This window comes from Neomonachus schauinslandi, chromosome 7 (assembly GCF_002201575.2).
Source record: "Neomonachus schauinslandi chromosome 7, ASM220157v2, whole genome shotgun sequence".
NCBI classification, from domain to species: domain Eukaryota; kingdom Metazoa; phylum Chordata; class Mammalia; order Carnivora; family Phocidae; genus Neomonachus; species Neomonachus schauinslandi.
Window position 1 is genome coordinate 116,936,680 of NC_058409.1, and position 71,685 is coordinate 117,008,364.

The 71,685-nt window shown below is 40.4% G+C and overlaps 3 protein-coding genes across 4 annotated transcripts in view; 2 read left to right on the forward strand and 1 right to left on the reverse strand.

The window, feature by feature from the left end:
* NNT (nicotinamide nucleotide transhydrogenase) overlaps positions 1-117 on the reverse strand; it is an 89,828-nt gene extending 89,711 nt beyond the window's left edge. Inside the window, exon 1 of the mRNA XM_044916925.1 lies at positions 1-117. This exon is cut by the window's left edge and continues 39 nt beyond it. The gene's annotated coding sequence lies outside the window, so the exon portion shown is untranslated.
* A 17,207-nt stretch (positions 118-17,324) lies between these two features.
* On the forward strand, positions 17,325-48,574 carry PAIP1 (poly(A) binding protein interacting protein 1). Of its 2 annotated transcripts, none has more exons than XM_021696645.2 (11): positions 17,325-17,588; positions 18,409-18,578; positions 27,913-28,098; positions 31,490-31,602; positions 36,297-36,408; positions 37,796-37,921; positions 39,201-39,307; positions 40,071-40,188; positions 40,980-41,034; positions 44,891-44,984; positions 47,378-48,574. In XM_021696645.2, the coding sequence occupies exons 1-11, from the start codon at positions 17,561-17,563 to the stop codon at positions 47,469-47,471; spliced, it is 1,203 nt and encodes a 400-aa protein (XP_021552320.1). In that variant the 5' UTR covers positions 17,325-17,560; the 3' UTR covers positions 47,472-48,574. The 2 variants fall into 2 exon arrangements, with proteins under 2 accessions (XP_021552320.1, XP_021552329.1); XM_021696654.2 differs by having other exon boundaries at positions 17,560-17,828.
* Positions 48,575-59,164: 10,590 nt separating this feature from the next.
* Positions 59,165-71,685, forward strand: part of C7H5orf34 (chromosome 7 C5orf34 homolog) — a 30,508-nt gene continuing 17,987 nt past the window's right edge. Inside the window, exons 1-5 of the mRNA XM_021696635.2 lie at positions 59,165-59,359; positions 59,521-59,610; positions 62,161-62,807; positions 67,719-67,817; positions 68,928-69,051. Of these exons, the coding sequence (XP_021552310.1) occupies positions 59,165-59,359; positions 59,521-59,610; positions 62,161-62,807; positions 67,719-67,817; positions 68,928-69,051 (1,155 nt within the window). The remainder of the gene's footprint in view (positions 59,360-59,520; positions 59,611-62,160; positions 62,808-67,718; positions 67,818-68,927; positions 69,052-71,685) is intronic.

Genomic DNA, 71,685 nt, shown 5'->3' on the forward strand with positions numbered 1-71,685 from the left:
TTTGGAGCTGGAGAACCAGTTACAAAGTGTGGTTTCCTCTCCAGTGTTCCACCAGAGCAAATACAAGGATAATATAACTCCATTTTTGGTACCTTTCCTCTAGCTCTCTAGGAAAAATCAGAACTTCTGTAACAGAAGAGGACCAAAAGGAAAGTGGGAGGAGGCCGAGGGGTGGTGAAGGGCGGGAAAGAGGGCGCTGTTTTTCCATTCTGCCCGAAGAGGTGGAGTTAAATTCCTCGGAAACGATGTCAAGGCCCGAAAATTAACACACATCTACGTATTGGTCTTCCCACAGCGGGCCCAGAGAAAGCCGCGTGCTGCTGGTAGTATTAATATCCAGCGCTAGAGGGCGCCCTTGGTGGACATGAAGTGGCCTGACAAGGCCTGGGTTGATGGCCGCAAAACTATTAAAGGACCCCAAAACATAAGGACCTGCTTGTCCTTTGCACATACCTCTGTCAGTCTGCAGGTGTCTTCTGATTAAAAGTGGGAAGAATCAAATGTGGAATATAAAATGGTTCACTTACCCAAAGCTCAATCATCATGAAGTGTCAGCATGATCACTGCTTTTTACTTTAAGTGAAATATTTAAGATAGGCAAAACAGATATTCCTTAAAAAGAAACTTCAGTGGGTGCCTGGGTGGCTCAGTTGGTTAAGTGACTGCCTTCGGCTCAAGTCATGATCCGGGAGTCCCTGGATCCCTGCTCAGCAGGAAGTCTGCTTCTCCCTCTGACCCTCTCTCCTCCCATGCTGTCTCTCACTCTCTCTCTCTCTCAAATAAATAAATAAAATCTTTAAAAAAAAAAAAAGAAAGAAAGAAACTTCAGAGAAACCCTTCCTTTAAGAACATCTCTTGTGCTGGAATTCCTGGATGGCTCAGTGGGTTAAGCTTTGCCTTCAGCTCTAGGTCAAGATCATCCAAGTCCCTGCTCAGCCGGGAGCCTGCTTCTCCCTCTGCCTGCAGCTCCCCCTGCTTGTGCTTGCTCCCTCCCTCCCTCTCTTTGACAAATAAATTAAAAAAAAAAAAAAAAAGAACATCCATCTCTTGTGTTTAACCAGCATAAAAGTCATTCAACTAATGAATTTCCACTGACATCCAGAGGATGTCAAGGGAAAATACTGCCCTTCTCCTGAAAGAGTTCACCGACAGGAAAGGACACAAGCTCCGTATTTTAGAAAATATGATGGGGGTGGGGGGGACAGCACCTGGGTGGCTCAGTCAGTTAAGCATAGGACTCTTGATTTGGGCTCAAGTCATGATCTCATGGGTCTTGAAAATGAGTCTGGCATCTGCTTCGGGCTCAGCAGGGAGTCTGCCTGAGATTCTCTTTCTTCCTCTGCCCCTGCCCCACTCATGTGCTCTCTCTTTCTCTCTCTCTTAATAAATTTTAAAAAAATAAAATATTTGGGCGCCTGGGTGGCTCAGTCGGTTAAGTCTCTGACTCTTGATTTCTGATCAGGTCATGATCTCAGAGTCATGATATCAAGCCCTGAGTGGTGCTCCATGCTCAGTGTGGAGTTGGCTTGGGTTTCTCTCTACCTCTCCTTCTGCCCCTCCCCTCCATGCTCTCTCTCTCAAATAAACAAATTTTTTAAAATAATAAAAAATAAAAAATATAATGAACTGTGATAAATGTAACCATAGAGAAAGGTTCAAGATATGGCAGTTTCAATGAGGCAGAAGCAATTAATAAGGATTAAGACTAAGCCCCTTTCATGATATATGTAAGTCAAATCATTATGCTGTACACCTCAAATGTATACAGTGCTACATGTTAATCATATCTCAATAAAACTGGGGAAAACAAATACTTGTTTTAAAACACTGGGGGCAAGGGTTTGCTGCTTTTCTCTTTCAAGACTTAAAAATCAGTGGTTCCCAGCTGGGGACAATTTTGTCCCACCGTGTCTGGAGACACTTTGTCGTCACACTGCAAAGGGAAACCATCTAATGGGTAGAGACCAGGGATGCTGCTAACCACTCAACATTACACAGGACAGCTCCCTACAACAAAGAATTATCGGGTCCCAAACATCAACAGTGCTAAGACTGAGAAACCCTGGCTTAAATGAATGCTCAATGGGTTATTTAATTTCACCTTATTTCACATCAGAACAAATCCAAAGATGACATATCATTTTTCACTTTTACCGTTAAACAGTAAGTATATGATAATTTTTAAAATTCATTCTTCTCATTTGTCGAACATAACTTGGTGCTATTGCTCCAGATGAAAACATTTGTCATTTGGAAGGTTCTGTTTTAGGCCCTAATCTCCTACATAGTAATTACAAAATATTCATAGGAGTCCCCAAAGAAAACTGGATTAAGTTCCAAAAGTTTGTAAGTTAGTTGCTTCTGAATCTTAGAAAATACCTTGTATAAAATTTTTGCAAAAATTTTATTTTCCCTCTTAGGTTTTGTGAGGGCTTTGTCCACTTTGATATCTGCTTCTTCTTCTTTGGCTTTCTCTGCCCCCAACCCCCATTTAGAAAAGTACCTGTCCTCTCAGGATGCCCAGGTGGTTCAGTCAGTTAAGTGGCCGACTCTTGATTTTGGCTCAGATCTCAGAGTCTTGGGATTGAGCCCCATGTTGGGCTCCCTGCTCAGAGGGGAGTCTGCTTCTCTCCCTCCCCAGCTGCCCCTCCCCTGCCCATTCTCTCTCTCTCTCTCTCTCCTCCCTCTCTCTCTCAAATCAATAAATCTCTTTAAAAAAGAGAGAAAGAGGGGCGCCTGGGTGGCTCAGCCGTTAAGCGTCTGCCTTCGGCTCAGGTCATGATCCCAGGGTCCTGGGATCGAGCCCCACATCAGGCTCCCTGCTAGGCGGGAAGCCTGCTTCTCCCTCTCCCAATCCCCCTGCTTGTGTTCCTGCTCTCGCTATCTCTCTGTGAAATAAATAAATAAAATCTTAAAAAAAAAAAAAGATACCTTTCACATATATGTAAATTTTCATTACAGATTGGTCTATGATTTGGTTACTTTAATAATTACTTAATTTAAGTTAATAAATAAAAACTTAAATAATAAATATTTAATAAATAATTTAAATTTGGATAATCCAATTTTATTTTTTTTAAGATTTTATTTTTAAGTAATCTCTACACCCAACATGGGGCTCAAACCTAACCCCGAGATCAAGAGTCCCACACTCTACTGACTGAGCCAGTCAGGCACCCCTGAATAGATCCAATTTTAAACACATCCAAATTTAAACCCTCTGAAATTTAGGAGACTTTGTACCCACAAATGCTTAAAGATAGTATTTACTATTGAGTCCTAATCTATTAGAAACAAAAAAGATAAAATCTTTAGAGGAGTGTAACACACCATTAGGGTCTGCTTGGAGCCTCAACCCAGAGAGGTGACCAATAGCCAAAAATCAAAATGTAGACTGAGCCTGAGAAGATATACGATCAAAAACTGAATCCTAGGGGCACCTGTGTGGCTCAGTTGGTTAAGCATCTGCCTTCAGCTCAGGTCATGATCCCAGAGTCCTGGGATGGAGCCCCACATTAGGCTCCCTGCTCAGTGGGGAGCCTGCTTCTCCCTCCCCCTCTGCCTGCCGCTCCCCCTGCTTGTGCTCTCTCTCTCTGTCAAATAAATAAATAAAATCTTAAAATAAAATAAAATAAAAACCACTTGAATCCTAAAGAGGACACATTACCAAAACCCTGCATCCAGTTAAAACCAGGCCAGAGATGGGTCAATTAAATGTGTTTTCATTATGATTATTATGTTAAACAGTTATCAGTAGTTTATGGTTTCAAGCTTCCCTTTTACAAGTAAATATTAGCAAAGTGAACGACTCCAATGAGAAAGCATTCTTAGACTCCTTAGACTCCAGGGATTTTGAATAATGCAGACACTTGACTGGTTTTAAGGCAATCATCACTAACCCCAATCTCAGCCCTTTTTTCCCAACAGACCAATCAAGATTGTGTTGATTTTAGGAAACAAATATTAACCGACTAAATGAACTTACGCCGTTCAACATTAATTGGGAGAGGATCGAGGAAAACTGACATTAAATAGCCAGCACAAAGCTAAATAACTGGCAGCTTGTTTAAATAAAACCAGTTTGCAGGGCACCTGGGTGGCTCAGTCGGTTAAGTGTCTGCCTTTGGCTCAGGTCGTAATCCCCAGGGTCCTGGGATCAAGCCCCATGTAGTGCTCTCTGCTCAGTGGAGATTCTGCTTCTCCCTCTGCCTCTGCCCCCCATTCGTTCTCCCTCTCTCTCCCTCAAATAAATAAATAAAATTAAAAAAAAAAAACCACTTTGCATTTAGAATTGTTTAGAACTGGGCACCTGAGTGGCTCAGTCATTAAGTGTCTGCCTTCGGCTCAGGTCATGATCCCAGGGTCCTGGGATCGAGCCCTGCATCGGGCTCCCTGCTCTGCGGGAAGCCTGCTTCTCCCTCTCCCTCTCCCCCTGCTTGTGTTCCCTCTCTCGCTGTGTCTCTCTGTCAAATAAATAAAATCCTAAAAAAAAAAAAAAAAAAAAAATTTTTTAGAACTAACTCAGCAAACTTTTGTGGATATTGTTCTCCCCATATAGTAAGTGCCAATGATAAAAAAATCTGTTTTTTTTTTCTTTTAGAACATAAAAAAGTATTTATCTACTGATACCTTTGGGGGCCCAGGAAGATGGTGAGAGATAGGGGTAACAAATTGCTACAAACTGGGTGGCTTAAAATAGCAGAAATGCATTCATTCAGAGTTCTGGAGGCCAGAAGTCTGATATCAAGGTGTCAGCAGAGTTGATTCCTCTGGATGTTCTGAGACAGAAATTGCCCCACACCTCTCTCCTACCTTCTGGAGAAAGCTTCTGGTTGTCAGGAATCCTTTGGTGTTCCTTGACTTACAGACACAAGACTCCCAACCTCTGCCTCCTCACCACATTGCCACCCTCTATGTGTATCTCTCTGTGCCCAAATCTCATGTCCTTTCTCATATAAAGACACCAGTCAGAGAAATTAAGGTCCACCCTAAAATCCAAGATGATTTCATCTCAAGATCCTTAACTAATTACAACTGCAAAAGCTGTATTTCCAAATAAGGGTGGTGATGAATTTGGGTGGGGGACACTCTTCAACCCACTGCAGGGGCATTCTGTGTTAGTAAGGGTACTACAATATAAAGAGGAGTAGTTATTTGTTGTTTTTTTTTAAAACATATGTGGACTTACCAGTTCTTGAATTTAAAGTGGAAATCCAAATTATTTGGGGGAAATGCAGGTGGAAGTTATTTTGTATTAATAATTAAAAGAATTTCCTAATATACTTGTTTTGCTTTTTTTCAAAGTTTCTTTCTTTCTTTCTTTTTTTTTTTTTTTTGTAGTAATCTCTACACCCAATGTTGAGTTCCAACCCACAACCCCAAGATCAAGAGTCTTACACTCCTCAGATGGAGCCAGCCAGGCACCCCTTGTTTTGCTTTCTTAATAAAGACTTGACCTAATTGCCTTTTTCCCTCAGTTTTTAAACATATATAACTATATGTTATATAGTTACCACTCTCAAGTTACTTGATTATAAAACTCCATAATAGCAGTTAACATGTTTATATTTAACTTTTTAGATATTGCATTTTGATGAAAACTCTAGCTCAAATAAACAGTTTTTTTAAGCAGTCTTGTGAAACATAATCTCTTTGTAGATCTTTTTTTATGCTAGATGTTACCCATAACAGAAAAGCAAAAACCAGAATTTCTCACCTTTGCTGCTTGTGGACATACCACTCTAGTAGAATGTCCTACTTCTTTAACCATTCATTCTCAGTTCTTTTGCCACTTAAATGTGCAAATGTTTCAAATGTTCCCTTGGCCCTCTTTTCTTTTAACTCTAATACTTTTTTCCCCTGGCAGTCCAATGTCAACTGTACTATGACAACTTCCAAAGCTTAGTGTCCAGCCCAAATCTCTCTCTTGAGCTCCAGACCCATGTAGGCAATTGCCTACTGGTTATTTCCAATGAGATATCCACAGGTATTCTAAACTCAACACGAGAAAATTCTCTCCTGTTCCTCTCCTTCTAGCTATAATATACTTACTGCTTCCTAAATGTACAAAGCTGTTCTACACCCTCTAGCCGTTTGACATGCTTTTTCTTCAGTCTAGAAAGCTCTCCCTGTTCTCCCTACTCTTTGCAGACGTGCTCATGCTTGTCTCTTCCTCTGTAAAGCATTCTAGGCAGGCTTGTTCTTCTCTCAGTTCTCCAAACTAGCACAGTGTTTGGCACAGAACAGATGCTAAATAACAATTTTGCAGGTTGTAAAGAGGAGAAAAAACTACTGTAAAGAAGATAGCCCAGGGTCTGGCCCATAATAGATTTTCAGAAGTGTGTCCAGTTTAATTCTGGCAAAGATGCAAGAGCAATTCAATGGAGGAACATTTGCCTTTTCAAGAAATGGTGCTGAAGTAACTGAACATCCACAGGCAACAAACATTCCACCTAAACCTAAGTCTCACAGTTTATACGATAGTTAAATCAGAATGGAATACAGACTTTAATGTAAATAAAACTGTCACCCGCTAGACCCCAAGACCCGGTCTTTACTGCCCACCTGTTTGTACCCACTAACTTTGGTCTTAGGTTTTCCCCTAAGCTCTTCTTTCAGGCTTTCCTCTAGACTCAGGCACATGAAACCTGAAACCACCCCCCTCCCTCCCCTCCTCTGGTGATGGCAACTGCACTGACATAATCTCCCCGCTGCCCAGACCACCAAGACTGTTTGAGCTAAACCTGGCTCACACCTGTGCAGATGGGCCACGGTCTGACCTAGGGAATGACCTACAGTGACCTTCACCTAATTATAATACTACAATCTCTGCCCCAGGAGGAGCCTCAGCCTCATTTACATAACATACAATGTGTGTATAGGCATGTTTCCTGAAGGCGCAGGCATGACCTTATGCCCTCCTCTCTGCAGGATGGCAAGGCTTCTCTATCTAAATATTCACCCTAACCCTAACCCAAAGGAACCCATTCACCCTCTGAGGGAGTCACAGCTTTGGAAGCCATTTCCTATGATCTCATTTGCTACAAATGAAAGTTTTCTTTGTGCCACAACTCAACCTGGTGCAATTTCTGACTCACCAAGGAACAAACTCATGTTGGTTCGGTTACAAAACCGCAAAACCTTTTAAAAGAAATAAGAGAAAAATCTTCAGGGTCTAGGGCACGGCTTGACACCAATAGCATGATTTATAAAAGTAAAAACTGATAAATTGAATCTCATCAAAATGAGAAAACCTGCAAAAGACCAGGTTCAGGTTAAGAGAATTAAAAAACAAGCTACAGAATGGGAGAAAATAGGCGTGCCCGGGTGGCTCAGTGGGTTAAGCGTCTGCCTTTGGCTCAGCCCAGGGTCTTGGGATCAAGCTCTGCATAGGGCTCCCTGCTCAGTGGGGAGCCTGCTTCCCCCTCTCCCTCTGCTACTCCCCCTGCTTGTGCTCTCTCTCACTCTCTCCCACTCTCTGTCAAACGAATAAATAAAATCTTTAAAAAAAAAAGAAAAGAATGGGAGAAAATATTTGCAAAACACTTATCTACAAAGGGTGTGTATGTAGAATATATAAAGAACTCTCAAAACTCAACAGTTCTTTTTTTTTAATATTTTATTTATTTATTTGACAGGGAGAGACACAGAGAGAGAGGGAACACAAGCAGGGGGAGTGGGAGAGGGAGAAGCAGGCTTCCCGCTGAGCCAGGACCCCAATGCGGGGCTCTATCCCAGGACTCCCAGGACCATGACCTGAGCCGAAGGCAGACGCTTAATGACTGAGCCACCCAGGTGCCCCAAAACTCAACAGTTTTTTAAAAATCCAAATAGAAATGGGCAGGGGTGGCTGGCTGGCTCAGTTGGAGGAGGAGGCAACTCTTTTTTTTTTTTTAATTCAGACGGGGTGGGAGGAAGAGCGTGAATGGGAGTCCGGGGGTGGGGAGGGAGAAGCAGATTCCCCACAGAGCAAGGAGCCTGGACATGGGACTCAATCCCAGGACCCCCAGATCATGACTTGAGACAGAGGCAGATGCTTACCGACTGAGCCACCCAGACACCCAGGAGGTTACAACTCTTGACTCGGGGTCATGAAGCTGTCTGGCTACATTAGGCAGTCAACACATATTTGTTGAGTTAGAGAAACATTGTGAGTGCCCCATAAGAGTTGAAACAGAAAGAAGATTCAGTTGACCCTTGAAAAATGTAAGGGTTAGGAGCATTGACCCTCTCCCATCCCCCGTAATTGAAAATCTGCATATAACTTTTGACTCCCCCAAAACTTAACTAAGAGCCAACTGTTGACCAGAAGCCTTACCAATAACATAAACAATTAACATATGCTTTGTATATTATATGTATTGTATACTGTATTCTTATAATAAAGTAACCTAGAGAAAAGAAAATGTTAAGAAAATCATAAGGAAAATATATTTACAGTACCATATTATATTTATTGAAAAAAATCTGCATATAAGTGGGCCTGTATAGTTCAAACCCATGTTGCTCAAAGATCAAATGTACTGGCTTTTAGCCTCGTGCCAACAAAAAGAGCAGTACATAGACTGTGCCAGAGAGAGAGAGGGAAATAGAACACATAAGTAGCAAAAGACCTCTTACTTGATATTTATACATTAAACATTGATGTTCCTAATTGTCTTTCAAATGCCATATTTGGACCCTGAAAATAGCATTTCTAGCTATTACATTACCTTGCTGCTAGCCAGCAAGCACTTCAGTTCAATTAGTTGAATTGTGCAATTAGTAGAATGTTGCCCGTTGTAATTATTCACCAAGATCTTCCTCTAAAATTTTCAACCCAGATCTCATGCTCTGACCACCCCTTTCTTTCTTTCCAACTCCCTTCTTTCTGACTCTTGATTCCCTTTTCCTTCCAATCTATCATTTATCTTTCATTTTCAATCCTTTCTCTATCTAGCTTAAGCCATGAGCAGCCCCTCAGTCCCTTCTGACTTTACTCTCCTGCCTCAACTACATTAATGAAATTTCATTCCTACATCAGGTTGTCAAGAGTTGCTAGAGGAAAATCACAAAATTGTTCAGAGCATTGCCCCTGCAAATCCCTGGTCTCTAACCTAAGCTGGACTTTTTGCAGCCCCCAGCAGTTCTCCTGTGAACTGGCCCCCTTCCGAAGCAGCTTCCTCTCCCAGAGCAGCATTTGCAACCGTTGCCACTTTCCTCAGACTCCCTCTTTTTATGTCTCCCACCCTCACAGTAAAGACATTTCCTCCCTTTTTACTGAGAACATGCAGATCATCTTAAGTTTCCAGCATCCTCCCTCTCCTGCATTTTTTCTGCATCTGCTTCCATTTCTTAGCGAAAAAGCTTTCCCCCATCCAAAGTCATTTCTGCCACCTATACTCTGAATTTGTGACCTGCCTCCTCCTCTGGTCCTTTATTCTCTCAGTTTCCCCCTTTGCCCCTGATGTTTTCCTTTTCCCCCTCATTGTCTTTAGCTAACAAATGCATCTTTCTCCCATCTTTAAAATAAAAAGAAACTACAATGGCGACAAAACATCTCTAATACACTTGCCTTACAAACTTCCCATATCTCCCCCATTTATTTTACCGTCAGGTTTAGAACTGTGAATACTTCCTAATACTACAGCTGCTGTACCCAAATCACTCGCAAATCTATATTATTCCATTTGCAAATTTCCTGAGAATGCCTGTTTACTAATTTACAGTGAGAAATAGAACTCAAATACAATAGAATGTTTGCATCTCTGTGACGCACTTATTCTGGAGAAAAAGTGTAGTATGGTTTCAGCTTATGGACTCTGGGCTTAACAGAACTGGGTTGCTCACTATTTATCTTAGGCAAGTTAATTAGGCTCTCTCAATCTCAGTGTTTTCATCTATAACACGAGGGAAGTAATTAGTGTAATCACAGCGTTGTTTGGAAGATGAAATGAGGTAATTAAAATGAGATAACTTGGGCGCCTGGGTGGCTCAGTCGTTAAGCGTCTGCCTTCGGCTCAGGTCATGATCCCAGAGTCCTGGGATTGAGCCCCGCATCAGGCTCCCTGCTTGGCAGGAAGCCTGCTTCTCCCTCTCCCACTCCCCCCTGCTTGTGTTCCTGCTCTTGCTATCCCTCTGTCAAATAAATAAATAAAATCTTTAAAAGAAAATTAAAATTAAAAAATAATAAAATAAAATGAGATAACTCATGTAAACTGTTTACTTAGAACACAGTAAGTGCTAAATATTAGCTATTATTGTTGTTTCTGTTCTTCTCAAAAAGCAAATTTAGATAGGTAATTGGAAGATCACTTGGTGAAAGTGGACTTGGTTCCCAGAGGCAGTTACTGTTCAGCTGATTAGCGGCCTCAGGCAGTGCGTGCCTGCCAAGGTAAGTAGAGTGCTCAAGCTCAGAGAAGGTGCACTTTTACAGATTCTTCATAATCCTAATTTTATCTGGCCTCTCTGTAACATACAACTCTCTTGGCCTTCCTTTTTTTTTTTTTTAAGATTTTATTTATTTATTTGAGAGAGAGAGAGAACAAGCAGTGGGGAGGGGCAGGGGAAGAGAGAGAGAAGGCGACTCCCTGCTGAGCAGGAAGCCTGAGATGAGGCTGGATCCCAGGACCCGGAGATCATGACCTGAGCCCAAGGCAGACACTTAACTGACAGCCACCCAGGCGCCCCTGGCCCTCCCTGTTTTACATTCTGTTTTCCACTGGCTTCTCTCAGTTTTAGTCCTACTTAAACAGAGGACACAGATCTCTCTTCTTCAACCCAGCCATTAAATGTATGTATGCTTCTCTTTCCTCTTCTGCCTCTATCCATTTTCCCTAAGTTAGCTCATTTCTCCTGTGGCTTCAGCTCTCAAATATCTAATGCTAGGCAATATTCCTTTGACCTCTAACTCCATAATTTACCTATCTCTAAACAATTCCACTTGGATGCCAAATGAAATATCCAAAATGGAGCTAGTGAGAGTCCCCTCTTTCACTGAACCTGCCCCGCTCTGGTATGCCCGCTTTTGGAGACTGAAGGATCAAAGCCAGAATCTTGGGAGTCATCCTTTCTCCTGGCTTATTAATAAGACTTTCATACATCTGTCAACTTCTTCAGAAACATTTCTTGAATTTGGCCTTTCTCTCCAACCCCACTACCACTACCTTAATCACCATCATCATTTCCCTCTGCAATTTCTACTACAACCATCACAGGTCTTCCTGCTTCTAGTCTCAGACACCTCACAGCTACTAATCTCACACCCCTCCTTATCCTCAGCACTAAAACAGTGTCAGGTACAGAGTAGACATGTGATAAATATTTACTAAATGAGGGGTACCTGGGGGGCTCAGTCAGTAAAGCATCTGACTCTTGATCTCAGCTCAGGTCTTGATCTCAGGGTCATGAGATCAAGCCCTGCGTTGGGCTCCACATTGGACATGGAGCCTACTTTAAAAAAATTTTTTTTTTTTACTGAATGAATGAATAAGTGAACGAATGAATTCCTGCCCTCATGGAATTATAGTCCAGCTAAGAGATCAACATTAAACAAGTAAGCATAGCAGATGTTGGGGAGATCCCAAGTAGCATTCCTGGCTATCTCAGACTCAAAGATGGATGGGTGCCTTGATCCAGATGGGAGTCAAGTGCTGACTGACTGGGACTATATTTCATAACAGGCCCAAGACTTTAGGAGCAGAAGATAATTTATACAAATGAGACCCAAGAGAACAAACATGTCAGCTGATTCTTCTCTCTCTTAATGATGTCCCCACTAATTTATGATATATATGTTGCCATGATAATTTGGGCAGGGAGGAGTGAACTGAACTAGCTAGGAAAGTGTAGGGATAGTGTGTGTAGCTATAACACAATATCACATCCAGGAAATTGACAATATGCCTACCTTAGTTTACATGCACCCATTTGTGTGTGTACACACATGTACATGTATTTAGTTCTATGCCGTTTTATCAATATGTAGATTCACGTGAGTACCACCACAGTCAAGAACAAAATGGTTCCATTACAAAGATTCCTCATAGTATCTACCCTTTCAGTAGCCACACTACTTCCCTCCAAACCCCAGCCCCTCCTTAATCCCTGGCAACCACTAAGCTATTTTCCATCTTTATAATTTTGTCATTTCAAGGCTGTATAAATTAATCACACAATAACTGTTTGAGATTGGCTTTTTCCCCCCACTCAGTATAATTCCTGTGAGAGCTGTCAAAGTTGTGTGTCTCAGAAGTTGTCCTTCTTGCTGAGTAGTATTCTACGCACCACAGTTTAACCATTCATCCATTGAAGAACATGTAGGTTGTTTCCAGTTTGGGAATAGTATGAATGAAGCTGTGATTAAAATTTGGGTACATGGTTTTGTGTGAACATAAATCTTCATTTCTCTGGGAAAAATGCTTAGTTTGAGCTGCTTTAACAAAATACCACAGACTGTCTGGATTAAAGAACAAATTTATTTCTCACAGTTTTGGAGGCTGGGAAGTCCAAGATCAGGTGCCAGCATGGTCAGGTTTTGGTGAGAGCCCCCTTCCTGGTTTGCAGATGACCATCTTTTTGCTGTGTCCTCACACGGAGTAAATAAATAAATAAATATCATTAAATCAGATATGACTGAGATTCAAGGCAAAATTCAAGGACATTCATCCTGAAGCAAAATTCCTCTCCAGCTGTGAAGCTATGAAACCAGTTATGTGCTTCCAAAATACTATGGTGGGACAGGCATAAGACAGACATTCCCATTCCAAAAAGGAAATAGAAAAGAAACCAACTAGCACACAAATTCCATGACATTGTAATACTCAAAACCAATCCTCAGATTTGTCTCACATGATTATGAAGGCTGAAACAACCCACAATTTGCTGTTTGCAAGCTGGGAACCCAGGAAAGCTAGTGGTATTGTTCCAGTCCACATCTGAAGGCCTGAAAACCATAGCACCAATGGTGCAAGTCTCAGTCCAAAGTGAAAAGACCAATGTCCTAGCCCAAGCAATCAGACAGGGAGATGGAATTCTCCCTCCCTTCTCTTTTTTGCTTTCTTTAGGCCCTCAATGGATAAGATGACACTTTGGGGAGAGCCATCTGGTTTACTCAGTCTACTGGTTTGAATGCTAATCTCTTTTGGGAGCACCCTTACAGACATGCCCCGAAAAAAATGTTTAACCAGATATCTGGGCATCCCATGGACCAGTCAAACTGACACATAAAGTTAACCATCACAAATATCCAGGAGTGCAATTTCTGGGTTGTATAGTAGTTATACGTATAATTTTTAAGGAAACTGCCAGGAACTAGTTTCTAGAATGATACAAATTTTACATTCCCACCAGCAATGTATGAGTGACTCAGTTTCTAGTTTCTCTACATTCTTGCAAGCATTTGGTGTTGTCACTATTTTCTACTTTAACCATTGTGATAAGTAGGTAGTGAAATCTCATTGGGGTTTTAATTTTCATTTACCTGATAGCTAATGATGTTGAACATTTTCCCCTATGGGCTTAAATGCCATCTGTACATTCTCGTCAGGGAAATGTCTATTCATGTCTTTTGCCCATTTCTTAACTGGATTATTCTTTCACAGTTGGGTTTTGAGAGTTCTTCATATATTCTAGATACAAGCCTTTTTTTTTTTTTTTAGATTTTATTTATTTATTTGAGAGAGAGAGCATCACTGGGGGTTGGGGAGGAGGGGCAGAGGGAGAGGAAGACTCCCTGCTGAGGTTCAATCCCAGGACCCTGAGATCATGACCTGAGCTGAAGGCAGACGCTCAACCAACTGAGCCACCCAGACGCCCCTAAATGTAAGTCTTTTGTCAGTATATGGCTTGCAAATATTTTCTCCCTCATATTTATGAAAACATTCTCCTCTTACCTGGACTTGAAAGGCTGCACTGTCTACTCCCATACAGTCCAATGATGATCTTGAAGTCATTAAGTTCTGCTAGATTTATGAAAGCCAATCTTCTTTTTTTAATTTTTTCTTCTTTTTTTAATATTCATTTTTAAATTTAAGTCTTCCAAAAACTGTAAAAGAAAACCAGTCTTTTTTTTTATCATCACTATACTAATGACCTAAGGAAAAAGCAGCATTGCAGGTGATTCCTATCACCATTAAAAGCCTATTGTATACCAAGTACTTGGCTAAGATCTAAGGGTGTAGAGATGAAAAGGTGTCCTCTGGTTGGGGTGCCTGGCTGGCTCAGTCCGTAGAGCATGCAACTCTTGATTTTGGGGTTGTGAGTTCAAGACCCACAATGGGTGTACAGGTTACTTTAAAAAAAAAGGTGTCCTCTGACTTCAGACGTAGTTTAATGGAGAGGATAGAGACTAGACCAAATATGAAATAGACCAAATATTAACAATCTAGCATGCTAAGTGCCAAGACACAGTTTTTCCAAGGTACAACTATCATAAGTGACTAGACAGCTTGGGTAAGTCTTCCTGGAAAACATCTCTCAAACCCAGTTTTTTGTTTTTTGTTTTTAAGATTTTATTTATTTATTTGACAGAGAGAGACACAGCAAGAGGGGGAACACAAGCAGGGGGAATGGGAGAGGGAGAAGCAGGCTTCCCACGGAGCAAGGAGCCCAATGCGGGGCTCGACCCTAGGACTCTGGGATCATGACCTGAGCCGAAGGCAGACGCTTAACGACTGAGCCACCCAGGCGCCCCTTAAACCCAGTTTAAGGAAACAAATCCTTTCCTTTCCATGGTTTACAGCGGGTCCTTTTCCCATATTATAACATATTTTCCAACTCTCCAAATTTAGCCCTACCCTCATAAATCAATAAGAAAGGCATAAATGTAGAGAAGGAGCTTTTTTGATGATTCTCTCCAGAGAGTCCTTTATAGTACTTATGTTTGTGTGTGTGTGTGACCTCCTGGCATTTTTTTAAAGGAATCTTTTCCCCCAATGTGGGGCTCCAATTCACAACCCCAAGATCAAGAGTTGCAAGCTCTATGAGGCACCTGGGTGTCTCAAGCCTGCTTAAGATTCTCTTTCCCTCTCCCCTCCTCTCTCTGCCATTCCCTCTCTTAAAAAAAAAAAAAAAAAGAGTTGCATGCTCTACCAACTAAGCCAGACAGGTGCCCCTGGCCTCTTGGCATTTTGCAATACCTACCACCTCCACTTAGCCCTATAACAGTCCCGAGATGGATATATCTTGGCAACCTTTGGTGTCCAATGGGGATAATTGGAATGCTTATCTCACAGGATGTGAGGATTAAATAAAAGGATAAAGTAAAGCTCTTGAAACAGTGGCTAGCACGTACTAAGTATTACCTAGTGTTATTATAATGAAGCTAAATCCATTCAGGTTCTAAGGCCACCTTTGCCATCTCATAAGAATAGGGTTAAAGTTACATAACAGTAAATTGGGAGAAGGCAAAGGATAGCATCTTAATTAACCACCTTATCTAACAAAAGGTGGCTATAAAGATACCCTGATATCACCACAGATGCGGAGTAGCCTTATTCTCAAATAAGAATGTCTCAGGTGTAAAAAAAGTGCTAGTCATCATCAAAGTTCTAAGGAGAACAAAAGGGTGATGAATGCAAACAAAAGCCTGGGACAGGATTAGGGCTCCTACTTCAGTGGAACATCAGGATAACTCACTCTCACTGTGTCTGAGTATACCGTTTTTCTTTCCTACTGAAGAGAAAAGTCCTGGTAAGAAGTGACTGACCACTATATAAAAGAATGGATTTTAATGTGATGAGTATCACCTTATCTAATTTTTACACTGTAATCTTGTCTTTGTAATGTATGCTGGGTGCTACAACATACTTACTGTTTTAAAGATGAGGAAAATGAGGCTCAGAGAAACTAAATCCCTAGCTTACCCAGGATCACGAAGGCATTAAGGATCAAGACCAGGATCTAAACCAAGCTCTGGCTTCATACATTCTTTCTCTATACCAAGGAACCGTACTTTTTGTTGGCTTCCTTCCCTGACTTCATTATTTTTGTCAACAATCAACAGCATGAATCATTTATTTATGATTGCCCACATTAAGGCCATTCTTCTCACTCATTTAGGTAAAGATGTTAATGGTTTTTTTTATTAGCACGAAGAGAAAATTGTTAACAAGAGTTTTGTTCCTAATTGAAATGATTCTCAAGATGACAAGATTGGAAAACATTAAGCCCGGCTTAATATAAAGGCCCACAAGCGAAGTTTGTGAGGATGTTTCAATATAACCGTAAAGAAATTGATTTTTTTCCTCCTTCTCACTACTTATATTCATCCTTCATTTGGCTTCATCACTGTCAGTCCTGACAAAAACAATAATTTACACATAGATAACGTCAAGAACTTTGTTGTGCAATGCGGTAGCCACTAGCCACATGTGCCTACTGAGCACTTGAAATGTGCCTAATTCCAACGGAGACATGCTGAAGGTGTAAAATACACAGTGGATTTTGATTAGTACCAAAAAAGGAAAAACATCTCATTAATATTTTTGTGTTAGTTATATGCTGAAATGCTACCATTTTGGAGAAATTGAGGTAAGTAAAATAGATCATTAAAAATAATTTCACCTGTTTCTTTACTCATTAACGTGGCTTCTAGAAAATTTGTAATTACATAAGTAGCTTGTATTTGTGTTCGCACTGTATTTTTATTGGACAGAACTAGTGGGCGACGAAAAAGAGGGGAATTTCATTGAAAGGTAGTGCATTTTCAGAACCTTTCTGGACGGGAAGAGAAAAGGGAGAAGACTGAAGCCTGGGCACAGTAGGTGGGATAAACACCTGATGTGAATTGCAAAAGGGGCGGGAAAGGGGGCTGCATTTTGACTGTGTTCCTCCCTCCCTCCGCCGTGGCCGACGAGGCCGGTGGCAGAGCTTCTCCCGGAGCCCTCCTTCCGCACCAGTCCTCCCGCCAGTCCTCCGGCCGGCCGGCGCAGGGTCATTGAACACACCTGCGCGCCCACGGAGGTGTGCGTCCGCGAACCCTGGCGCTGCCTCCACGCCCCCTCCCCCCGTATTTTTATTTTCCTGGCATCAACCGTCAGTCTCGCACTTCTCTCCTGAGAACCACCGCGTAGGTCGGGCCCGCCTGGGGTAAGCGCCCCTCTCTGCCCTCGGCCCGGCCGTGGGGAACGAAATGCACCCCCCCCGCCCGGCCCCCGCAGCAAGCAGGGCTGTCTGGCGGCCGGGACGCCGCTTCCCGGGCGGCCGGATGGGCCGCGGCTCCCAGCCGGTAGCGAACGGGAGCAGACGCGGCGGGCGCGCCCGGGGCCTCCGGGCCGCGGGGGGCCGCTGTGACCCGCCTTCGCCCCCGCCGCGCCGAAGGCGGGGGAGCCGGGTTTTGGGGAGAATCGAAAAGCCGAGGGCAGCCGCGGGGGGCGGGCGCTCTGGAGCGGCGGGTTCGGCGGGTGCTCCGACTGCCGTCCGCTCCGCCCGAAGCGTCGAGGAGCCGAGCAGGGGCCCGCCGCCCTCCTCCTCCATGAGGGCCGAGTGAGCGCGGCGGTGAGAGCCGGCCCGCGGCGCCTCCCCCGCGTCCTCTCCCGAGCGCAGCGGCAGCGGCCCCCGGCGGAGGAGGAGGAGGAGGAGCATGTCGGACGGTTTCGATCGGGCCCCAGGTGCTGGTCGGGGCCGGAGCCGGGGCCTGGGCCGCGGAGGGGGCGGGCCTGAGGGCGGCGGTTTCCCGAACGGAGCGGGGCCTGCTGAGCGGCCGCGGCACCAGCCGCCGCCGCAGCCCAAAGCCCCGGGCTTCCTGCAGCCGCCGCCGCTGCGCCAGCCCAGGACGGCCCCGCCGCCAGGGGCCCAGTGCGAGGTCCCCGCCGGGCCCCAGAGGCCTCCCCGGCCCGGGGCGCTCCCAGGTACGGAGCCGCTCTAGGGGACCCCGTCCTCCTGGGCCAACGCTTCCCCACGGCCCTCCGCGCGCGCCGAGGTCGGCGCGCTGTTCCCCGCCCCCCCCCCCCCCGTTCCCCGAAAGCATTCCCCGAGGGGCCCAGTTGTTAACGGGGTGGGGACGGGCCGGGAACGGGTTTGGAAGGTGGCTGCAGGAATCCTTTGTGCGCCCCGGCTGGGGGAGGGGCCCAGTGCGCGGTCTCCGAGTTCGGCCGTCCGGGGAGGAAGTAAAAATCGCCTCCCCCTCCCAGCCCTGCAAAGGGAGACGTCAGGCGAGCAACCACCTCTTTTTAATCGACTCCTTAAGAAAAGAGGAAAGAAAGCCCTCAAGCATTCATTTAGGAGGCAGGTATAGCCACAAATGAGCTAAAGCAAGTCTATTGTTCCTTTTTGCAGGCTCTCTGTAAAAATCCTGGCGTTAACCTTAAAATTCGTGACCGTTCTCGTTTAACTCTTAAAAACCTGCCCTTCTCATTTGGTTTTTCAGGAGATAGTAAGTTGCTATACAAAGGAAGGAATGCGTCTAACACCTCATTTTTCCTTTCTCAGAACAAACGAGGCCCCTGAGAGCTCCACCTAGTTCACAGGATAATATCCCACAGCAGAACTTGGAGTCAGCAATGGCTAAACCCCAGGTGGTTGTAGCTCCTGTGTTAATGTCTAAACTGTCTGCGAATGCTCCTGAATTTTACCCATCAGGTTATTCTTCTAATTATACAGTAAGTAGGCCTTTTTACCACAATTCTGAGTTAATATTACTGGGATAATGTGGTTATTACTGTATTTTATTATCAGTATGCTGGTGCTTTCTACTACACATAAAAACCTTTTATTATGAATTCTTTGAACTCATGAGGAACCAAAACTGATTCAGGAATATATTTTGTAGTTATCATGTTTTAAATATCAGAATGTAAATTGAGAGTAGACCTTGTCTCTTTTCACTGCTGTATTCCCAGTATCTTTAGAGTATTTCTAGGCTAATACAGGATATGGTTAAGGGCGCTTTCAATATATAAAACTAAAATTTGTGTTCAGACTTATTGGACAATCTATAGAATAATGGCCTGGCAAAGCTGACTTAAAATTTGATTTTAGCAAGATAGCTGAATATTCATTTAGGGTAAATTTAGGGTAAATTAAACCATGGTTTTGCTGCAGACGAATTTGAGGTAGGCTTTTGAATGTTACACATCTGGGCTCTGTTAAAACAGAAGTGTTTCTGGTTCTAATTAACTACTGTTATGAAGAAATATAAAGGGTTTTGATAAAGTGTTTACACAGGTCCGAAGAACTTTTAAACTTTCAGATTCATCTTTGTCAGTATAAGAACTTAAAAAAATTGATCACATTTTTCTTCAGTGGGAGAAAATACAAAGCACAACTGGGATATATAGAAAGGAATGTGTCCTGGGTAAATGCATAGCAATTAATTATATATAAGTGGGGCAGGAACCATTAGAGGGTTAAAGAAATGATGATACTTTAGTAGAAGTCTTATGTTTCCTAATTTCTTAGTTTTATTGACATTTAACACGGAATAGTATACATAAAGGTTAGCTCAAAGTTTCACGAAGTGAACATTTAGGCAACCAGCATCCAAATCAAGAAAAGGAATGTCATCTGCATCCCGAAAACTCCTTCCAACCCCTTCTAATCATTACTGCTCTCCTAGGTTAATTACTATTTTGACTTAACAAGTTTTGCCTGTTTTCAAAGTTTATATAATTGGAGTCCTACAGAATATCTTTGCACAATTTTATTGAACATCTAAATTAATCCACCTTGTAGCTCATAGTTGAAGGTGACTTACTCTTCTAGCATTCCACTGTGTGAATATACCACAGGCCCATTTGTCTTTTTTTTTTCTTCTTCTGCTTTGTCTCTTGATAAACACTTGAGTAGTTTCCACTTTTAGGCTATTGTGAATAGGGCTGCTAGTCTGTCTATCCATGTCTTGATGGTTATTTGCCCTTGTTTCTGTTGGGTACATACCTAGGAGTGGAATCACAAGGACATAGGGTAGCCAACTCTTCTCCTCCCCCCCCCCCCCAAAGATTTTACTTTTAAATGATCTCTATATCTCTACACCTAATGGAGTCAAAGTGCCCTGGTAGCCAACTTTAAGAGAGACTGTCAAATAGTTTTCCAAAGAGATGTTCCAGTGTACATTCTGAGTAGTGTGTGATTTCCAATTGCTCTGCCTCCTTGTCAGCATTTGGAATTTTCTGTTAAGTTTAGCCATTTTGGTGGGTGTGTGGCATCTACTTCTGGTTTTAATTTATATTTACCTGTTAACTAACGGTGGTACACCCGCTTTGTTACTTCTTGGGGCTGGGGGCCAGTGCTTTCCTTCCATTTTTTGAAAGGAAAGGTATGGAAAAGCTGTATTTTATGTTTCAGAAACTCCATGCATCTTAGACTGCCCAGCAAAAAGCTTTGGGGCTGGGAAGGGGAAAGTATAGGCAAGCAGGAAGAGCAGTTGATTTGGGGTGAAAGGGGCTGTCAGTCATGTAAAGTAGAAGTGAGAACAGCTTGGGTTCTTGCCAAAAAGTTGTATTTGGCTCAGGAAAGGAATGATTAGAGAGCTGTGAGTAGTTGAATAAAATAGTAAAGAGTACTTACTTTCAAAGAGCCACAAAACTTTTCTCTTTGTCTCCCTATTTACCTGGGCCATTTTATGATAGGAGGGATGCAATTTTTTTTTTTTTTTTTCAGAGTCTGTACTAAACTAGTTTACATAGTTCTACATAGTTCAAGTGACTCCTGGGCTACAGAGCAGTGTATTGAGCCATGTTCACTTACTTTGAGCCACTGTCCTCTGTTAGGCATTCCTTGATATCCTCTGTTAGATCAGCTGCTTCTTTGTTCAGTCTGCCAGAGCAGATTGCATACTGGGAGCCCATGACTCATGTGTGGCCTGCAGGTGTATCTTTTGGGGGTGGGGGGCACCTTTTAATAAGCTACCAACACTTAAATAGATGTTGCAAATCTGAATTTTCTGGTTTCTCTTGAAATCCTAATATGTGTTTGTGCCAGACTATTACTTTATTTATTTATTTACTGAGAAAGAACGGGAGCCCGAGTCAGGGGAGGGACACAGGAAGAGGGAGAGAGAATCTCAAGCTCACTCTGAGCTGAGCATGGAGCCCGAGGCAGGGCTCAGTCTCACCACCCTGAGATCATGACCTGAGCTGAAATCAAGTCAGATGCTTAACCAGCTAAGCCACCCAGGCGCCCCCGGACTGTTAACTTTGATAGAGCAAAGATTGTCTGGAGCTGAATGGACGCAGCCCCCTTAGATGGAATGTGTGAGCTCTAATTGCTCACTGGCTTGTCTCATTTGTTTGTATTCCACCTTGATTCTATAGTCATTCAAGCTTGCTACCTCTGCCCTCGTGCACTGTCTAGTCTTATTCATTTACCCTTTTACCCTCTGTCAATGCTAAGCATTTTTCTCTGTCTACTTAGTCACAGAATAGCAATACCCTGGTTTTTCCCTTGACTCTTAGGATAAGGTCTTGTTGTGAGGGAGACTTCTCTTTGTAGTAGCCATAATCCAGAGTTAGCTATATTCACGCACTCATTCAACAGGAAGTTGGACAATTACCACTGGAAATACAGCAGTGAACAAAATGGACAGAAATGCCTTGAGTCTGCTTTTATATTTATAAGAAAATCTGGGTATCTTTGAGTTGGATCTCTTCACAAGAGTTCATGCCTTTTTTTTTTTTTTTTTTTTTAAGGTTTGAGAGCGAGTGAGAAGGAGTACGGGGTGGAGGGGCAAAGGGAGAGGGAGAGAGAGTCCTAAGCAGACTCCGCACTGAGGGCAGAGCTCAACACAGGGCTCGATCTCACCACCTAGAGATGATGACCCGAGCTGAAACTAAGGGTTGGCTGCTTAACTAACTGCGCCACCCAGGCACCCCAAGATTTCATGCTTTTTTCTAAAAAGCCTTTATGATAGTCTTTTGTTGTGCTTTCTTAACCCTTCCAAAATTCTGAACCCTTTTATCTTAGAGTCCTTCCTGTAATCCCACTGCTAGAATTTCTTGCTTTCCGTGCCTTCTTACCAGGGAGTTGCTGTATCTATCTACTCCTGCCCATTGCTTCTTCTCTGATGATAAACCATTACATCTTGAATATTTAATCACAGCTCACTTACAAGAACCAAAAATTCTACATAGGAATTCATAAAGCATTTATTAAGGGGCGCCTGGGTGGCTCGGTTGGTTAAGTGTCTGCCTTCAGCCGGGGTCATGATCCCAGAGTCCTGGGATCGAGCCCTATATTGGGCTCCCTGCTCTGTGGGGAGCCTGCTTCTCCCTCTGCTGCTCCCCCTGCTTGTGCTCTCTCTCTCTGTCAAATGAACAAATAAAATCTTCAAAAAAAAAAGGCATTTATTAAGAGACCAAAATCCCCCCACCACACACACACACACACACACACACCCACCCACACCCACACACACACTCTCTCTCTCTCTCTCCCTCCCCCTCCCTCCCTCTCCCTCCCCCTCCCTCCCCCCTCTCCCCCCTCTCCCCCCCCCTCTCTCCCAGCTTTTTTCTAAGAACATTCCCCTCAAGTTACTGCCTGTTTGTGTTCTGCCTTTCAATAGTGATGTTCTCCAAAATGTAAAAGTATTCACGGTTAGTATTTACTTCTCACTGTTCAAACCTCCGCTGACTGATCCCCCTAATTGAATTGATACTACTTTTTGTGACCTTTACTGGTGCTCTTTGGGTCTGAAAATCTATTGTTCTCTCAATCCCTATCCTAGTAGACTTTGACCACAGTATGATCTATGCAGTGTAACAAGTTCCAGTGTGTCAGGTCCTGTGCTAGGGGCCAAGGGTACCTTTTCAGTCTTTTAGAAGTTTCTCTTTATAAGAACTGAATAGTGAAGATACTAATTTTAATTTTTTCCTCTCTGTGCATAGTCTTTCACTTCCAGGACTGCAACCATTGTTCTTTCAGGTTTCAACGTGTAAAATTATTCTGTAGCATTTGCTTCTATGAGCACCTCTCCTTTTTCCTTTGGGCACTGTGGCCGTTCTTCATCCTTGCAATTTGCAGATCATTCCTTCTCTCAGATTGTAGTCCCTGAGGTTCTCTTTTTTCCATTTTATTACCTGCCTTGGTGATCCTATCACCTAGAATCTGACCATTGCCTATCTACTGATACCTGAAATCTGATTCTCCCTCTGAACTCCTGGCTTGTGTTTCCATTTGTTTTGACTTGTTCATGAGGATCTCCCATTGAAACTCAAGTATAAAAAAGAATTTATCTTCTGCAAACTTTTTTTTTATATTCTAACTAGCTGCTCAGGCTAAAAAAACGGTGTGTTGACTCACATTTCTTTCACACTCTTGCCCCCTTCAATCCAGTTAACTAAAGTAGTCTTGATTATTCCACCATCTAAGTGTCAGATTAGTTTCCTTTTATTCCTACTGCTTTAGATCTCTAGCAGCGCATTCAGAGTATCTTCCATGAAAAGTATGTTTTCTATCTGATGTCCCTCCTAATATCTTGTCAGAATTCTAAGAAAAATACATAAAACTTTAAATATTCCTCAGCTTGCAAGCCATCTAACTCCACTTTGAAGACTGACAAAATTTGTACTCTAAAAAATCTGGTACTAGAGAAATAACTCAAACATGTTAGAGTCCTCGTCTGTCCACAGTATGCTGTGCTTCCTTTTTTGCTTGAAACAACAGGCTCTGATCAATTCCCTGTCATTGTTTATTTTTAGTTATCTCTACACCCAACCTAGGGCTTGAACTAACGACCCTGAGATTGAGTCACCTGCTCCACTGACCCAGCCAGGCACCACCTTGATCAATCCCCTGTAATGCTTACAATTAGAGCAGCTCTGCTTTCCTTTTTTACTTTCAGACTTCAGATTTTCTTTTTAAAGATTTATTTTAGAGAGCGTGCACACATGTGCACATGCGAGCGGAGGGAGGAGCAGAGGGAGAGAGACAATTTCCAGCAGATTCCCCGCTGAGCAGGGAGCCCAGCACGGGGCTCTACCTCACAAGCCTGAGATAATGACCTGAGCCAAAATCAAGAGTCTCATGCCTAACCAACTGAGCCACCTAGGCGCCCCCAGACTTCAAATTTTCTTACAAGAGAATTGGTCTTATTGAAAAGACTACAAATCAGTGTTCCAGACTGCATTTTTGCCACAGTGGATGACATTTGATAGAAATCAGACATTAATACCTTCAGTTGGGACCTGTAGGCTTCCTTCTTTTCTCTTATTAATAGGGACACTACAAGTCTGTAAAACTATATATCAAAAACTAATTTTTAATTGTGAAACTCACATATGTACCTGGCTAATATTAAACTATTTAATGTATACATTTATAATGCTTAACTGGTTTCACAATTTTTTAAAAAATGGTCATTATTCATAATATGAGCATTTATTTACTCCAGGGCTAACTACTGTTTATCCCTTGTCTATCTTTCCAGAGCTTTTCATAGTCTATAAATCTCTTAAAATTAAACTGTACTAGAATAATGGTTCTGTGTTCTTTTCGTTTTAACATATTGGTGATTTCTGTATTGATATAAATATATCTTGTCAGGTGACTATATGATCCATTATGTGGATATAAGTTGGTATATTTAACCAGTTCTTTGTTGATAGATTGTTAGATGGATTTTTCTCGTACATATGTCAAGGTTGGGTTATAAGCCTTTGTCAGTTACTTAGAGTATAGCATAGAGGTTAGAAGTACAGGGTTTGTTCTGTGCTCAGTTCTTCTAACTAGCTGTGTGACTTTACAAATTACTTAAGTTGGTACATGGTCCTTCCTTGTTCATACCCCAGCTTCTATGCCTTTGCCCGATGGTTTTTCCACTGGCTTTTGAGGCAGTCTCCCTGTTGTCCCCAAGACCCTACACAGTTTCCCCATCTGCTTCATTGATAATGTTAACTATTGCCCCATATTCAGTTTCTGTGTTCTGGCTTTTCTTTCTCAAAGGTGTCAGGTAAGCACCTATCTCCTTGGGGCCTACGTGCTTCTTGAGCCTACTATATAGACTCTCTCTCCTTAGGTATTTGTAGGACTGGGTTTTTTGGTTTTATTTTTTTCTTTTTTCTCAGATTAGATGTTAATTCTTCAGAATTCTTCCCATTTTTTCCTTTTTTTTTTTTTTTTTTTTTTTAAGATTTTAGTTATTTGACAGAAAGCGAGAGAGATCACAGAGGGAGAGATCAGAGAGAGAGAAGTGGACTCTGCTGCTGAGCAGAAAGCCCAATGTGGGGCTCGATCCCAAGACCCTTAGATCATGACCTGAGCTGAAGGCAGACGCTTAACTAAGCCACCCAGGCGTCCCTCTGTTCTTATTTTTAAAAATTTTAATTCCAGTATAGTTAATATACAGTGTTACATTAGTTTCAGCCCATTTTTTTTTCATAGTATATTCTAAGATCTGAATGATGTCTTCTGTGATGGAAGATAAGCTCCACTGGAGGGGGACTTTGTTTCCTTTATTCATGCCAAGACCGTACCCCCAGCACCTGGAACAGTATTTGGCACTTAGCAGGCACTCAGTGAAGGGTTTTGAATGAATAACCAAAGTGACTTAACTGCTCTGTGCTCATTTCTTCCATCTGTGCACAGGGAACAGTAATGCTTGCTTCAGAGTTTTTTGGGATTGAGGCAGCCTTGCAGAGCTCTTAAAGTGACTGTCCCATATTTTACAGGCAATTGGTGGCTATTAGCTCATTAATCAGAGTATCATCCTACATACCAAGAAGCATAGCTTTTTATTTTTAGATGCTTTTAGATATGATCCTTTAGGTATGAGAACACAGCTATGGCATTGGAATATGTTTTAGTATTTTCCCAGAAATGTAAAGATTTGCTGACTTAATGCCTTACTGTGTGCTATTCACTGGTCCAGGGGCATTTACTCATTAACTCATTTAATTCCCTGTCACATAGCTGTAATGTTTATGATGAATAAATTTGAATTTCGTCAATGTTAATTTATTTTAGAGTCTTTTATTTTTTTAATTTTTTTTTTTAAGATTTTATTTATTTATTTGAGAGAGAGAGAATGAGAGAGAGCACATGAGAGGGGGGAGGGTCAGAGGGAGAAGCAGACTCCCTGCCAAGCAGGGAGCCCGATGCGGGACTCGATCCAGGGACTCCAGAATCATGACCTGAGCCGAAGGCAGTCGCTCAACCAACTGAGCCACCCAGGCGCCCCTATTTTAGAGTCTTTTAAAAAATTTTTATTTTTGGGGCGCCTGGGTGGCTCAGATGGTTAAGCGTCTGCCCTCGGCTCAGGTCATGATCTCAGGGTCCTGGGATCGAGTCCCGCATCGGGTTCCCTGCTCAGTGCAGAGCCTGCTTCTCCCTCTCCCTCTGCCACTCCCTCTGCTTGTGCTCTTCTGTCTATTTCTCTGTCAAATAGATAAATAAAATCTTTAAAAAAAAAGAAAATTTTTTTTATTTTTAAGTAATCTCTGTAGCCAGTGTAGGGGTCGAACTCAGGACCCTGAGATCAAGAGTCCCTTGCTCTACCAGCTGACCCAGCCAGGCGCCCTTAGAGTGGAGTCATTTAATTTGGATTCAGTTTTGAGCTTAGACATTTAATCTGTCCGTTTACCTGTTCCGCTCAGCAAACACTGTGAGCATGATACGGGCACATGAGTCCGCTCTTCCTGCAGTTGCTTCTATTTCCTTAGTGCCTGTGATAGCACATGCAGTTTGTCATGATAAGTAGTACCACTTTAATATCTGGAAATACATAAAAACTACATAACATGGCCTCTAAGTGGTGGTCAGCTGAAAAAATAGTAGGACCAACTGGTTGGATTAGCCTTTCTACTAAGATTGTGTATTCATCTAACATGGAGCTTTCCTAAGGGGAATTTGGACTGGGTGTGATTTTATTTTTTCTTTATGCACTCACTGGCTTTAGAACTTAACCCCTTCATAAAATGCTTCTATATTATGGTCATAATTCTTTCATGTGGTTTCTCATTTGACTCCTTTGGAAAAGGGTAACTTTCATCAGTAATATAGTTATTATTAAATCATAACTGTTAAGTAAATTTCAGAATGCTTGGTTAGTATTCCAGGCATTGCAAGTATAGGGTTGATAATCTGATACCTTTTGCAGTCCTCCCCCTGTTCAGCCTCCAGCCATTAATTAAAAGATTGGGAACTACCAAAGGTGATAGTGGTAAAACATTAGCTGGAAACTACTCCAGTCAAGGTTGGCTAGAAGGCTGGATATAGCAGTCTGCCACAATGTACTATGGGGAAATGTTATAGTCCCTTAACTATATATATTTCACTGTCTTTGGGGATTAACAGATGACAAGTCTTACTAGCTTTTTTTCCTCCCCAATATAGAAATTCTCAAATACCTTTAAGAGTACGAAAAAGGGGGGCGCCTGGGTGGCTCAGATGGTTGGGCGTCTGCCTTCGGCTCGGGTCATGATTCCAGGGTCCTGGGATTGAGCCCCACATCGGGCTCCTGGCTCAGCGAGGAGCCCGCTTCTCCCTCTCCCTCTCTCCCTGTTCATGCTCTCTCTCTCTCTCTCTGTATCTCAAATGAATAAATAAAATCTTTAAAAAAAAAAAAGTACGAGAAGGGTATAATGAATCCCCATGGCCTCAACAGTTAGCTACCTGTGGCCATTCTTGTTTCTATTATCCCTGGCCCCTTCTTCCTTCCCACTTTGAAGCAGATCTCAGATGTTATACCCATAAATAGATCAAAATTTTGATGTCCGTATTATAGTGAAATATTGGTTTAAATTTTCTCGGTTGTCTTGTAAATCTGCCAGAATGAAAAGACAATTTCCTACCCAGTTAGATGGAGTCCTTCTGCTATAATGTAACACGTTGGCCATTGGGCGAGGAAGAATGATTCAGTGGGCTTAATTTTATTGAGGAAAATAACAAATTTTATCATGGAAGAATCATTTGTGCTAGAGACTGCTCACCTTAAAGCTGCCTCAGGTTTATTTTAGCCCGTTGCATGGATTAAAACATTTTTTTAAAACTTTTCATCTATAGGAATCCTATGAAGATGGTTGTGAGGATTATCCTACTCTATCAGAATATGTTCAGGATTTTTTGAATCATCTTACAGAGCAGCCTGGCAGTTTTGAAACTGAAATTGAACAGTTTGCAGAGACCCTGAATGGCTGGGTTACAACAGATGATGCTTTGCAAGAACTTGTAGAACTCATCTATCAACAGGTAGGTTGGCTGATGCCGCAGGTGATCATCAGATAGCTTCCTGAAGCCCAGGGGTGGTGGTTGCTCCTTCACGTTCATGTTCACTGGCCTCCATGCTTCTTAACTTTTTATGGTTCATGGGAGCTTTTAAGTCTCTGTTGTATGAAATTCCTGTACCTGGGGATCTAGGGGCTAGAGCCAGACTGGAGATTCAAGGCTCTGTACAGGCAGTTGGAAGGAATGTTGGACATTTATGAGGGAGGCTAGGTAAGTATATGTTTTTACAGGATCTGAAATTAACAGTACACAGAAAGAGTGCAATTCTGTTTTCCTTGGTATCAAATTATATAGCACTTTTGGAGTAGGGGAGGAAAAAAAAAATCAACGGGAGAACTTCCTTCATCCTCACAAAGGAGCACCCCCCCCCCAAAAAAAAGCTAGACCACAAAACACTGTCTTGAGTCTTAACATTTATGTTTATTTTAAATTTCCAAGGATTTACATCTTAATTCCATAAGTCTGTCCATCTAGATTGTTCACAGAAAATTTAGGTTTGATCCTAGCGTATTGGTCTGTGACACATTAATGCTATTTTCAGTGGGGGAGATAGACAACACTGGATTTTGAAGACAGATTTAAGGGCACTGTTTGACCAAAAACCGTAGGAGATAAATAGAAATAGAAACTTAAGTGTTCTTTAAGTCATTGCTGAAAGAGCAACTTGAATTTGGAATATGTGGAAGGGTGATTATGATAGTAGGTAATTTTCATCCTACCTAGTGTTTCATTTGACTACTTTCACAGCTTGTTCTGGATAGTTACTGGACCCCAGTATTACCTGTCCAACTCTCAGGTTTCTGGACATGCTTGAGGTTTTAGGAGTATAGAATTGCTCCATCTGTCCTGATACCTACTTTTGGCCTCTAAATGGATTGCAAAGGAATATGAGAAGAAAATGGAGAAATTGTTAGTGCTTTTCTGATTTCTCTTCTCTTCAGTTTCAGCTCTTCGTAGGCTGCCTGGTTCTAGTCTTCAGGGCTGTAATGTAACAAACTAGTTTCTGTGATTGTCTCAAAGCCAATTCTTCAAATATGTACTCCCTATTTATCAATATTCTGTGTCAGTGATACACAGATTCACCAACAGTTCTTAAATTTCATTGGGGGATTTACTCCTAGCAACTAACAAAAGAAGACCTGTTATAAAAATGGCAATTAAACATACATATTCAACTTTGATTCCTCCCCAAATACCACTACAAAAATGAAGGGGATTTTAAGAAGCCAGAACCCTGTAGGGGCTGACATGAGGGAAAGAGATTAAAGTACCAGTCTTAGAGACTAGAAAGCAGCTGGGCAGATCTAAAAAAAAATTTGAATTCCAAGCCAGTGGGGAAAGTTGAAAATCACCCTGATTTACTGTGTGGAATCTCTGAAAGACTCTAGGACAAGAATGGAATGACACTAAAAGGATAGCTTTAAAATATTAAACAAAAAAAACCCCCCAAAACAAAACAAAAACACAAATAAAAAACCCCCAAAAAACTAGACCCTCTACATCTTTTTGCACTGAGTATCTGGTTTGAAGTTTTATTACAACCCTTCTTGAGAAGTTATTGAAGGGAAGTACTCCACCAAAAAGAGGAAATTAAGCCAGAGATGAAGATGTAAAAACTAGAAAACAGAATTTTATAGGAATGGCTAAATGGATTATCTAGATGGTAGTGAAAGGAGATCCCAAGACAATAGCCGGGCTTCACTGGAGTAGGGCAGAAGGCTCCAGGCAAGATTCCCTGGTAAGATGAGCATAATTGCTGTGTTTGAATGTATTAAGAAGAAACTTGGGAACTTATGAGTTTAGGGCTAAATCAATGAGATGTAAGTAAAGAACAGAGTAGAGAAAATTTAAGTCTAGGGAAAACAAAGTTGTGCAAGAAAGTAGAAATCCGTATATTACATGGTCCAGCTGTAAAAGGAAACATAAAACTAATCCAATCATAGTATGACCATGTTGGTAGGCGGAAAGATTGGCAAATAGTGGAAAGGAGTGAGGGTAAGCAAGGTGAAAGCTGGATATTCCTTGTCCATGGAGGGAAACTAGTAAGAAATAATGTCCAAACTGAAATCACAAAGCATGGAGATACAGAGGTTGAAACCTGATTTTCAGCTGAAAGAATTGAAAATGGTTGTCCATGGGAGTGAAGTTGAGGTATAGTGGGGAAGTATGAAATTTTAATAACAAGCCTTGGAGAACTTCTTGTCTTTAAGTTGTGTGTGATAATTTTAAAAGTAAACTAAAGGAAAACAGGCAATGCCCATAATGGGAAAAGGATGATTTTTGAATTTCAAGTCTTCTGTGGTACCAGATACACATCCATGAATGATCTCAGGAGAAACCAGTCTGTTGTCTTTGCAAGCAAGGAAATAATCAGAAATAAAAAGACCTAGTAATTATGAAGTACTTTCTACATGCTAGGTAACACCTGACATGTAATTAACTCGTTTAATCCTCCATGGTTGAAGATATTACTTTTATCCCTTATTTTATACATATCTTAACAGAGGTTAAGGGACTTGGCTAAGGTTACCACAGCTGGTAAGTAGACCCAGCAAAGGGTCAGAGAGGCCTCAGGCCATTTGTTATATCTAGATTATGGTTAGCTACTATCTTTGTAACCTTGGTCAGATCCCTTTACCTTTTAATATGCTACCTAATATTAGGTAGTGAACTGTGTTCTCTACTATTATTTAAAAACTGCAATTAAAGTTAAAACTTCCTGAGTACTGTTTTGGCTATATCAAACTGTCTTTGATATGTAGTGTTTTTTCATGGTCTTAGTTTTTGGAATAGCTTATCTTTATTTCTGCTTTACCCCAAGTATGTTTGGAGTATTCTTTAAGTGTTACTCTCTTGTACCAGGTACCATTTATCACTTCTTTTAGGAATCAGATGGAAGCCCAGGGAGGTTGAGTGATGTCCAAGGTCTCAGTGCAGGCCTGGGAATCTTGCTCTGGACTGCTAGATGCCAAAGTCTGTGCCAGTCTGTCCCTGAAAAACACCACAGAACAATCGTTTGGCAAATACTCTTTTCATAATTAGCACTATGCAACTGGGTACATGCACCTGTCTTATGCAAAAATTGGTTAGTATAAAGAGGTCTTGTCTATTTGCTTTCTGGTGACCTCAGGTAAATGATGGGGAGAACTCAAAATTTTTCCTTTGTTCTTGTTCTTGGTGTAAAGTTGGGAGGGAGAGTTAATTTCTTTATGCCTAACAACTAAAAAAGACTTGTACATTTGTACAGTGTGGTCAGTTTTAGGGGAGGAAATGTTTTCTTTAGAACGTTGCTGTTAAGTATTTGCATTAAGAACAATGTATTTGTGTCCTAAAAAAGTTTTTTTCTTTTTGAAAGGCCACATCTATCCCAAATTTCTCTTACATGGGAGCTCGCCTGTGTAATTACCTGTCCCATCATCTGACAATTAGCCCACAGAGCGGCAACTTTCGTCAGTTGCTGCTTCAAAGGTCAGTGTGAATATATGAAATTAAAGGAAAGCTACTTTTAGTCCTACTAGAATTTGACCATTCCTCTCTTCTAAAGACTGTACATTATAGAAGGTTGCAGGGGAAGGTAGGGTGGACCATTGTTTGTATTCTAGTATATGCTGTTAAAAATTTATAGTCCCACATATCGGTCTTTTTTTTTCTGTAATGATCTCTGCCTTTGGGTTTTTTCTTTTTTAAGATTTTTATTTATTCATTTGAGAGAGAGCACAAGCAGAGGGAGTGGCAGAGGGAAAGGAAGAGGGAGAAGCAGGCTCCCCACTGAGCAGGGAGCCCCATGTGGGGCCCTGAGATCGTGAGCTGAGCCGAAGGCGGACGCTTAATCGACTGAGCCACCCAGGTGCCCTCTGCCTTTGGTTTTGTGCTTAGAAGGCCTTTCATTTCCCAAGGTCTTAAAAATCTCCCACTTACATATTTCTTAGTTACATCTGTACTTTTGGTTTGAGTAGGTTCTAATTTATTGCCACATGTTGAACTAGTTTTTCCCATACCACTTTTTAGAATGATCCATTTCTTTATTGAGTTGAACTGCTCCCTTTATCACACTACATCCTTACATTTGGGTTTTGATTCTAGAGTTTCATTATATTCTTTTCATCACTTGTTCTATTCCTATTTTATTATGATACTACTAAAAAGCTCTAATTTTTTAATATAGTACTGTTGGACCCCTCCCCACATTTTTTGGGTAGAATCTCCTTTGCTATTCTTGCATGCTGCTTTTCTCCAATGAACTTTAGAATCAGTGTGTGAAATTTCATGAATCTTTTTGGTATTATTTTCGACATGACCTTGAATTCAAAAGCTAATTTAGGGAAACTAATTTTCTTATGGGAGTTGTTTTATTCAATAACAAGGTTGCCTTCGAGTTTATTATAGTTGGTCCATTAATTCTTTAAAGATACTTTCAGTGGTTGCAAAGTATTCCATCATGTGGTTAAACTGCACTGGAACAGAATAAAGATCCCAAAAGTAGACTCCAGAGACACTTGAAAATTAAGCTTTTGATGGAGATACTCCAAATATGTATGTAAAGGGTAAATAGTGCTGCTGACACAACTGGCTAGCCATTCGTTGGGGGAGAAAACAAAGATGGGTTCCTGTCTCTTTACACCAAAATATATTTCAAATCTATAAAAAACTTAAAAGTGCAACACTAAATACTAAGAGAAATTGACAGTTAAATCTTAGGTTGCTAAAGCCCTTTTAAACAAGACATGATATCCACAAATCCTAAAACGAGATTAAACCTAATTACATATAGATTATAATATTGGGAGGGGTCATAAATTTATATGAAGTAAAGAAAAAATAGGGAAATGTATAACACATGGCAATGAGCTCTAATATGAAAAGAGGGACCTCTTAGGAATGAGTAAGAAAAAGACCAGTTTTTGTTTGTTTGTTTGTTTGTTTTTTTAAGATTCTCTTTGTTTATGGGGGGGGAGAGAAGGCATGAGCAGGGGACGGGGCAGAGGGAGAGGGAGAAGCAGGCCTCCCCCTGAGCAGGGAGCCCAGCACGGGGCTCAATCCCAGGACCCTGGGATTGTGACCTGAGCTAAAGGCAGACACTTAACCATCTGAGCCACCCAGGAGCCTTTATTTTTTATTTTTTATTTTTTAAAGATTTTATTTATTTATTTGACAGGGAGAGACACAGCGAGAGAGGGAACACAAGCAGGGTGAGTGGGAGAGGAGGGAGAGCAGGCTTCCCGCGGAGCAGGGAGCCTGATGCGGGGCTCGATCCCAGGACCCTGGGACCATGACCTGAGCCGAAGGCAGACGCTTAACGACTGAGCCACTGAGGCGCCCCCAACCCAGGAGCCTTTAAAAAGACCAGTTTTTAAATTTTTTTTTTACTTTTAAAGATTTTATTTGAGAGAGAGCATTTGCGCACACACACATGAGCAGGGGGAGAGGGAGAAGCCGACTCCACTGCTGAGCAGGGAGCCCAACACAGGGCTTGATCCCATGACCTTAGGATCATGACCTGAGCCGAAGGCAGACGCTTAACGACTGAGCCACCCAGGCGCTCCAGAAGACCAGTATTTTAATAGAAATATTTGGAATGCCTTTGAATAGGTAAAACTTGGAAAAATATAAATGACAAAGTTCTAAAAAGCTATTTAACTTTCAGTGGTTGCAAAGTATTCCATCATGTGGTTAAACTGCACTGGAACAGAATAAAGATCCCAAAAGTAGACTCCAGAGACACTTGAAAATTAAGCTTTTGATGGAGATACTCCAAATATGTATGTAAAGGGTACATAGAGGAGCTTTAGCTCCTAGAAAGGTGTGAAAGTGGGTACTTCTGGGAGGTAGCATGGCAGAAAGGTTGGCTGCTTTTCCCTTGAGCTGCTCACCTCTGGCTGTGCCTTAAAGTCACTCTAGAGACTTAAAATAGGGCTCTGAGACCCGTCCTCATTCCTGGGAATTCTGATGTAATTGGACTGAGGTGGAGCCTCGGTTTTTTTAAAACCTCCCCAAGTGATTGAACTTTAGCCGTGGTTGAAAACTACTCTTCCAGGTCTCTTCTGACTCTACCCCATCTGCGCTCCCATAATATTATAATACTGTCAAAGATACTAATGGAAATGCTAGTCCTTGAACAAATAAAAAGCAGGGCATAATTCTATTAACTTAAATATATATGTAGTTTAAAAAGTTACTTTACAGCAGTTATCTCTGGGTTTTATGACTTTGTTTTTTATATTTTTCTGTTTTTTTAACCTTTCTGAAATAAGCATGTATTGCCTTTCTAATTGAAAAATCTTTAATTTAAAAAGGGTTAGTTTAGAGGTATAGGTTCCTCTCATCTAGATAATTAATGACATACAGGGGTAGGGATTTACTTTTGCACTTGAATGAACATATCTTAACGTATAATCTAATAATCATTGTACTTATAAAACAAAAAGGTCATTTCGTCAAAACTACCGATAAAGTTGTGAAGGGAGAGTAGCCAATAAGGTGCTTGGATAACTAAACGGGCATTAATTAATTTCCTTTCTATTAGCCAGAGTGTTTAATTTATAGATATCCCAAGTTTTTTTTTCTGATGAGGAATTAATGTTTAGGGATGCCTGGGTAGCTCAGTCGGTTAAGCATCTGCTTTTGGGTCGGTTCATGATCTGGGGGTCCTGGGATCGAGTCCCTCATCGGGCTCCTTGCTCAGCTGGGAGCCTGCTTCTTCCTCTGCCTCGCGCTCCCCCTGCTTGTGCTTGAGCTCTCACGCATGTGTGCGCTCTCTCTCTCACAAATAAAATCTTAAAAAAAAAAAAAATTAATATTTAGACGGTAACAAATAACTTACCATATCTGATTCAAATGAAAATATTGCTCATTTAATATAGCTTGTAAGCTATAGGCCACATAGACATGATAAATTATTCTGGGTTTATGGATGATTCACAGATTGACCCAAGGTAAATTCTTGGTAAGCAGTGACTTCTTTTTTCCTTAAAAAATTTACTTATTTTTTTTTTTTACAAAGTGAAGCTAAACTGGTCCCTCATACATGGAATCCATTCAGTCTCCATAAATCCCTCCTTTTGTCTTTAACAGAACTGTCAAAAATCAGCTTTACAAAAATGACTTTCCTTGAGTTTTTTTCACCACGTTATCAATAAAGATAAATATTTAACGCCAAGAACGTAAACATTTAAAGTACATTTAAAAAATCCTTTTTTTTTTTTTTTAAGATTTTATTTATTTGACAGAGAGATAGCAAGAGCAGGAACCCAAGCAAGGGGAGTGGGAGAGGGAGAAGCAGGCTTCCCGCTGAGCAGGGAGCCCAATATGGGGCTTGATCGCAGGACCCCGGGATCATGACCTGAGCCGAAGGCAGACGCTTAACTACTGAGCCACCCAGGCGCCCCTTAAAAAATCCTTTTTAATAACAGCTGACACCATAATTCACTGAAATGGGCAATGACAGGTTTATGGTGATGGTTTTAGATACTTTATAGGATGGCAGATGGGCCAAGTCGGGGGAAAATAAAGCAAGGGAAACTAAGTTATATGACTCCTTTGGTCTCTGGGATATTGAGACCAAACTAATTGCTTTCTGTTTCTATGTGAATTTCAGTTGGGGACCTTTCCCTTTTTTTCTCTGATTTGTATAATGGAAATTAAGGATAATGGGCTTAATAAGAGTTCATTTTATTTTCAGCTTAGTTGGAGACCATCTATATATATATATATTTAAAGATATGTTTCAAAGTTCATATATTCAGAATAGAACATTTTACAGAGACAATTTGAGTTAAAACAATGCTTTAAAAAAAAAATACAAAACATTGCTTTCTTGACAAAAAGCCAATAAAACAAAGGTGAGGCATTTTCTTTCTTTTTGGCGCCAGTATGCAATGAACCTCATAAAACCTATGTTGCTTAAACAGATTACAAACTTGATCTGATAAGAGTAGTTGAAAATAAACCCGTTAGTTTCTTACAACTAGGAATCTTAGTATAAAAAGATGATGCCTGTTCTGGTCTCTACAATAGACAGGAACACTTTTTACTCCAGAAAGTCAGGGCATTGGTGCATGGTACTTGTCTCTGTATTGCTTGCGGACTGCGAACCCGACAGCTGGTCATCCTGTTTGTTCACAAAACAAAGCAGTGTGCAATTATAAAAGGTGTATCTTCATTAGATGTCGGACTGAATATGAAGTTAAAGATCAAGCTGCAAAAGGTGACGAAGTGACTCGGAAACGATTCCACGCATTTGTTCTCTTCCTGGGGGAGCTCTATCTTAACCTGGAGGTGAGGAGGAATTTTCTTAAGTACTGACAAAGCCTGGGAACGTAAACTGATCATGATAAGGAATTTGTGTTCACATTATCCTTGGACAACATTAAGGATGAAAAAACCAGGCGAAGGGAGAGAGAAACAGTGCCTTAGGGGCTGCTCACGCTAGTGCCTGCGTTCTCATGGAACGTCCATAATGTTTGTTTCTTCTGTTTGCGGGGAGGCTGTTGGGAAGTGGTTACTGGGAATTTTAAAGTCTGTGTACTTTTGGAAAGCCATGGTTTCCATGCAAGTGTAAGCTCTCGAAATACAGATAATACCTTTTTTGAATTCACACATTTCGTATATTGACTTTCAGATGGTGGCTCAAAAGCAGCGTACTCTGCAGAACACAAAGCTTTGAGTTGAAAAGGTGGGGCGGTGGGGGGGGGGGAGACACTAGAATATCTAGTGCTGAATATTACGTTGTAATGGATTTGCTTTTTTTTTTCTTGGACTAGTTAATCCCAGAGATAGGTTATACCTCCTTTAACTTTGACTTGAAAACTTAATCGTAAACACCACTGAAAAGACCCATGAGATCCACCATCAAATGTGCATCTCAGTCAGTGCATCTAAAAGGTCTGTCCAATCTAGTGCCTAATTTACTACCCCTTTTTACCACAGATGGACTTAATTTTTTTTTTTTTTTTGCATTGGGATTTTATTTTATTTTTTTAAGTAGGCACCATGCCCAACATGGAGCTTGAACTCCCAACCCTGAGATCAAGAGTCACCTGCTATGCCAACTGAACCAGCCAGGTGTCCCTGGATGGACTTAATTTTTTAAAAATTTCATGCATGAATCTTTCAGTTTAATTTTTATATAAGCCAAAATAAGAGCATTCACGTAAAATGTGCTGTAAATGAAGAGTCATTCTAAGAATGCAGTTGTTTCCTATGTGGACGTAATAATGCCATGTCTGTGGGGGGTGTACAGATGAGGTGTGACTCCTGAGACTGCAGCTCTTCTGGCTGGAGAGCTACGATACTTAGACGATTCTGATGCAAAACAGTATTTTTAAATAGTATAAAAAAGAATAATAAAATGCTGCATGTTCCAAAAAAGGTGGTAGCTTAATAGACCAGAGAATGCTTTATGAAGCAGTAATTTATAAAGGAGGCTTAGGTTATCCTGACCATATGTTATGTGTGATAAATGGAAAATTTTACCTGTAGTTTACTAATTGTATTAGAGGTCCTATATACATGTAAAATAGTATAATTTTGTGAAGATACAAGAGCATTTCTGATTTTTGTATTGTTTAACTTAAAACACTTATTTTGCCAAGACGTTAGACCATTTATTTATCTGTTGTAATATTTTGGCATGGTTGCTTTTCATTTTCTTCTGTCCCAAAAGATCAAGGGAACAAATGGACAGGTTACAAGAGCAGATATTCTTCAGGTTGGTCTTCGGGAGTTGCTGAATGCTCTCTTTTCTAATCCTATGGATGACAACTTAATTTGTGCAGTAAAATTACTGAAGGTAGGTTTTACTTATGTTTGTCTTAAAATTCATCTTTCTACCTCATTCGTATATGATTTAGAGGAAGGAAAGTATGTATAGTATGGAGTGAATTCAAGATTAAATTTTTTTCTTTAAGTTAAATATTGACATTTTGCTTTGCTCTTGAATTTAAATATTGGAAAAGCAGTATGTGCTGATTTTAAGATTTTTTGGGTGGGGGAGAGAGAGTGCATGAGCAGGATTTGGGGGCGGGGGGCAGAGGGAGAGGGACATGCAGACTCCGCACTGAGCACAGAGCCTGACATGGGCCTCAATCTCAACGACCCTGAGATCATGGCCCGAGCCGAAATCAAGACTCAGACTCTTAACCAACTGAGCCACCCGTGCTACCCTGTACTGATTTTTTTAAATACGAGAATCCAAATTTAGAAGCAAAAAATGGAAGTCCTTCACCCCCATCTCTAAATTTCCTTTCCTTCCTTTCCCATGTATGTATGTGTGCCCTCAAAAAAATCTCTTTTTGGCTTGCTCTTTTAATCTAACAAATATCTTAGATCTTTGGCACAAAAGATTTACCTCTTTCTGCAGTAACTTCGTTTCTATATGTGCAGTTGTTTATGTAGGTTCGATTCCTACACATAGATTTGGTGGGTCAGTGAGCGTAGTATACTTTATTTTGAGAAGTAATGTCAAATTTCCCTTCTAAATGCTAAACCACTGTGTGGTTTGGTGGTTGTCCTACCAACAGTGAATGAGTATACTGCTTTCCCCATATTCTTATCAGTGATGGATATAATCAATCCTGGTTTGTTTTGTCATGGGTAATGAGTAAAAACAAAAATCTTGTTTTGCATTTTCCTGATCACTAGTGAATTTAAGCATTTCTTCACATTTGTTAGCCATTTTTTCCCTATGAATTACCGGTTTTTATCCTTACCTTTTTTCCCCCCCCCCCCCGAAGTTTGTATTTTTTATTTTTTTTAAATTCAGAGCTTCTGTACTTGTATATTTCAAAAAGCGAAAGGTTGATTAAAATTTTATAGCCTAACTTACATGGGGAATATACCCTATAGTCATTGATACATAAAACCTGTGATTCAGGTTCTGCTTTAATTTCTCTCAATCAGGAAAAATAGAGATTCCTGACTGTTAGATGGTGGAGAATAATTGGGAGTATTTAACTTACCAAATTCATTTTCTTTAAAGAATGCTTGAATTGCTATGAATACTTTTTTTTTTTTTAAGAATTTCTGTACTTTATTGAATCCCTTATTTTACTGATAACCTGCTTTTTTAGTTGACAGGGTCAGTTTTGGAAGATGCCTGGAAGGAGAAAGGAAAGACTGATATGGAAGAAATCATTCAGAGAATTGAGAATGTTGTCCTAGATGCAAATTGCAGCAGGTGGGTAGCTAGCTAGTGGATCTCAATTTCTTTTTCTGTGGGGCTTGTTTTTTAACCTGTGATGTATGCTATCATGGAAAGAATTGAAATCTTACAGACCTACAGAAATATTTCCTTTAAAGGTATAATATTTTAGTTATGGCTTCTGCTCACCTGGCTTTTTTTGTTCAGTTGTGTTTATAAATTGAAAAAGTTAAGATTTTCCTGTGGTGAGATAGGAGTCCATTGAAAAGTAAAATGATTCAGACTTTAAATTGTTCAGTAAATACTTGGGTGAGGTACAATTTTAAGTCCAGTTGGAGGCATAAAAATGTGGGATAGGCACTGCCTTTAAGAACCATATAGTCACAGTTAGATGGAATAACTTTTTTTTTTAAGATTTTATTTGAGAGAGAGAGCACAGGCAGGGAGAAGAGGGAGAAGCAGGCTCCCTGCTGAACAAGGTACCCGTTGTGGGACTTGATCCCGGGGTCCTGGGATCGGGCCCCGCATCGGGCTCCCTGCTCGGCGGGAAGCCTGCTTCTCCCTCTCCCACTCCCCCTGCTTGTGTTCCCTCTCTCGCTGTGTCTCTCTCTCTCTCAAATAAATAAATAAAATCTTTAAAAAAAAAAAAATGTTATGTCAATATAGGAAATGCCTAAAAAATCAAAGCACTTAGATGTACATGTTAAATTTATGAAACATGGTTTTAGGAGTCTGTGGTATTCTAGAGCCTAACAACACTTTGGTGGATACCCTTAACTCCTTTTCAACTTGTCTGCAGAGATGTGAAACAGATGCTCTTGAAGCTTGTTGAACTCCGGTCAAGTAACTGGGGTAGAGTCCACGCAACTTCAACGTACAGAGAAGCAACACCTGAAAATGATCCTAATTATTTTATGGTATGCCAGCGTTTACATTTTAAGTTTTGTTTATTGCTTGGATCCAATTTTGGAAATTTCTGGAGGAGGTACATAAAGGTATTCTTAAAAAAAAAAAAAAGGTATTCTCAGAATTTAATGCCAGTAACTCTTTTCATTGGCGTAGGGTCACATGGCAGCCAGCAGGCCAGGTAAATAGGGAAGAAACATAGAATCCTCTAAGGAAAGCGTGGACTAGAGAAAGATCCATCCAGTGGCAAGGGAAATCAATAAGGCTTGGACTCAGTTGAGTGTGGGATTGTGGGAAGTTTTTCCAGAGAAATTATAACCAAAGGCCTGCATCTCACACTTTTACTTTGCATGTTGTAGTAAATTAAGAAAATAAAAGTGATCACCAGGCCAATGATGCCCTGAAGCTCCTGAAATGACCAAACAACGCAACAATGGAGAAATGCTCCTATAACCCCAGCCATGGAAATTCTTTAAAAAATGGTGGGGGGTGGGGGGAGAACCACAACTCAAAATAAGCTGACACAACGCTAAATCACAGTGCACAACAAAACAGTTCATCACGAGTGTGACAGACTAGACAGCAGGGTTACAGCTGCAGGAACTTGAGAGAATAGAATAGAAATCTGAAAACCATAGACTTTCCCAATGAAATGAAAATGGCTATTATGAAGCTAGTTTTTTGTGTGATCTTGCATTATCAGGTGCAGATGAGTGACCTCAGCCATGCTTCGTTAATTAATGTGCTTTAAAAAATAAACTCTGAAATACTTACATATTTGTATCACTTTGATTCATCCTAGAATGAACCAACATTTTATACCTCTGACGGTGTTCCTTTCACTGCGGCCGACCCAGGTAGGCTGTCTCACAGTGCTTTGCCCCCCATTGCTTGGTAAGCTAGTGAGTTACAGAAAACCATACCCTCACGGGTACAAAGCTGTAACTGTTTGAAGCAGGCACATTGTTCTAAGATACAGGGTAAATGTTTGTAAATGTTTATCTCCTATAGAATATTCTTGACAGGGACAACCGCTTTGAACCATTTCAAGATAGTATCTTGTCATCCTGACAGTGGTTTTGGAGGAATCCCTTGATTAAATGCAACCATTTTTGTTTTATATTTTCTCTAATATTTCATTTTTATACTGTAAGCTTTAGGTGGTTAAAATAGAAGGGAAAGATGGTTCTAGTCACTACATAGAGTACAACATTTGTTACTATGGGTTAATACTTGCAGATACTAAGAATTACGGGTTTCATTAATAGTAGGTCAAAGTTAATTAAAATCTAAATCTCAGCACACTTCCCCTTCCAGAAAAGGGCCATTTATAGAAAGATTTCTTTAATTGTGATAAATGGGACTGCAGTATGAGCAAGAGAAAATTTTCCCAGTTGATAAAAATTATAACCAGCTTATTGTTCGGAATTTTCCCATTTGCTTACTCTGGATAGCAGGCACCTCCTGTTCCTCAGAGGAGGTGGAAAGAAGGACTGCTTAACTTTCAACTTTAAATTATGAAACACTCAGAATATAAAAAGCACGTTGGTTCGTTTTAAATGCCAAATAATACTGCACTCAGAGTACAGCACTGGTTATAGGTCCCTACTTGAGGGTGGTTGGGTGGCTCACACTCCTTACTATAGAGTGCTGTACTCTTTAAGTAGTCCTTGTGCACATGCAGGAGGTTCTTCAGGGTGAAGAAGTACAGTTGCTACATTGTAGGTTACCTGCATCTTCTACTTGACTAAATGTTGCTAACCAGCTTTCCAGTCTGACTATACCACATGATATGCCCAGCAGAACATGAGGATTCCTGTTTCTCATCCATGGCAACACTTATTACCAGACTTTATTGTTGTCAGTTAGATTGTACCAAATTGTAAACTTTCATTTCCTTACTAGTGATAATGAATTTCTTTTCATGTTTCTATTGACAGTTGTTTTCTTAAGAATTTTTTTTTTTTTTTTAAGAATTGCCTATTTGTGTTCTTTGCCCATACTTGTCTTGGATCGTTTGTTTCTTAACTGATTTGTAATTCCTTACATAGCCCAGAAAGTGACTCTGAGGTTCTCCCAGTATATGCTGTCTTTCCATTATGTTTGTCTTATCCTATAGAAGCTTCGAGTTTTCATGTCACTGTATCTGTCTTGTTCCTGCTCTCAGTGGCTAAGGTTTCCTTATTACCATCAAATTCCATTTTCTTCTAAAAGTCTTTGTTGCTTTTTCGTATTGAGGTCTTTAATCCATCTGGCTAATCTTTATGTGATAGATGTAGTAGGACTTAAATATTCCATGTTCTCTTGTCTCAGCAACTGGTGTTGAGTTACCCATTCTCTCTCCTCAGTAAAATGCAGTCCCTCTGATGTGTACCGTGTCCGTCCTTTCTAACTTGTATCTTAGTCTGTGTCTGTGCATGTGGATCTTTTGTCTGTCTTAATACCAATACCACAGTCTTAATTACTACTTTACTTTAAATCTTGCTATGGCTGGTAAGACAGATTTTCTTAGTCTTCAAAGTTACCTTGAATCGTTTTGGTTCTTTGTTCATCTGTGTCTCATTTGTTCAGCCTATTTGTTCTTTTGTCTACAGAAATTTCTTTTTTTTAAAGGAAATCCATTTCATTTTTTTTTTTTTTTTTTTTAAGATTTTATTTATTTGACAGAGAGAGACACAGCGAGAGAGGGAACACAAGCAGGGGGGAGTGGGAGAGGGAGAAGCAGGCCTCCCGCCGAGCAGGGAGCCCGATGCGGGGCTCGATCCCAGGACCCTGGGACCATGACCCGAGCCGAAGGCAGACGCTTAACGACTGAGCCACCCAGGCGCCCCTGTCTACAGAAATTTCTAAAGATGCTTATTTTTGTTTCACATTTTTGTTCTTTTAATTCTAACCTTGCTGTTATTTTTGAGGATCACATAAAATTTATTTTGATCTTTTTTTTAAATTGCAATCTGATATTTAATGGTCTTAAACTTTTTTTTGGAAAGGATTTCAAACTTACAGAAAAGTTACAAAAGTAAAAATTGTACAAATAACACCCATCCACCCATTACCCACATGTACCCTTTGTTAACGTTTATTCTATTTGCTTTATCACTTGTTCTGTCCACACTTTTCTGAACCATTTGAAGTTATACATATTGTGGCCCTTTATGACTGCCCTCATGTTTTAACTGCTTTTTTTGTTTTTCTTCATGAAAACTCCTTATGGCTTGGGTTGTAGTAACATCTTTTCCTGCCAAGGAGCCACAGGGGTAAAACTGATTTGGAACAAGTCTTTATTTTCTTGTCATAGGGTTTTTTATGTGGGTAGTAGAAATTTGAGGTCTAGGCCCATTATTACAAATTTTCTGAGGAACTGGTTTCTTCAGAGTACTGTTGTTTCTACTTCAAACCCAGGAAGAGACCAGCAAGCTTCTTTGCTATCTCTCTTTGCCACCAGAGTGTTTTCCATTTTGTTTTTTTTCCTGGTCCACCTTTTTTTGAGATATCCAGCCTTTGAAGGGCCCGGGTTTTTGTAGGTAGAGGTGGGCGTGGGCATGAATTCCATCTCTGTTTCGCATGGGCCCAAGACCTTGCTTTCTGAACTTCTGTAGGTTTTTAAATCCAAGCCCCTTTGTTAACTGAGAGCATGTGGTCTGCCAGCCTCCTGGCTGGAGTAGGTATGTATGATTTTCAGTTCCCTTTTTGTTGGTCATCAAGGGACTTGATTTTCTTTTTTCTGAACTCATCTGTGCATTTAAAAGAATGTTTGTCTTATCTGTTACCCCAAGTATTTGTTGTAGAAAGGTTCTGCAGTTAAAATTGTCTCCAAATTGCCAAAATTGGATGTCAAAATATCACCAACCCTTTAAGCTGAAATAAGTTTTATAGAGACTGGCAATCTTGGGGAAAATACGGTCTAATGTAATTATCTTGTTGAAATTTGAGGTAGCTGTTGTTCACAAGAAACCAGTTTTAAGGTAACTAGTTTTAATACACACTGATCTATTTTATTATTCAGAGATAAGTACTCCATATGGATATGCTAATCTTAAAAGATACTCAGTAACTCTGCCTAAGACAGTTGGCAGATGGAGAGCTATAAAATTACCCGTATTGCCTTGGAAGAACCCAACCAAGGGAAAGTTCGTATAGCTGAAACATTTATCAGATAGCTACCTTCCAGCTGTCTCTGAGGGAAGAAAAGAAAATCCCCTGTGCTCAGAACCTTTGCTAGGTTAGCTACTCTGATTGAGAAACATGGGCCAGTGGCTGTTAGTTGCTAGCCACTAGCTCACTTGACTTCCTCGGGAAAGAGTAAGGGGAACAGAGGCCGGGCTATTTGATTAAAATCCTTCCTTGTGGAAGGAAGAACAGGAATATGGAAGAACATGTTTTTTCCCAACAAGTTATATAGATATATGTTTTGTCTTATGGAAAAAAGCAGCAGAGAGTATAAGCGGCATACACGTTGGCTATGGTATATCCACAGTGGCCTTGATTTGCAACATGTAATTAGAGGAATGTTAAGATTTATGAGCATGCAGGTGGCAAAAGCAAGCCAGTTAGAATATAAGTTTTGTAAAAGCTATTAAATACGCAACTGGAAGCTTCCTGCTATTTAAACACTGGCTCTACTTAAATGAAAACTAATATTAAAAGTCATTTTTAAGGATAACTGGCCATTTTATGACTTTTGTCAACCTTTTTTTCAATTTTTTTTTATAGATTACCAAGAGAAATATCAAGAGTTACTTGAAAGAGAAGACTTTTTTCCAGATTATGAAGAAAATGGGACAGATTTATCAGGGGCTGGTGATCCGTAAGTTCTTCCTAGCTATTAACTTTCTTTGTGATATTTCTGTGGCCATAGTTTGTAGATGGAGTTTAGATTGGAAAAAGGTAGATGAAGAATGCACATTTTGATTTGATGGTGTTGCAATGGTATACATGTATGGCTTACCAAAAATTTTCAGGAAATCATACTAGAAAACATAAACTCTGATTCTGAAAATGTATATATATCTGAAGGGGAAAAACTAAAATAGTGGTATACTCAAGTATAGTTTTGTAAAATAGATTCAGTTCAGCTCTAATACTGTAAGGTCTTAGGCAAATTCTGTGCCTGTTTTTTCCATCTGTAAAGTAGAAATAGTAGACCCTTCCTTGAGTTCCTTTGAGAACTAGGTGAAAATACATACATACTTAGAACCACCTCCTGGCAGACAGTAAAAGACTCAGATCTTAGCTGTTTTAAAGGATGAATTAAGATTAAAGAGAATGCTGATAACTACATTAAGTGTTTGGACTGATGGGAAGGTGTAAGTTATAGTCCCATTCACATCTCTCGATCCCTACCTGCCATTCTTTGTAATAAAAGAAACTTTTGCTACTCGCTTACCATCAGATTGCATTACACTGAGTTATAGAAGAACCAAGAACTTGTGAGGTTTGGTCCCAGCTCTCTTAACAGTTCATGTGAATTTGGACCAGTTACTCAGGTATTCTTCTAAGTGGAGGAGAGGGAATAAATTAAAACTGACTTAATTTTCTCCTACGTCTCATCTCTCATGTATGTTGTAGGTTAAAAAAGTGAACCACTTTTATTCTCTCCCCCATCTAGTGACATTTATAAGTCTGTTTGAGATCTAATGTTACCATATTTTTTTTACATACTAGTTTAATTAAAAAAAAAAAAAAAAGGGTTGTAAGGACTCAAGCCCAATAAGAAAAAGGTTCAGCCCTGCTGGGTATACCACTGGAAGTTCAAGCTGTTCTTGGCATTGAATTTCAGATTGTCCTCTGAAGTTTTGCTTGGTAAATATTACATGCTCTTGCCCTGATACACTTATGGCTATTTCAACACATGGCCTTGTACTAGAAATGGAGGAACAATGACAGAAAGACCCATCAGCAGTTGGTAGGATTGGCAAGATAGTTTTGTCTCATATGTAGGTAGAAAGGATTATTGCGGGGTGGGGAGACATACAGACAACATGTTGTAGAGGAAAAGTGTAGAAAAGGGAAAAGATTTGGAGTCAGATTCTGGCTGTGCTACATATTTAACCCAAATCTTAGAGTATTTACTTAACCTCCTTCCAGAGTCTTTTTTTCTTTTATCTCTAAAATGGAGATGATGGGGCGCCTGTCTGGTGCAGTCAGTAGAACATGTGACTCTTGATCTTAGGGTTGTGAGTTCGAGCCCCATGTTGGGTGTAGAGATTACTTAAAAAGAATGGAGATGATAGTAGTACCTATCTTTTTAAGATGGCTATGGGTATTCAGTAAGAATATGTATATTAAATCCTTAATGGGCTCTTTAAATTTTCTACCCATACTTAACTGTGGAAAGTGTTGTTTTCCATCATTTTAAACTACCTAATAGTTGGAAAAATTCTGAGATAGATGGTCTCGAAGGTAGCTTCTTGTTATGAAAGTGATTCCAGATAAATGGAATGTGACTAAATTGTCATTTCAAGAATACCATTTCTGATGTTAAGTAGATATAAAATAGGGGAGCCTGGGTGGCTTAGTCGGTTGCCTTCAGCTGAGGTCATGATCCCAGGGTTCTGGGATCGAGCCCTGCATTGGGCTCCTTGCTCAGTGGGGAGCCTGCTTCTCCCTCTCCCTGCCACTCTCCTTGCTTGTGCTGTCTCTATCAAATAAATAATATCTTAAAAAAAAAAAGTAGACATAAAACTTTGCATTATTAGAGGTGAATGGCATATCTGAAATTATGTTCTAATTATAGTGTGATTAAGGTAAGTTTATGAAAATAATATCAATCTTGAGCCCCCAAATTTATATGTCGAGACTTTGAATTCACTTTTAGGTTAGGTTAAGAATTTAACATATGTCGGGTGCCTGACTGCTCAGTCAGAAGAGCATGGGATTCTTGATCTTGGGGTTGTGGGTTTGAGCCCCACATAGGGTGTAGAGATAACTTAAATTTTTTTTTTAACATACGTCTAAAAGTATAACAGAAGCTTAATTTCAAACACAAGAGACTCAGAATCCAGTGTGAAAGGTAACTGCTCAGATTAAGCGTTTGGTTGTCTGAGGACTGACATGTATGTAATTCTGAAAAGTGCTTACATTCTGTAACAGTCTAAGAAAGTTATATCACCATACTTTTTTGTGTGGCTTAGCATCTTAGATATTTCTGAATTGAAAAATGTTAAACTTATGAATGAATCATCTTTACTTCTTTCATAGATACTTGGATGATATTGATGATGAGATGGACCCAGAGATAGAAGAAGCTTATGAAAAGTTTTGTTTGGAATCAGAGCGTAAGCGAAAACAGTAAAGCTAAATTTCAACATAACAGTTTTATAAAGCAGTTTAGGTTATGGTGATTTAGCAGAACACAGGAAAACAGGAAAATGTGTCACACTTATACCAAATTAAGGATGTTGAGTTATGTTACTAACGTATGCAACTTTAATTTTGTTTAACACTATCTGCCAAAATAAACTTTATTCCCTATAACTTAAAATGTGTATATATATATAATAGTTTATTATGTACAGTTAATTCCACTGTTCTGGCTGCAATAAAATCGATTTTGAAATAAATGAAATGTTGAAAGTAAATTTTGCTAGTTGGTTAGAAGCTTAACCTTTAAATTCTACTTTTCTTGAGGGAAAAAGTCTTAGCCTGGAAATATGTATTATTGCAAAATGTAGCATCCTTTTTTAGATGAGTATATAGCTTTCATTTAGTTTTACGTTGTCTCAATGAATTGGGTTTCAAGTATGAATCACAATCATGAAAATCTTTTGCACTAAAGTCTTAGAATATATCATTAACAACTGATTTACATATCCAGATGCTATTTGATACCAAGGGCTTTTAAAATGTCATTAAAAAAAAAAAAACAAAAAAAACTTAAAACTCCCAACTAAACAACCAGGATTCTTCACTTAGGATTTATTGGAATTGTTCTTCCCCAACTCACCCCCCAACTTTTCATTACCCAAAAGCCTAGAACATTATTCTGCTTTATTTATATGGCTTTCATTTTTATTTTGTAGCATGAGTTGCATTGACTTTTTTACTAGAGAATTTTACTAGATCTTTGTCACTCAAGTTTTCACCTGCTTTATAATTGATACACCCTGAGGATCACTTTTCTAATACTTTTACTATAATGCAGTACCACCTCAGCCCTATTTAAAAATATTTGTACCTAATGTCAAAAGCCTTTTTCCAGCTAACTAAAAACTTATGTACAAAAGGATTGCTTGTAAATATGCATGTAAATAGTTCTGTTAATAACCCACTGTTTTACATTTGGTACATCTGTGTCTGCTAATACAGTTAGCTTTCTCATTTTTCAGCTTGTTTGTTCAGTCTGGATTAAAGTTAGACTTTGAAAATAAAATTTAAATAGTTTTGTTTTCCTCTTAAGTTTTTGGAGTGGTATCCTGATATTTTAAAGAATTTCTGTTCAACTTTGTCATAAAATTAAGTGTTTGAAATCAAACTATGCTAGAAGATGTCCTATTCAGTGTGTGTTAAGAATTCAGTAACAAGTCTAGTTGGAAAAATTAAATATAAAACATTAACCTTTAGATTCCTTATTGTAAAAGGGAAGGATATATATAATTGGGGTTTTTGGAACTTGTAATAGGATTCTTTTTTTCAAAATGGCTCCTGTAATGTGGTGGATAATTACTTTAATCTGCAGTTCTCCAAAGACTGTGCTCATTGTAAATCTTGGGGGTGAGGGGGAAGGGGTATGGGGAAGAGGGAGTACATTAGACCAGGGGCCAAGTACATGATAACTGAATATACTTTAAACTTCTTGTGGTTGCTTTGTGAATATAACTATCCAGCTTTGTCCACTAGCTCATTGTCACCAATCACTGCTGTACTCAGGATCATTATGTGTTCCAGTTACTAGGGCTGTTTAAATAACCACCTAAATTTAATGTCTTCAAACAATAAGCATTTTATTATGCTCATGAGTTCTGTGGTTTAGGGATTTGGACAGGGCATGGCTTTTTTCTGTTCTGCGTGTTTGCAGCCTCAGCTGGGAAAACTAAGGAGTGGAGGTGATTCAAATGGCCGGGAGCTGTAATCATCTGAAGTCTTCTTCACTCACATGGCTGACTGGGCCGAGATGACTTGAAGCTATCACTTGGCAAGACCCACCTACACATGGCCTGTCCATGTGGCCTAGACTTTTCACAAACATGGCAGCTGGATTTTGGAGGGGGCATTGTGGAAGACTCAGGAAGAAGCTGCATTTGGAAGCTGCACACAGCATTAACTTCCATTACAGTCTTAGTTCTGAGTCACTAAAGACATATCAAATAGGAGGCCATCAGGAAATGTGTGGATATGTTTTAAAACTGCAACGGTATATCCCGAAAGGAAGAGCCAGCCCTGTGCTACAATTGTTGGCCGTATCTTCAACAGAAACATGGGTCCTAAGTCTCTTGTAAGGATTAATAGTACAAGTCTCCAATGAGCAAGAATGCATGGGTGCTAGTGCAGGTCATAGGCCTGTGTTCTGGTAACAAAGTACAAATACTGGTTTGTACAATATCTGGCACTTGTGTCATCAACTCATACCTTCTGTCTTTATGTTGTCCATGCCCTTCCAGCCAAAGACTACCAGGAATATACATGTACCTGAACAGGCTGGGCTTAGTACTTTTGCACTAAAGCAGAATACACATATGGGGAACTGTGGGGTGTGTCAGTAAGAGGGTATTAGAACCCATTATAATAGGATTTGTGCTTTGGTTGGATAATTTGGGAGAGGGTCCAAGAAACTGGAGATTCACCCTAGATTGGAAATTGTCAGAAAAGGGCAACTCCATGATTAGGTATTTCATTAAGTCTTATCTGTAGAAAAACAGATGGATCTGGAGGAAGTTCTCATTTGTTTAAGAAAAAATCAGTCATGTTTAACAAGAGAAGACACGTGGTATGAAAGAGTAAAAACCTGTTCAGGACTGAAGGACTGAAAATGAGTTCTCATGGGGGGTGGGGAGGTGTACCCTTGCCGTTTTTCTGGTTGGGAGGATAGACACACATAAAGCCAGCTAGAAAGTTAACAGGACACATTTTTCCCAAAGCCATGCAATTATAAACTACCATCATGACCCCTTTGTAGGACTACTGCTTTGTTGTCTTCAGACCTGCTTTGCTATCCCACCCATCTATTACTGGGGATACCCAATTACTAAACAGCCGTCACCTCATAACCACACCAATCCCTAGTCAATTCCTGCTTCTAATCTTGCTTCAGAAGCAGCATCCAACTCAGAACAGGTATCTCTTCCCTTAGAATCTCCTCAGATTCCTTCAGCAGGAATCCAAATTTTACCAAAGTGGGTGCCCTCCTTCCTCTTGTGTAGCATGCCATTCGTGTTTTCCCTGGAGTTTCCTCCCTTGCTTACAAGTCAATAAGATTTTGTCAGACTGCAGGCTTTAACCTGGTGGTCTTTGGCTGACTAGACTTTAGTAGATGTAAATAATTTTAGGTCATGTATACTAGGTCATGTATTGTGTCAGCCTGGCAAAACAACCCTGGATGGACCCAACACTGTTGCTTCAACCAGGCAGCTGGAGGTCCTATTTCTGGTAGGTTTGTACCAGTGTCAATTCATAATCGCCACCTAAGCTATCAGCACTGCCAGTAATCCTCCTGTGTTTATTACCTTGCTTGTTTCAAACTCCATTGTCTTTGTTTCTCATCCCCATTTAATGACTTGCTTCACAGAAGAAATCAGGCAAATGTACACAAATGCCTCCCATTCATTTCATCCCTCCTCTTGTACTCGGAAGTAGCCCTCCTGTTAAAGGCCAGTTATTCCACATGTGCTTGAATCCCATGCCCTCACTCTCTCATGAACTCTGTTGTTACTTGGTCTGTATTTTTTCTTTTTAAAATCTCTCCATTGGCCCTTTGCATGAGCTGTTGAACGTGTCATTCCTCTCATTGAGAAATCTGGTCCTCACAGTTCTGTACAGTTCTATCTGCTTCCTAGCCAGATTCTTCAAATGTCCCATATTTGTTTTCCATTTCCTTCCTATTTGCTCTTGAGACCTATAGCTTCTGCTGCCACTATATACAATAGCCCTTGGTAGAGCCACCAATGACATCTATGCCACTAAATCCAGTAGAAATTTGATTCTTTTTTTTTTTTTTAAAGATTTTTTTTTTTTATTTATTTATTTGAAACAGAGAGAATGAGAGAGACAGAGAGCACATGAGAGGGGATAGGGTCAGAGGACGAAGCAGACTCCCCGCCGAGCAGGGAGCCCGATGCGGGACTCGATCCCGGGACTCCAGGATCATGACCTGAGCCGAAGGCAGTCGCCTAACCAACTGAGCCACCCAGGCGCCCTAGAAATTTGATTCTTTAGCTTGTTCTCTAGGCAATATCTGACAGTATCAAGGGACACCAAAATTGAAAACCTCTAGGCATCTGGAATAGAATAGCCTTCTTTCTGGCTGTTCCTCAGCGTTTGTGGAATTCTCTTCCCTTTAATCTCTATTGGTGTTCCTCAAAGCTCTGTCAACATTTTCTTCTCATGTCACTATATCCTTGGACTATTTAATCCTCTCCTAAAGCTTCAGTTAGCAGCTATCAACATTGACCTCCAGATTTCTTCCTAATCTGTTTCTAGACCTTGCTAATGTATTTGCACTAGGAAGACACAAAATTGAAGTCCTGCTATTACCTAAGTTTTCTTGTGTCCATCTTACTGATGGCACTGCCCCCTATCCACTTACTCCAGTCAGAACTTGAGGAACTGTTAAGTCCTGTTCAGTCATCCCCAAGACTATTGAACTGATGTAAATATTTCTTGGAGCTGTGCTCTCCATCCTTACTGTCTAATCTTGAGTCTGAAATGCCATCTCTCCCATCGCATTTTCAAAAGACTACCAGGCTCCCCACATCTGCTCTTGCATCCTACAATCCATTCTTCACTCAGACATTCCAGGGATCTTTCTAAAATACAAATAGCATCACAAAACCCCTTAGTAGTAGACAGTTTGCAGATAGGAGGTTCTTAGTCATTAGGAAAAAGGTGGGAGCAGGATAGGACCTAAGTTAACAGTGTGTAATAGAAATTGATGTTACTGATCAATGAAAACAGGGCATCTGAGGGTGACTTTATGACACTCTACGTAAGATTGAGGTCAGTTTGCTTATCAGACATTCAAAAATGGAGATGAATTTAAGGAGTTAGATTTATTCCCATTCCTTGGTGCTGCCACCTTTGCTTAAAAAGCCCTTGATTATCAACAACAGCCATATTATGGAGAGAGCCCAAACATCCATCGACTGATGGGTGGATAAAAAAGATGTGGTTTGTATATACAACATAATGTTACTCAGCCATCAAAAAGAATGAAATCTTGCCATTTGCAGTGATGTGGTTGGAGCTAGAGTGTATTATGCTAAGTGAAATAAGTCAGAGAAAAACAAATTACCATATATGTGAAATTTAAGACAGAAAACAGATGAACATATGGGAAGTGGGAATAGAAAAAAAGGAGAGAGAGACAAGCCCTAAGAGACTCTTAAGGATAGAGAACAAATTGAGGGTTGATGGAGGGAGGTGGGTGGGGGATGGGCTAGATGGGTGATGGTTATTAAAGAGGGCAGGGGTGTTGTATGTAAGTGATGAATCACCGAATTCTACTCCAGAACCAATATTGCACTGTTAAGTAAAATTTACAAAAAAAGCCCTTGTTAATAGCTTACCATCGCTTTTAAGATAAAGTCCATCATTCATAAATCCATAATGATCTGGCCCTTGCCTATCTCTAAGTCCCCATTCAGGCTTCTTGCTCCTAAAAGCCTCTCTCTCCTTTTTAATCATTCTTAAATCAAACTGGCCTTTCGAAGGGGGCAAGATCTTTCCTTTGGGCCTCAGGGCCTTAACACAGGCTGTTAGCTCTGCTTGAAACACTTTTTCCACATTGTACTTGGCTAACATACTTACCCTTTGGATTTCAGTGGAAATACTTCCTCGGCCTCGGGTCTGTCCACTACATGCTCTCACAGACCTCTGTATTTTAGTTTAGGAATATTTAACCACTACTGTGACAAAATTACTTTCTAGTCCTTTCTTTCCAGTTAATCTCCAGCCCCCATCCTCGACCCTGGGTCTCATTCCCTGCTTTATCCCCAGGGTGCCCAGCACATAGTAAGTTCCCCATAAATACTTACAATAAATTTAGCAGCCACGCTACTTGCTATTTTAGAAAAAAAGTGCAGATACACAGTTGATACCAAATTAGGAAAAGAAGAGGTCTCTTTGTCCAAGTTTTTGTTTGTTTTTTTTTACAGCTTTATTAAGGTATAATTGTTGTTTAGATTATTTAAATATGCATTACTCCACTAACAGCTCTTGGCTGAACTGCCTGACAAGGACGAATCACAGCTAGGTCCGACCGGTCCCAACCTGAATATCAGAAGTAAAGATCAAGAAAGAAGCAACCACATTCAGGACAGGGAAAGCCCGCCTCCCTTACTTCCGGCCCCGCCCTTCTCTAGGAGCGCGGCGGAGATTGGCCCCCGGAGCGGAGGGCGCGGACTGGGCGGGACTTCCGGTCTTTTTCTAGAGAGGAAAGACGCTTCCCCCGGTTGCGGGAAGATTTGAATTGCTGTTGATTTCCTGTGTTTTCTTTGCGGGTTCGTAGTTGGCGCTGCCGCCCTTTTCCCGCTACCCTGACACGACGGACGTCTCGTCCAGAACACTCTCTCTGTGACCTTATTCCTCTGCGGCTGTGATTGTTTTCTCTCATCAAGAAACATCACCGTTGGTAATTTGTCAAATTCAAGAAATATCCCTGGAGAAGCGGTCGTGGGCAGGCTTCAAGCATTTTGGCAAATTAAAGGGGCCTTGGGCTCATTTCCAGGAATTTTCATCTCAGAACTGCCGTGTGAGTCCCAGACGTTGGTTATTGTTTTGGTGAGGCTTTTTCTGTAACTAGATACTGCCATTTGGAAGAATGAGGTCCCATTGATGTCAAGTACAGACTTGTGGCTTTTGATCGTTAAACACTCTGACGTAATGTACTGGGTGGTGAAAACAAACAGGAATAAGACAGTAGAGATGAGGCTGAAATGTAGGTTGGAGCCGGATTATGTTTTTTTAATAATATGCCGGGAACTTTAGATACTCCACTGTTTCTTGTGTCTGCTTGTTATTTAAATAAATAATGATTATATCTCTGTAACCTTTTTAAAATTTTTTTTAAAAAGATTTTATTTATTTGACAGAGAGAGAGAGCACAGGTAGGGGGAGTGCCAGGCAGAGGGAGAAGCAGGCTCCCCGCTGAGCAGGGAGCCCGACGCGGGGCTCAATCCCAGGACCCCGGGATCGTGACCCGAGCCGAAGGCAGTTACTTAACCAACTGAGCCACCCAGGCTCCCCACTTTTTTTTTTAATTAAAAACTTGGCCAAACACAGAGATATTTTCCTAATTGGCAATCAGAAAATACAAGTTTTCCGACCTGTTTTTTTTTTCCTGAAATAGCAAGTAGATATCTGAGATTTATATGTATATGTGTGTGTGTATGCAGTATAAATACATTTATTGCTATGAATATTTATTGCTTGTGACATGAACAAGCACGTAAACAAGTGATGTAAAGTGGTTGGTATTGTCTGGATTGTGGAAAGTTACCTATAACAGCAATACTGGAAATGGAGAGGGAAGAAACTGAAAAAGGTCCCAGATAGTGGCAGAAATGGAGGAGTGAGTTGCTGGACTGAAATGGAAAAGGAGCCAGGTTCATAAAAGAAACCTACCAAGTCAACAAGACATGTTACAGGGGAGTGGAGAGAAACAAAGTGAAAAGTCAAATATTGCTAATATTGAGATGCCATTAACTCAAATTGCAAATTCAGGAGGAGCAGGAATTTTGAAATTCACTTACTTATTCTTTCATCATTAACTAAATATCTATTGCACCCTTATTATTTGCTAAGTATTGTTTTAAATGCCAGGGATACTACTGTGAATAAGACAGATGAGGTCTCTGGTCTGATTGAGTTTATATCCCAGTGGAAAAAGATAAAAAGCAGGGAAAGGAATAGAATCAGTTTCGATAGTGGTAGATGCTATGAGTAAAAAAGATGAAATGGATAAAAAGTGATTGGGAGGGACGCCTGGGTGGCTCAGTCGGTTAAATGTCTGCCTTCCGCTCAGGTCATGATCCCAGGGTCCTTGAATCAAGTCCCGCGTCGGGCTCCCTGCTCAATGGGAAACCTGCTTCTCCCTCTCCCGCTCCCCCTGCTTGTGCGCTCTCTCCCCCCACCCCTCTCTCTCTGACAAAAAAAAAAAAAAAAAAAAAAAATCTTAAAAAAAAAAGTGATTGGGAGGTGGTTGGGAACAACTTTAATTGAGTTGAACAAGTCAGTCCTTTGAGGAAGTGATATTTAAGCTTAAAAGACAAAGAGCCAGCCATGTGATAAGCCAGGGAAAGGACATGCTAGGCAGAAAGAACAGTGCAAAGGGTCTGAGATAGGAAACAGCTTGTTTTAAAAACATTAAAAAGGCCACTGTAGGGGCGCCTGGGTGGCTCAGTTGGTTAAGCGACTGCCTTCGGCTCAGGTCATGATCCTGGAGTCCCAGGATCGAGTCCCGCATCTGGCTCCCTGCTTAGCAGGGAGTCTGCTTCTCCCTCTGACCTTCCTCCTTCTCATTCTCTCTGTCTCTCATTCTCTCTCTCTCAAATAAATAAATAAAATCTTTAAAAAAAAAAAAAAGCCACTGTAGCTAAAGTGTCCTGAACAAGAGAAGAGAGATAGAAGATGACATTTGGAGGGGAAGATGAGGCCAGATTGTGTGGCTGTTATAGGTCATGGTTTGGAATTTTATTTAAGTGCAAAATGGTAGATTGTGAGCCAGGATGTGATAGATCTCATTTTTATTTTATTTTATTTTATTTTATTATTTTATTTTTTTAAAGATTTTATTTATTTATTTGACACACAGAGAGAGAGACAGCTAGAGAGGGAACACAAGCAGAGGGAGTGGGAGAGGGAGAAGCAGGCTCCTGGCCGAGCAGGGAGCCCAATGCGGGGCTTGATCCCAGGACCCTGGGATCATGACTCGAGCCGAAGGCAGACGCTTAACGACTGAGCCACCCAGGCGCCCCCTCATTTTTATTTTAAAAGATCCCTCTGGCTACTGTGTGTAGACTGGACTTGAGGGAGGTAAGAGTGAAAGTGAAATGAGGAGATGTTACAGAAGTCTGCTTTGGTGGGAGTGACAATGTTCCATTTTAGTTATGTTAATTGAGTTTGATTTATCTGTGGGACAAGGACATGAAGAGAGGTCTAGCAGGCAGCTTAAAGTTCTGGGGAGAGGTCAGGTGGATTTGGAAGTTTTCTAGAGAGGGGAATTAATAAAATTGTGTGAATCTGCTCAGGAGAGACCATATGGCTTAATGTGTACTTATATTCTGACATATTTTACAGAGGATTATAGGCCAGTCATATGTAGCTGATTACATACATTGTAAGGGCCTAAGATTTTTTTTAAAAAGCGAGGGTGGGCATAAAAGCAACATGAGTGGTTATAGTAAGAGATGATATGGGACTAAGGTCAGGTCTTAAATCCTTGATTTAAGAGAATGGTGAAAGGAATGATTAAACTAAAAACAGAGGTAGGAGTTCCTGTTTGGTTTAGTCAGTAGAGCATGTGACTCCTAATCTCAGGATCATGAGTTCAAGCCCCACGTTGGGTGTAGAGTCCACTTAAAATTTAAAAAATTAAAATAAAAATAGAGTAGATGTAGTGGGAGAAACCATGGCACTCCCTCCTTTTTTAAAAAAATAAAAGGCAAAGGAAAAGAGAGTTTGGTGCAGGGGAAGGTGGACAGCACTATCACAGAGTGAGCAGTTTAGTAGGATGAAGACTGAAGTTACTGGGTGTGGGAAGACATTGGTGACCGTTGTGAAACAATTTCAGTAGAAAGGTGGAGAAAGGCTGGATTGCAATGGACTGAAGATGGATGGGAGAGAAAGTGGACAATGAGTGGATATTATACTGGAGAAGTTTTTTGGTAGGCAAAAAGAGTAAACTGAGGAAAGTTACTTTTTTCTGTCAGGTGAAAGTTGACCACCTGAGTAGTAGGAGATAATGCCCTAGAAGAGGATGGGCTAGTGTTTAGAAAGGAAAGTCTTAAAAAGGATGATGTCCTCGGGGCACCTGGATGGCTCAGTTGGTAAAGCTTCCAACTCTTGGTTTCAGCTCAGGTCGTGATCTTAGGGTGGTAAGATGGAGCCCTGCGTTGGGCTCCACGCGCAGCGGGGAGTCTTCTTGAAGATTTTCTCCCTCTGCCCCTCCCCCACCCTCTCTCCCTCTCTTAAATGAATAAATATTAAAACAAAAAAGGATGATGTTCTAGAGGGAGATGGGTAAGTGTCAGAGAGGATGGCGACGGTGTTAGAAAGGAATCATAAGATTTACTGAGCTCCGGGACGCCTGGGTGGTTCATGGGACGCCTGGGTGGCTCAGTCAGTTAAGTGTCTGCCTTCGGCTCAGGTCATGATCCCAGTGTCCTGGGATCGAGTCCTGCATCAGGCTCCTTGCTCGGCAGGGAGCCTGCTTCTCCCCCGCCTCCTTCTCCCTCTGCCTGCCGCTCCCCCTGCTTGTGCTCTCTCTCTCTCTCTCTGACAAATAAATAAAATCTTAAAAAAAAAAGATTGGGCTCCTACAAAGCGACATTGCAATTCTGGCACTGGCATATGTGTTGTCTGGTTCAATCCTCGCAACAGTCTTGTTACTATGCCCCATTTTACAAATAAGGAAACAAACAGCCTGAAGCATTTAGCTAGTATATGGTGGAGTATGAATGGAACCCAACCCTCTAATTGCCCTTCAGTCAACCCTTTATGGAAAGCGTAGGCGATGACAGTCATTTTAGAGGTAGGGAAGAGGAAATTGAATTCAGTGAAATAAGAGTGAGTCTAAGACACTAGAAGATTACTTAGCTTACTCAGGAGTGACATGGAACTACTTCCTTAATGTCAGACTAGGAACAAAAATCCAGGTATTGGGATTTCTTTTTCAGTGTTCTTTTTCTTAGGCCTACTAGTTACTTTTGGCCTGCCTTTTGCATATATTACAAATGATTTGCTGTATTCTTATCACAAAGATGTAATTTGCTTATTATATGAATTGACTTGCTGAGCATATAATTTACAGAAATTAAACTTCAGGAGAACTAAAGCTATTGAAAGTATAAAGGCAGTTATAACTTGGTGAGCTTTCTTATCCCTTTAGGTTATCTTCCCACATTGGAGTAAAGCCCTCGGGGTTAATCAAGGCATTCTGTTCAGGTTGTTAATGTCAGATAATTTAAAAGTATGTAGTAAAATAATCACTTCTTAAAATTTATTTATTTTGCTTCTTAAAAATTTTTTTTAATTAATTTTTTTTTTAAGATTTTTTATTTATTTATTTGACAGAGAGAGATATAGCGAGAGCAGGAACACAAGCAGGGGGAGTGGGAGAGGGAGAAGCAGGCTTCCTGCCGAACAGGGAGCCCGATGTGGGACTCGATCCCAGGACCCTGGGATCATGACCTGAGCCAAAGGCAGACGCTTAACGACTGAGCCACCCAGGCAACCGAAATTTTTTTTTATTTTAGAGAGAGAGAGAGAGCATGGGGAAAGGAGCAGAGGGGGAGGGAAAAGGAGGGGGGAAGAATCTCAAGCAGGCTCTGGGCTGAGTGCGGAGCCCAATGTGGGGCTTGATCTCACAACCCTGAGATAACAACCTGAGCCAAAACCAAGAGTCGGACGCTTCACCGACTGAGCCACCCAGGTGCCCCAATAATCCCTTTTCCTCCAACAAAAATACAAGGGAAATACATTTTGCTTATGTTCTTAGAAAATGCATCCATTTTCTATTATAGAACCTTTGTACATTAAAGGAACTATTTGTGCTACCCTATTTCCTATTTCCTTCAGTCTTCACCCTGGAAGGACATTTTATCCATAGTCCTAGTAATGGCAGCGGAAGTGCGAATGGTACTTTATGAAGACGATTCAGTGCAAGTGCAATATGTTGATGGTTCCAGACTGCAGCTTTCTCCATGTGGCTCTGAATTTTTATTTGAAAAGGCACCTCCTGTTTCAGCACATCCTTTAGAACAACCAGAAAGAATTCGTCAAAGGACACACTTCGTTATTAGCACTTACCGAGTAAGTAAAGATGACACAGAAACAACTCTTTCTGATGCCAGAATATTGTTGAGGTAGTCAGAATATGGAAAGTAATCAGTATTCCAGATTACTGTCACTCTAAATTGATTTTCAAATTATTTTACATTTTTTAAGGTTACATTATGTATTTCTTTTTGTAGGAGCAACTACAGCGAGCCCTAGATTTTCGAAATTCTTTTGCTGTTTGCCCTTTTTTATCTGAAACCATCATACCTTCTGAAAGAAAAAAGGTAATTTTTCAAAGATTTTTTTATAAGTAATATTTGAGGGCAAGTAATTAGAAACAGGTAGTTTCATATTTAATCTTTTTCTTTATGAGACTTGGGAATACACATGTTGCTGTAGAATGCATAGGCTTATATTTTTCACCAGACTAGGGTGTTCTGGTATGTTAAATATTGATGAGACCCTGAAGGTACATAGTTCAGTAGTTTATGTGCAGTTACTATTCAATAGAGATGTTTAATTACTTATAGATATGCACATTTTATTTTTTTGCTTATATTCTATTTTGAAGTTTTATGAATGATAATATAGCTATCATTTATTAGGATTTACTTTGTGCCAAGAATTAGGAATGATATTAAAAATATTTAATTTTTACTAACACCAGTCAGTATGGCATGAGTTCCTGATAATCAAAATGGATGTCCAGCCAGTCAAAACAGGTATATTCAGGTATATTTTTACAGGTGAGGGCACTAAATCTCAGAGGGTTTACCTAATCTGTTCGTGGACATTTTCTAAAAGGCAGTCAGGATTTGAACCAAGTTTATCTGACTCTGAAGGCTATGTCTTTTAATCATTTTCCACTACTGTCATGATGGCAAAGGAGCCAAGAAAAATTGTAAGCTGTAACTTAGTCTATAAGAGTATTTGCTGCTGATGCTGTAGTAGGATTATTAGATAATCTAATTCTGGAAGAGAGAACTTTTTTTTTTTAAGATTCATTCATTTATTTGAGAGAGAGAGAGCCTGAGTGAGGGGAGAGGCAGAGGAAGAGGGAGAAGCAGACTCCCTGTGGAGCAGGGAGTCCGATATGGGGCCCAATGCAGGGCTCCATCCCAGGACCCTGGGACCATGACCTGAGCTGAAGGCAGACACTTAACCGACTGAGCCACCCAGGTGCCCCGAAGAGAGAACCATCTTAACTGACCATCCTTACAAGCCAGCTTTGCCATCAGTGAATACTGTACTAACATCTGTACACATAAATAGCACTATAAGTTTAAGAGGCTTTCTTGACACTAGCTTTTGTAAATTTAAGGTTTTATATAAATGGAAGCTGAAGTGTTTAACTGTTGCCAAGATTAATTGATTAAAAGACTGTTACGTGAAAAACAAATAGGGTTCTAGAGGGGAGGGGGGTGGGGGGATGGGTCAGCCTGGTGATGGGTATTAAGGAGGACACGTGTTGAATGGAGCGCTGGGTGTTATACGCAAACAATGAATCATGGAACACTACATCAGAAACTAATGATGTCATGTATGGTGATTAACATAATATAATAATAAAAAAATTTATGGGTTAAAAAAAAAAGACTGTTAGGTGACACCTACTGTTTTTATCTTATATGAGGAGATGTAGTAGGCACTGGCACCTGTTACGAGTCTGTTTGCTATTGGTCAGGATCAGTTTACCTTTGAGTAATTTTTTTTTTTTTAGATTTATTTATTTATTTGAGAGAGAGAGGGAGAGAGGGTGCGTGCAAGTGGGGGAGGGTCAGAGGGCGAGAACCCCCAAGGTGACTCCCCGCTGAACGCAGAGCCCAACACAGTTCGATGACACAGGGCTCGATCTCACGACACGTGAGATGATGACCTGAGCTGAAACCAAGAGCCCGACACTCAACTGACTGAGCCACCCAGGCACCCCTAGTAATTCAGTTTTTAAAAAATGTTGCCCTTTAAGCTACCTGGAATTTATTTTAGGGTATGGTGTGCCAGGTACTACCTAGGATAGGTACTTTATACATGTTATTTAGTCTATTGGATAACCCTTTGAGATAGCGTTTCCCACATGCTATTCAGTAATTCCAGTACCATTTATTAAGTCATTCTCCCCTTCCCTCCTTGTTTTGAAAAGTTTATGTAATCACATGTAACATCTTAAGATATGGTTGATTCTGTTTCCTTGTTATCTGAGTTGCTCTGTCAATGATTTTTATACTAGTTCCATACCATTTAAGTTGTGATTGCTTTTAATATAGTACATTGTGGTGGTGTTTGTACATTGTAGTGCTGGTCTTCCCTCATTAATATTCTTTTTCAGGGTACGCTTTTGGGAAGGGCTGAAAATCTACCTCTTTTTCTTCTCTTTCATTTTTTATCTCTGTGTGTGTGTGTGTGTTTTACATCTCTCTAAGAGAAATAATCTTAACAATATCAAATATTCTGTGGAGGGCGCCTGGGTGGCTCAGTTGGTTAAGCGACTGCCTTCGGCTCAGGTCATGATCCTGGAGTCCCTGGATCGAGTCCCGCATCGGGCTCCCTGCTCGGCAGGGAGCCTGCTTCTCCCTCTGACCCTCCCCCCTCTCATGTGCTTGCTCTCTCTCACTTTCTCTCTCTCAAATAAATAAATAAAATCTTTAAAAAAAAAAATATTCTGTGGAAAAATACATATAGGCCAACACCTGGCTCGCCATTTTTCATTCTTTCTAGGTAGTAAAACACAAAGCCAACTTCAAGAGCTTTCTTACACAATATATAAGCATCAAATGTATGGAAACATTGGACTGCTGACAAAATGCTCCCCATCTCTCTTTCTCCCCTCCACTCAGCGTATCTTCATTGACTTCTCAGAAGTGAGATGGCCCAGTCCTGACACTGCTGATGGTGTGGTATGTACGCAGAGGGGCAGCGTGAAGATAGCATCATTGGATGGGCACGCATACCTTTGCCTTCCCAGATCGCAGCATGAATTTATAGTACATTTTTTGTGTAAAGTAAGCCAGAAGCCAGACTCGTCTATAGTATTGTCAGAAAAGAAGAATCAAGCCAGAAAGGACAAACTAGTTGAGAAAGCAGGCAAAATCTGTACATATGGAAGTTTATCAAGACAGAGACTGAAGAATAAAGAAAATGACCTTTATTGTCAGCTCACGAAATCCAAGGAACCTTTAGAGAAGAAGAGCTGTATAGATGGAGCTGAAGGGAGGGAGGAGCCACCCCCGCCTGGTACACGACACACGTGTGTATACACATGGGTGAAGCAGCGCTGGCCTGTGGCCTCCTGTCCAGAGGAATGGAAATATCCTTTGTCTTTAGCACTTCATTTTCATAATAAAATCAGCAGTATGTCAAGAAGTGATGCAGACATCACCCGGAGTAGAACGTTAACTTCTGAGATTTCAGAGGAAAGAGGAAAAGAGGTTTCTGCTCTTCCCAGGGCCCTGTTACTCAGCTGTCCTGTCCCCCACCTGCACAGGTAATGGAAGAATGGCTTCTTTGTCATTAAGCTCTTGTCAGAGCCAGTCCTTAACTAAAGATAATTTTTCTTTCTCAGTCATCTGCTACCATTCTTAAGGAAAGTTCAGTGATCCAAAATTTTGCTAATAACCGATAGTAAATCATTCCCCTAGCCCATGTGTTGCTTATGTTCCTTACTCTGTGCTCATGCATTGAGTGTTTATGGAAGGCTGACCATACACTACATACTTTGTAAAGCACAGAGACTATAGAGATGACCAAAACACAGTCCTTGCTTTCTAGGAGCTTGGACTCTATGAAGGTCACTGTCACTGAAAAGATGATTAAAGTGTGGTAAGTGTTGGCACAGGACTGTGGTGGGGAGCACAGAGAAACATCAGCTGCATCTCTGTGGAGTCCTCCCATTGGTTGCTGGAGCATGGATCTGACTGATTTATGATCCTGGGTTCTTTCATACCTAGTCTCAGAGGCCACACCTATCTTTGGTTAGCTGTATACACCCATGTGTATACACATTGAACATTTTTGAAACAAGTGGTAAACGTGGAGAGGTTTCTGGAGGCCAGATATAAACCTTTTCCCTCGACAAAGAGGTGAATAACCTCTGTAAGTAGTACAGTAGTGATGGTAATAGCTGACACAAAGTGCTTACGTGCCAGGCACCTCGGTACTTCATCTATTGGATTATCATAGAAATTGTATGAGGTAAGTATGGTTATCAACCCATTTTGCAGAGGAACTTGAGACACAGGAAGGTTATGAATTTTTTTTTTATTATGTTATGTTAATCACCATACATTACATCATTAGTTTTTGATGTAGTGTAGTTTTGATGTAGTGTTCCATGATGCATTATTTGCGTATAACACCCAGTGCTCCATGCAGAATGTGCCCTCTTTAATACCCATCACCAGGCTAACCCATCCAGTACCATACTCTCTTGATGATGGCAGCTTTGTAATAGAGCTTGAAGTCCGGAATTGTGATGCTGCCAGCTTTGCTTTTTTTCAACATTTCTCTGGCTATTCAGGGTCTTTGCTGGTACCATACAAATTTTAGGATGATTTATTCCATTTCTTTGAAAAAAGTGGATGGTATTTTGATGGGGATTGCATTGAAAGTGTAGATTGCTCTAGGTAGCATTGACATCTTCACAATATTTGTTCTTCCAATCCATTAGCATGGAATGTTTTTCCATTTCTTTGTGTCTTCCTCAATTTCTTTCATGAATATTTTATAGTTTTCTGAGTACAGATTCTTTGCCTCTTTGGTTAGATTTATTCCTAGGTATCTTATGGTTTTGGGTGCAATTGTAAATGGGATCGACTCCTTAATTTCTCTTTCTTCTATCTTGGTGGTGGTGTATAGGAATGCCAGTGATTTCTGTGCATTGATTTTATATCCTGCCACTTTACTGAATTCCTGTATGAGTTCTAGCAGTTTTGGGGTGGAGTCTTGGGTTTTCCACATAAAGTATCATATCATCTGCAAAGAGTGAGAGTATGACTTCTTCTTTGCCAATTCGGATGCCTTTTATTTCTTTTTGTTGTCTGATTGCTGTGGGTAGGACTTCTAATACTATGTTGAATAGCAGTGGTGAAAGTGGATATCCCTGCCGTGTTCCTGACCTTAGGGGGAAAGCTCTCAGTTTTTCCCCATTGAGAATGATATTCGCTGTGGGTTTTTCATAGATGGCTTTTATGATATTGAGGTATGTACTCTTTATCCCTATACTCTGAAGAGTTTTGATCAAGAAAGAATGCTGTACTTTGTCAAATGCTTTTTCTGCCTCTATTGAGAGGATCATATGGTTCTTGTTCTTTCTTGTATTAATGTATTGTATCACATTGATTGATTTGCGGATGTTGAACCAACCTTGCAGCCCAGGGATAAATCCCACTTGATCGTGGTGAATAATCCTTTTAATGTTCTGTTGGATCCTACTGGCTAGTATTTTGGTGAGAATTTTTGCATCCATGTTCATCAAGGATATTGGTCTGTAGTTCTCCTTTTTTTCTTTTTTTTAAGAGTTTATTTATTTATTTGACAGAGAGAGAGAGATGGGAAAAGCAGGAACGCAAGCAGGGGGAGTGGGAGAGGGAGAAGCAGGCTTCCCACCAAGCAGGGAGCCCAATGCGGGGCTCGTTCCCAGGACCCTGGGATCATGACCTGAGCCGAAGGCAGACGCTTAACGACTGAGCCACCCAGGTGCCCCTGTAATTCTCCTTTCTGATGGAGTCTTTGTCTGGTTTGGGGATCAAGGTAATGGTGGCCTCATAAAACGAGTTTGGAAGTTTTCCTTCCATTTCTGTTTTTTGGAACAGTTTCAGAAGGATAGGTATTAAGTCTTTAAATGTTTGGTAGAATTCCCCTGGGAAGCCATCTGGCCCTGGGCTTTTGTTTGTTGGGAGATTTTTGATTACTGCTTCAATTTCCGTAGTGGTTATAGGTCTGTTCAGGTTTTCTTTCTTTCTTTCTTTTTTTTTTTAAAGATTTTATTTATTTGAGAGAGAGAGAATGAGAGAGAGCGAGCACATGAGAGGGGGGAGGGTCAGAGGGAGAAGCAGGCTCCCTGCCGAGCAGGGAGCCCGATGCGGGACTCGATCCAGGGACTCCAGGATCATGACCTGAGCCGAAGGCAGTCGCTTAACCAACTGAGCCACCCAGGCACCTGGTCTGTTCAGGTTTTCTATTTCTTCCTGGTTCAGTTTTGGTAGTTGATACATCTCTAGGAATGCATCCATTTCTTCCAGATTATCTAATTTGCTGGCATCTAGTTGCTCATAATATGTTCTTGTAATTATTTGTGTTTCTTTGGTGTTGGTTGTGATCTCTCCTCTTTCATTCGTGATTTTGTTTATTTGGGTCATTTCTCTTTTCTTTTTGATAAGTCTGGCCAGGGGTTTATCAATCTTGTTAATTCTTTCAAAGAACCAGCTCCTAGTTTCGTTGATCTGTTCTACTGTTCTTTTGGTTTCTATTGCATTGATTTCTGCTCTGATCTTTATTATTTCTCTTCTCTTGTTGGGTTTAGGCTTTATTTGCTGTTCTTTCTCCAGCTCCTTTAGGTGTAGGGTTAGGTTGTGTATTTGAGACCTTTCTTGTTTCTTGAGAAAGGCTTGTATTGCTATATACTTTCCTCTTAGGACTGTCTTTGCTGTATCCCGAAGATTTTGAACAGTTGTGTTTTCATTTTCATTGGTTTCCATGTATTTTTTTAATTCTTTAATTTCCTGGTTGACCCATTCATTCTTTAGTAGGATGCTCTTTAGCCTCCATGTATTTGAGTTCTTTCCGACTTTCCTCTTGTGATTGAGTTCTAGTTTCAAAGCATTGTGGTCTGAAAATATGCAGGGAATGATCCCAAACTTTTCGTACCAGTTGAGACCTGATTTGTGACCTAGGATGTAATCTATTCTGGAGAATGTTCCATGAGCACTACTAGAGAAGAATGTGTATTCTGTTGCTTTGGGATGGAATGTTCTGAATATATCTGTGAAGTCCATTTGGTCCAGTGTGTCATTTAAAGTCTTTATTTCCTTGTTGATCTTTTGCTTAGATGATCTGTCCATTTCAGTGAGGGGGGTATGAAAGTCCCCCACTATTATTGTATTGTTGTCGATGTGTTTCTTTGCTTTTGTTATTAACTGCCTTATATAATTTGCTGCTCGCATGTTAGGGGCATAGATTTACAATTGTTAGATCTTCCTGTTGGATAGACCCTTTAAGTAGAATATAGTGTCCTTCCTCATCTCTTATTACAGTCTTCGGTTTAAAATCTAATTTGTCTGATATAAGGATTGCCACCCCAGCTTTCTTTTGGTGTCCATTAGCATGGTAAATGGTTTTCCACCCCTTCACTTTCAATCTGGGGGTGTCTTTGGGTCTAAAATGAGTCTCTTGTAGACAGCATATCGATGGGTCTTGTTTTTTTATCCCATCTGATAGCCTGAAGAAATAGGAAGGTTAAATAACCTGAGCAGAGTCACATAGCTAGCACGTGCAGAATTGGGCTTTGATCCCAGGTTGTCTCTGAATATATATTTGTTATTTAAAGCAAAACAGGGGAGTGATTTTTCAGGCTTGTTATGATTATCTAGTTAAAATTGGAAGTTCCAGTATTATAAATACACATTGAAAGGCTTAGGCTTCCAGATGAATAGTTTTCAATAACTTGCTGTTAACCTTAAAGTCCATTATCTTTAAACATGGCCTAATAGGCCTTCCATTTTCTGATCCCTTCAAAATCTGTAATCCTCACCACGCTTCCCTTGCTTTTTCTACTCTTGGCCTTTTTACAATCTCTAGAATGCCTGTCCAAGCTTTGTTTCCCACCTCACCTGCTCTGTCCTTGGCCAGGAGCACTGCTTTATCTTTCTCAGCTTGCTAACTTGTGCGCATTTCCAGGTCTCAGCGGAAGTTTTCTTCCTTCGGGTGGTTGTCCTAAAGTTCCCAGACAGGATTAGGTTCTTCTCCAATCCCACAGCATCCAGCAATTCTCCTTTCTTTGTGTTCTGTGTCTGCTGTTTAACATCCCTGCTTGATAAGAATCTTCACTGAGGGCAGTGACTGTGTCTGCTTTTTTGGGTGTTATATCCCCAGTGGGTGTGGCATAGATAGTGTAGGAAATATTTGTTGTTTGAATCCTAAATTTTAAATGTTAGTAAAACTGTTCATTAATGTAATTGTGCTGAGATTGAATAGTGAGATTGTTAAAAATACTGAAAAAAATACATGGAAAAACAAGTTTTCAATTTCCTTCATATACCTTTATGTTAATTTTTGCTTTTCTTTGCTCTAGCAAGTTAAGCAAGAAATACATCTTGTTACAGTAGCACTATTTTGTTGACTTCTAAAGGTAATTATGTTAAGTGACCAGAATTATAAGCTTGTACTTTGTCCTTCACAGGTGGAATTTTTGTGATTCACTTTCACAAAGACAGTTTGATGAAGAATATTCCTATGCTGAACTAGTGAAAGTGGTTTGGTACAAAGGTGTAACTTACCGGTAAGGCACCTGTGTTGGAGTGGGAGCTCTTCAGCCATGTCAGAGGGGAGGGGACTAGCCCTGCAGACAGACTCCCACAAACAACAGTTTGGCCAGGGCCATCATTCTTCTGTTTGGTCCTAAATTTTATAGGTCCCAAAACTTAGTTTTATGAGTGTACATAGGGGTCTTGTGACTAATTCACATTAACCATATTCACAGGATTTTTGTGACAACTCCAGAGCCAGTGAGGATTAGTTTTCCTGGTGAATGAAATACTCACGTCAGTTATTTAGGATTCCTCTTCCAAGCATCAGGGGATCTAGCTGTCTGAATTAGTCACATCAAAATGTTGCCTGTTGAGCATGGCATTAGAGAAGATTAGAGGCTCCTCTGTGTCTGCACTATCCCATTGAATTATTCCTACCCCACCACAAAGTATACCTCTCCAGTGACTAGAATACTAATATTGGATAGATTCATGGTTTCACTACTATAAATAATGCTGGAAGAGCACTGCAAAATTTTGTTCTTTGGGCTCTCCTTTTATGCATGAAAGCCCACTCCCTCCTGACAATATATTCTTCATGTATTTTTTTTTAAAAAATAGACTTGGCTGAAGTTTTTGTACGTTATATACCCAATACCTTGATTGTACTTGGCTGCTTCAGATATGATCAATCCCCTTCCCTTAGAGATGGTTCCTTTTACACATGGCTAATCTCATTCATCAGATATTGATTCTACTAGTTTCATTATTGAAGAATAATCCTATTTTTGGGTTCTGGAGTTGTCATATTTAACTTCTTTGCAGTGGGCATTTCTTTGGTGATTAGTGTATGCCAGCTACCATGATTGGCATGGTATGGATACCAGGATGATAAGATGCCTGACTTCCAAAAAGTAGGCTTAGTTCTTGAAATAGGTATGTTAACCAATTCTCTGTGTTTTATTTATTTTTTTGCAAAAAATTTAATATAGCTGGTTGGGTGCAGAGTTTGCAATTATCCATTTTGCTGGGTAGGCAAAATCCCCTACTAATTTGTTTGTTTGTTTGTTTGTTTGATTGCTCTCATTTATGTTTTACTCTCAACTAGAAAAAAAAATTTAATGATTATTTTTCTTCCTTAGACTAAACCATAAAAATGTGAACTCAATAGAGATTTATCCTGGAGATGGATCTGTTTTCAAATCAGAGGGAGCTTATTTTGGGAGGTATTTTACGTATTATTCCATTCAAGAAGGATCAGAAGAGGTAAGCTGACAATTAGGTCTCAGCTCAAGAATTTGTATATAGCTGTTTCTAAATAATTCTGAATATATATAGGAAATTTGATCTTTACATAACATTGCTTGCCTACTACTACGCAGTCTGGAGAATTCATATAACCTTTTGCCAACATTGTCACAGTGATTACTAGCCACCTTATTTTTATTGCATTTTTATCCTGTATTCTGCCAGTCATTTGCCTAAGTAATTTGTGTTTGTTTGTTTGTTTTTTAAGATTTTCTTCTTAAGTAATAAGCTCCACACCCAAGGTAGGGCTCGAACTTAACAACCTTGAGATCAAGAGTCACACACTCTACCGACCGAGCCAGCCAGGTGCCCCAATTTATGTTTAAATCGGAAGTTAAATTTAAACTTCTCATGTCATAGAATTTATCAATAAGGAAACACTAAAACCAGCAGCATTACTTTGAATCAGTATTCCTCTTTGAATTAATATATGCACATTCTTTTTTTCCCCACCATGTAACTGTTTGCATATTTAAAATACCTCTTAACTCCTAAATCTTTATATACAACTAGAAAGTTGAACAAGGGACCCTGGGTGGCACAGTCAGTTGGGCATCCAACTCTTGGTTTTGGCTCAGGTTGTGATCTCAGTGTTGTGTGATCGAGCCCCGTGGTGGGCTCCATGCTGAGCATGGAGTCTGCTTGGGATTCCCTCTCCCTCGGCCCCTCCCACCCTCTTTTAAAAAAAAAAAGAAAGAAAGTTGAACAAGATTGTTCTCTGTTTTTGAAAGTAGTAAAACATAACATGATATATTTAATCTATCAGACCAAAATGTAGTCATATGGCTATATTATTAATAGTCTACATTTGCTTGTTCCCAATCTGACATTTGACATCCACCGTTATGTAAGGATCACCGTAGTATCACCTGGCTTTGCTTTGCAGGATGGAACATAATGAATATGTTTTCTTTCCATATTACAGAGTGGAATTTTGAGTGATCATTTGTTTATCCCCTTGTTCCATCTATACTTCCCACTGCCCCTTCCACTCCCTATTTATATTTTAAGTAAATCCCAAATATCTTTCCGTTCATTAATATTTATATATATATAACATATATATAGGAACAGATTTCCCACTGGGTCTATTTGTAGGAAAGTATTCATTTATTCTATACGTATTAATTGAATACTCCTAAGCAGACACTCTGTCAGGCACTGGGTAAGGATGAAGAACTCCTGCCCTCAAGCGTTCACAGCCTAGTAGTCATTCAGATAGGTAAACGAGCAAATGAAATAAAAGTGTGACCAGTATTCTGTGTGTGTGTGTGTGTGTCTAGTGCATGAGACAGTCAATTAAACAGGCAAATAGAGTGGGTGTGCATACCTATACTGCTGACTGCTACGTATTGGGAATTTGAAATGTACAAGATAAATACGCTACATCTTCCTGGAGCTTCAGTTTTACTCAAGGTGTAAAGGGGAGGGATGATAATTTTTTTAAAAAGATTTTTATTTATTTATTTGAGAGAGAGAGAAAGCACGAGTGGGGGGGAGGGGTAAAGGGAGAGGGAGAAGCAGACTCCCTGCTGAGCAAGGAGCTTGACACAGAGCTCTTGCCCAGGACTCTGAGATCATGACCTGAGCTGAAGGTAGACGCTTAACCGACTGAGCCACCCAGGTGCCCCAGTGATGATAATTTTTATACTGAAGCAAACATATCAGGGAGGAGGAACATGAGCTTTTGGGATAAAACAGAACGTCCAGACGAGTTGTGCCTTTGTGGTGGCCTGCTTCAGGCTTCACTCTCAGACCACCTCTGTGAGCAACACTTCAGCTCTGTCCACTGGAGTGAAGAGATTTAGGAACAATTGGCTATCTTTTCAGGATAAAATTGTTTGCTCCTTACTTTAACCCATACTCAAAAATAAATTCCAGATGGATTAAAGGGCTAAATGTAAGAAACCAAACTTTCTCATGTTAGAAAATATGGAAGAACAATATTTATAATCTTGGGGGAGGGAGGTCTTCTTAAGTACAGTACAAAACACCAGAAGGCACAAAATAAAAGTTTGGCAACCTTGAAATTTTCATACTTATGTTAAATTTTAAATATTTAACTTCTGTTAAATTAGATAAAGCCAAAAAGATAAGCAAAGGCCTGGAAGAAAATATTCTACACTATAAATCAGAATAAAAAGACCAAAAAACCCCCACAAACTCTTGTAGAAAAATGAGTAAACAATAAGAATGGTTAAGCCATAGAAAAGGCAATATAAATAACTCCTAATATGTGGAAGCATATTAGGCTTTACTGCTTGCATCAAAGAAATGCAAATTAACATATGTTTTTACTCATGAAATTATCTAAAGTTTGATAGTGTCTACTATGGGCAAGGGTGTAGTGTAAAGGGTGTTTCACAGTGCTGGTTGGAGTGTAAATTGATTCACCCTTCATGAAAGACAATTTGAAATATCAAGTTAAATTGGCTAGAAATTCTGCCTCTAGGTATCTATTCTAGCAGAATATTAGCACATATATACAAAGAAATACGGCGAAGGTTGTGGATTATAGCATTGTTTGTAGTAGCAAAAAACTGGATGCAGTCTAAATGCTTATCAGTAGAGAAATGGTGAAATGAGCTTTGT

What these genes read in the sequence shown, in the direction of transcription:
- PAIP1 (XM_021696654.2), top strand. Translation starts at nt 17,561, where the DNA reads ATGTCGGACGGTTTCGATCGGGCCCCAGGTGCTGGTCGGGGCCGGAGC. An exon ending in CCGGCCCGGGGCGCTCCCAG is followed by an intron (nt 17,829 to 18,408) that starts GTACGGAGCCGC and finishes TTCCTTTCTCAG; the next exon opens with AACAAACGAGGCCCCTGAGA. An exon ending in AGCTCTATCTTAACCTGGAG is followed by an intron (nt 36,409 to 37,795) that starts GTGAGGAGGAAT and finishes CTGTCCCAAAAG; the next exon opens with ATCAAGGGAACAAATGGACA.